The sequence below is a fragment of the Oncorhynchus mykiss genome, chromosome 9 (assembly GCF_057628025.1).
Source record: "Oncorhynchus mykiss isolate SJ-2025 chromosome 9, ASM5762802v1, whole genome shotgun sequence".
Taxonomy (NCBI): domain Eukaryota; kingdom Metazoa; phylum Chordata; class Actinopteri; order Salmoniformes; family Salmonidae; genus Oncorhynchus; species Oncorhynchus mykiss.
The window spans coordinates 52365703-52437791 of record NC_143030.1 but is presented as its reverse complement, the minus strand read 5'-3'; the positions used below and the strand labels follow the sequence as shown (position 1 = coordinate 52437791).

At 41.5% G+C, this 72089-nt stretch overlaps 1 protein-coding gene across 2 annotated transcripts; it reads left to right on the top strand.

The window, feature by feature from the left end:
• The first annotated feature begins 36272 nt into the window (after positions 1 to 36272).
• hes4 (hes family bHLH transcription factor 4) lies at positions 36273 to 39111 on the top strand. Of its 2 annotated transcripts, none has more exons than XM_021615959.3 (4): positions 36273 to 37604; positions 37790 to 37885; positions 37995 to 38082; positions 38189 to 39111. In XM_021615959.3, exons 1-4 carry the CDS (start codon positions 37497 to 37499, stop codon positions 38767 to 38769), a joined length of 873 nt encoding a protein of 290 aa, XP_021471634.2. In that variant the 5' UTR covers positions 36273 to 37496; the 3' UTR covers positions 38770 to 39111. The 2 variants fall into 2 exon arrangements, with proteins under 2 accessions (XP_021471634.2, XP_021471635.2); XM_021615960.3 differs by having other exon boundaries at positions 37218 to 37604; positions 38192 to 39111.
• The last annotated feature ends 32978 nt before the right edge of the window (positions 39112 to 72089 follow it).

The window sequence follows — 72089 nt, the reverse complement described above, 5'->3', positions numbered from 1 at the left end:
TGTCATGTGCATTTTACTAAGGAGTAACTTCCGTCTGGCCACTCTACCATAAAGGCCTGATTGGTGTAGTGCTGCAGAGATGGTTGTCCTTCTGGAAGGTTCTCCCATCTCCACAGAGGAACTCTGGAGCTCTGTCAGAGTGACCAAGGGGTTCACATCCCTGACCAAGGCCCTTCTCCCCCGCTTGTTCAGTTTGGCCGGGCGGCCAGCTGTAGGGAGAGTCTTGGTGGTTCCAAACTTATTCCATTTAAAAATGATGGAGGCCACTGTGTTCTTGAGGGACCTCAATGATGCAGAAATGTTTTGGTACCCTTCCCCAGATCTGTGCCTTGACACAAATCGGAGCTCTGCGAACAATTCCTTCGATCTCATTGGTTGACTTTTGCTCTGACATCCACACTACCTTATATAGATAGATGTGTGCCTTTCCAAATAATGTCCATTCAATTGAATTTTTCCACAGGTGGACTCCAATCAAGTTGTAGAAACATCTCAAGGATGATCAATGGAAACAGGATGCACCTGAGCTCAAATTTGAGTCTCAATTTCGGTTCTGAATACTTATGCAAATAAGGTATCTCTTTTAAAAAACCTGTTTTCGCTTTCTCATTATGGTGTATTGTGTGTAGATTGATGGGGGGGGGGATTATTTAATCCATTTTAGAATAAGGCTGTGTAAGGTAACAAAATGTGGAAAAAGTCACGGGGTCTGAATACTTTCCGAATGCACTGTATAGTCTCGTTATTGTACTTTAATTTATTTATATATTGTTTTACTTTAGTTTATTTAGTAAACATTTTCTTAACTGCATTGTTGGTTAAGCGCTTGTGAGTAAGCGTTTCACGATAAAGTGATATGTTGTATTCGACTCATGTGAAAAATACATTTTCTTTTATTTATTTGAAAACATGAAAAACCTGACCATTTCCACCAGCATTTTATGCAAAAACTTTAACAATGATATCACTAACAGCAACAGTAAATACATAAATTAAAAAATTAAAAAACTCATGCTAAGATGTCCTACATTTCCTCAAAAAAAGTTTGTGTTTGAAGTGGGCGAATGGAAGCTCCAGGTGGAGTCAGAAGAGGGGGACATAGGAGGGTGGCTTGTTTTCGACTGTAAGTTATTGGGCTGCAGTTGGCTGAAGGCTGGAGAGTGCTCTTTATTCGATAGGCTGTGTGCTGGCCTGGTTGGGGTGGGCTGTAATGTTAGCCCAGCCGACCAGCCCCAGCGTGTCACACTGCTGCTCATAGACCACAGATCAAGGGACCGGGCCCTCTGCTGGCCCCTGGCAAGCCTCCAGATGGCCCCTGCTAATGAGCCCGAACTGCAACTCTGCCATGGGCCTCCCCAGCCTGGGTGGGGAGGGGACCCACAGGGGGCCGGAGGGAGCCTGACGGCCGGGTAAAGGGTCAACCACAGGGTCAACCACAGGCAGGGGGCTGGAGATGGGAGGATGAGAGGAACGCATGCCAGTCTCAGGGAGAGAAGGATGGCGGTTCTTATTGAGGATCATACATTTGAGTATGAACTTTGGTAGGAGTGTGTGTGTGTGTGGGAAAGAGAAGATGGGCGGGGGGGGTTGCTTTGGTTTCTTCAGATGGAAAAGGATTCACTGACACTTTGTTCTAATTACAAGATGAATAAAATGTTGGGTTTGTGGTCTCCTACTACTTTTATAGTGACTAGTGTAGCCTAGTTGTTTGCTTCCCAGCTAACAACAAATATTACAACAACCTTGAAGAAAGTTCTCTTAAGAGTCTCATTAGGTTATCAAATAATGTTTTCGTAGGAATATAGCCATGATGTGCAAAGAATGTTTCCAAGAGACCATCCCCTTAATGTCAAATAGATCTTACCCAGAATGTGCTTACCATGTTCTCATAATTTAAGATATACAGTGGGGCAAAAAAGTATTTAGTCAGCCACCAATTGTGCAAGTTCTCCCACTTAAAAAGATGAGAGAGGCCTGTAATTTTCATCATAGGTACTCTTCAACTATGACAGACAAAATGAGAAAAAAAATCCAGAAAATCACATTGTAGGATTTTTAATGTATTTATTTGCAAATTATGGTGGAAAATAAATATTTGGTCACCTACAAACAAGCAAGATTTCTGGCTCTCACAGACCTGTAACTTCTTTAAAAGGCTCCTCTGTCCTCCACTCGTTACCTGTATTAATGGCACCTGTTTGAACTTGTTATCAGTATAAAAGACACCTGTCCACAACCTCAAACAATCACACTCCAAACTCCACTATGGCCAAGACCAAAGAGCTGTCAAAGGACACCAGAAACAAAATTGTAGACCAGCACCAGGCTGGGAAGACTGAATCTGCAAAATAGGTAAGCAGCTTGGTTTGAAGAAATCAAGACATACATGGAAGACATACAAGACCACTGATCATCTCCCTCTATCTGGGGCTCCACGCAACATCTCACCCCGTGGGGTCAAAATGATCACAAGAACTGTGAGCAAAAATCCCAGAACCGCATGGGGGGACCTAGTGAATGACCTGCAGAGAGCTGGGACCAAAGTAACAAAGCCTACCATCAGTAACACACTACGCCGCAAGGGACTCAAATCCTGCAGTGCCAGACGTCCCCCTGCTTAAGCCAGTACATGTCCAGGCCCGTCTGAAGTTTGCTAGAGAGCATTTGGATGATCCAGCAGAAGATTGGGAGAATGTCATATGGTCAGATGAAACCAAAATATAACTTTTTGGTAAAAACTCAACCCGTCGTGTTTGGAGGACAAAGAATGGCGAGTTGCCTCCAAATAACACCATACCTACTGTGAAGCATGGGGGTGGAAACATCCTGCTTTGGGGCAGTTTTTCTGCAAAGGGACCAGGACGACTATCCGTGTAAAGGAAAGAATGAATGGGGCCATGTATCGTGAGATTTTGAGTGAAAACATCCTTCCATCAGCAAGGGCATTGAAGATGAAACGTGGCTGGGTCTTTAAGCATGACAATGATCCCAAACACACCGCCCGGGCAACGAAGGAGTGGCTTTGTAAGAAGCATTTCAAGGTCCTGGAGTGGCCTAGCCAGTCTCCAGATCTCAACCCCATAGAAAATCTTTGGGGGGAGTTGAAAGTCTGTGTTGCCCAGCAACAGCCCCAAAACATCACTGCTCTAGAGGAGATCTGCATGGAGGAATGGGCCAAAATACCAGCAACAGTGTGTGAAAACCTTGTGAAGACTTACAGAAAACATTTAACCTCTGTCATTGCCTCCAAAGGGTATATAACAAAGTATTGAGATAAACTTTTGTTATTGACCAAATACTTATTTTCCACCATAATTTGCAAATAAATTTATAAAAAATCCTACAATGTGATTTTCTGGATTTTTTTTCCTAATTTTGTCTGTCATAGTTGAAGTGTGTCTATGATGAAAATTACAAGCCTCTCTCGTCTTTTTAAGTGGGAAAACTTGCACAATTGGTGGCTGACTAAATACTTTTTTTGCCCCACTGTAAATGTTCTAGACATGTTTCATGGGAACGTTGCAAGAACATTCATGTCCAGTTTTCTGAGGGTTAGGAAAATATTCCATCAACATCCCACCAAACATACACAGAATATAGTTGCCATGTTCTCAGAATATAAGATATTAATGTTGTAGATTTGTTTCATGGGAAAGTACAGGAACATTTCTGTGTGTCAGTTGGCTGGACGTTGCTTAATGGTCCCAAATTTAGCACTCTAGCTGATACCCATAGACTTCCAGTCATTGTGCTAACATTAGTTAGCATTGGCTCTCAAAACTACCTCTAACTTCCTTCATACTGGACACAGAGACATACAAATAGTATCCACAAGTTCATCTGACGCTGGGGAAGTATATAAAGGACCTCATTGCCAAAATCCCAAAGTATCCCTTTAATGTAATTACTTGGCAACAGTTACAAAACACCTATCTTATCTAATTAAAATGAGTTTGTCAATGACACGTTTGTTATAAATGTTATGTGAGGTGTAGATTCAAAAAAATACAGGAATTCTCTTTTAGATGCTCAGCTATATACAACTAATAAATACTGATAATTTATGAGGTAGTGGAAATGTGATCATAATTCATGCTCAAGGTGAAATCCTACAGACTCCCATCTTTCAATGAGAAACTAATTTTAATTAGATCAGATGTGTGTTGTAACTTATGCCAGATAATTGCATTAACACAATTCGCTAAGAATGTGAGAGAAGGGTGGCTGCCTTAGCGGGTCTCAAACCTAGGCCAACAGCACCAATGACAAACGCCCTAACCACTGTCCAAAGAATATATCTAGGACGTGCTTATTGGGCCAATATCCAGAATAAACTCTACCCCCTCCTCCCTTTACACGTGTGTAGATCTGAAACAGCTTGATAGGTGTAAAGGCTGTTAGCAATTAGGTGAATGTACTTAAGTAAATCTCAGCTCTGTTAAAAGTACACACAACAAAAAAAATATTGATCATTGTGATTCAGGAGTATCATTAAAACAGGTTAACATGCCCCACCAACATTAGACAACTATACTGAAAGCCCATATTGCTGAAATTGCTGAAATAAGTAGGCCTAAATCAAATCAGTGATGAGAGCTGTCAGAATAACTGATACATGAAGATCTAAGTATCGTGAACCAAGAGGTTGTGAGTTCAAATCCCAAGTGAGGACATGTTGAATAATAATTACTGTATAAATGAACACGCACAAACCCGTGTGATTATAACCATTTATTATGTCTACTTAAGATTGTCGCAACAGTCAGCGTTTGAGCTGGTCACACTGTTTTTTCACTGAAACATTTTGCTCAAACACAGTCTTTACAACTTTATGTCCTCAATGTGAGCAGGTTATTTTTGGATGAAATGTTCAGACATTCACAGAAGTACCAAAAGCGTAACACAATTCTCCACCGAATCGAAACACCTAGGCTACATTATTATTATTTTTTTCCGTAGGCTACATTAGTCCTAGCGCTAACTGAGGAAAGATTTACATAACACAAGCGGTCATATTTAGCTAACTCTCGGCTGACAGAAATCATAATATGAATTAGGTAAGAGCAATTATCATTTACAATTCATCATATCACGGGTGTGCTCATCAGTGGTCGAAATAATTGAGTGAAACACTTTCTAAACGTCGAAAGTAACCCAACGGTGGGTAGAGTTTGTGCGCCCGACAACCAAAGATAAGAGGTGACAAGATTAGTTGGGTCTGATTGCAAAATGCATGTTGAAGGGGGTGTGTCTACCATAATTCATTTCCCAATGGAAGTTTACTCGAAAGACGAGTGAACCATCCCTTCACCTCGTTTTGTTATAACATCTTTGGTCTGACACCCAGAATACATTGTGTGATGTCAACAAACATGGATCCACACATATACAGTGCCTCCAGAAAGTATTCACACCCCATGACTTTTTCCACATTTTGTCATTAGATCCTGAATTTAAAATGAATTCAATTGAGATTTGTCACTGGCCTACACACAATAACGTCAAAATTGAATAGTTTAAATAATTTTTTACAAATTAATAAAAAAAATAGGCTGAAATGACTTAAGTGTAAGTATTTAACCTCTTTGTTATATCAAGCCTAAAAGGTTTAGGAGTAAAAATGTCCTTAACACTTCACATAATAAACTGCATACACTGAGCTCACTCAATTTAGCGCAACGCTGATTGGCTATTATTTTAGATGTTTTTGTTATCAAAAAGAGGCCAAATGCTTACTGGCTACCGTTGCATTCAATGTTACAGGCGGCAACACTGTCATACTCTTTTTGAACCAACAGCATCAGATAGCTGGGGTACACATATTGAGACTGAGGGGCACTGTTTCATTCGCTCTGACGCTTTCCCCAGGGAGATACATTGAGCCTCTTACGAGTTGAAGGACATTTATGAAACACAGGGAGATGAAAGCTCAATTGTATGTTGGGTTTTTTTTGAACATTTTTTGGGAAGCCTGGCTTCCCTTGGCATCTATGAATACACGCAACTGAGGCCAGCGGTGACTTTAAAACAGTTACAGAAAACTGAGGATGGATCAACAACATTGTAGTTACACCAAAAAACTAACCTAACTTACAAAGTGAAAAGAAGGAAACCTGTACAAAATATTCCAAAACATGCATCCTTTTTCAAACAAGGCACTAAAGTAATACTGCTAAAAAAAATGTGGCAAAGCAATTACATTTTTGTCCTGAATACAAAATGTTTGTGTTGCAATGGATTTGCCCATTACTGAGTACCACACTCCATGTTTTCAAGCGTAGTAGTGGCTGCATCATGTTATGGGTATGGTTATAATCATTAAGGACTGAGGAGTTTCAGGATAAAAAAAAACATGAATGGAGCTAAGCACAGGCAAAATCGTAGTGGGAAACCTGGTTGTTTGCTTTCCACCAGACACTGGGAGATGAATTCGCCTTTCAGCAGGACAATAGATTAACATCACTTTATTCCACCAGGGTGGAATTCAGGCTGTATGTAACACAACAAAATGTGGATTAAGTCAAGGGGTATGAATACTTTAGCTTAGCATTAGCTCATCATAATCAGAATGCATGATTTGTCACCAGTACTTGAACATTTGAATGTATTTATTATTATTACCACAAACCATAATTCTGATAATGATTTAGTGGCAGTCAATCACGTCACCTCTGACATTCACTCGGAGCCATTCAGTGTTGTTATTCATGCATGTAGCTAGTGGGCTAAGATCTGGCATTGGGCAACGTCTTTCAAAAGGAGACAACTCACAAATGCGGAAATTCTGGACAGTTTTGTCAATTCTGACAATGAGTCTGAGTATGAAAGTGAGGAATCAGATTCTGGCAGTAACAGTGAAGATCTGCCCCAAACCTTGTGATCTTTTAAAATCCAGAATCTGAGGACCACTTTCCCATCGAAGTCCCAGGTCCCTCTAAAGTTGCTGGTGGTGATGGAAGCACACCAACAGTGGCGGAGTACAGTCGTGGCCAAATGTTTTGAGAATGACAAACATTCATTTTCACAAAGTCTGCTGCCTCAGTTTGTATGATGGCAATTTGCATATACTCCAGAATGTTATGAAGAGTGATGAGAAGAATTGCAATTACTTGCAAATTAACTGAATCCCCAAAAAACATTTCCACTGCATTTCAGCCCTGCCACAAAAGGACCAGCTAACATCATGTTAGTGATTCTCTCGTTTACACAGGTGTGAGTGTTGACGAGGACAAGGCTGGAGATCACTTGGTCACGCTAATTGAGTTTGAATAACAGACTGGAAGCTTGAAAAGGAGGGTGGTGCTTGGAATCATTGTTCTTCCTCTGTCAACGATGGTTACCTGCACGGAAACATGTGCCGTCATCATTACTTTGCACAAAAAGGGCTTCACAGGCAAGGACATTTCTGCCAGTAAGATTGCACCAAAATCAACCATTTATCGGATAATCAAGAACTTCAAGAAGAGCGGTTCAATTGTTGTGGAGAAGACTTCAGGGCGCCCAAGAAAGTCCAGCAAGCGCCAGGACCGTCTCCTAAAGTTGATTCAGCTGCGGGATCGGGGTACCACCAGTACAGAGCTTGCTCAGGAATGGCAGCAGGCAGGTGTGAGTGCATCTGCACGCACAGTGAGGCAAAGACTTTGAGGATGGCCTGGTGTCAAGAAGGGCAGCAACGAAGCCACTTCTCTCCAGGAAAAACATCAGGGACAAACTGATATTCTGCAAAAGGTACAGGGATTGGACTGCTGAGGACTGGGGTAAAGTCATTTTCTCTGATGAATTCCCTTTCCCATTGTTTGGGGCAATCGAAATATGCTTGTCCGGAGAAGACAAGGTGACCGCTACCATCAGTCCTGTGTAATGCCAACAGTAAAGCATCCTGAGACCATTCATGTGTGGGGTTGCTTCTCTGCCAAGGGAGTGGGCTCACTCACAATTTTGCCTAAGAACACAGCCATGAATAAAGAATGGTACCAACACATCCTCCGAGAGCAACTTCTCCCAACCATCCAGGAACAGTTTGGTGATGAACAATACCTTTTCCAGCATGATGAAGCACCTTGCCATAAGGCAAAAGTGAAAACTAAGTGGCTCGGGGAACAAAACATCGATATTTTGGGTCCATGGCCAGGAAAATCCCCAGACCTTAATCCCATTGACAACTTGTGGTCCATCCTCAAGAGGCGGGTGGACAAACAAAACCCCACAAATTCTGACAAAGGCCAAGCATTGATTATGCAAGAATGGGCTGCCATCAGTGGCCCAGAAGTTAATTGACAGCATGCCAGGGCGGATTGCAGACGTATTCAAAAAGAAGGGTCAACACTGCAAATATTGATTCTTTTCTTTTCTTTATCAAATTCATGTAATTGTCAATAAAAGCCTTTGACTCTTGTGAAATGCTTGTAATTATACTTCAGTATTCCATAGTAACATCTGACAAAAATATCTAAAGACACTGAAGCAGCAAACTTTGTGGAAATTAATATTTGTGTCATTTTCAATACTTTTGGCCACGACTGTACAGGAGGCCTGCGGTAGCTAGAAAGCCGCCAGCCATTTCACCCATTCTGGCCCGGCTATTGGTTTTGATGAGTCCCAGTCTGGAGTGCAAAGCCCCTTGCCATCTCCCAGAGTGGTTCAAGCTGTTTATGACAGAGGAGCTGATGGGAGACATTGTGGAAGAGACAAACATCAGCATTTGGTAGGGTCTTTGTGCCATACAAGGACCTATGCATTGACGAGTCTATGATGTTATCAAAGGGTAGGCTGGCATTCCACCAATACATTCCTTCCAAAAGGACCAGGTTTGGGGTCAAGTTCTTTTGCTATGTGAGACGTGAAGACAGTATTTGTCCAGGACATTATAGTCTACACAGGGTCCACCACTGACATCCAACATTATGAGGGGCTTGAGGTGCAGTTTTTGTTGTTCAATCATTTAATGAATATTGAAATCTAGGTTATGCATATTTATAATGAAATTAACTGTCAGTTCGTTTTCTCTAGTTAAACTTGTCGTTGCTGTTCATATCATGTTGGTATAAAGGGTCGGGAGACAGGCGCAAGAACGCGTAATAGTTTTTTTTATTTCTTACTCAAATTACAGCGTACCATGTACAGTTACGGGGACGAAGACCAAACAAACACGCATACAAAACACAGGGTAGAAACCCAAACAAAAGAGTGAGGAGTACCTCGAAAAAATACACAATCACACAATGATTATCCCACGGGGCGAGACCCGTAATTATCTGCACAACATACATGGTACTCACACGAACCAACGGACATTGGAACAATAATCAACAGGACAAAGGGCACACTTATACAATTACTAATCAATGGGAATAGGGGCCAGGTGTGCATAATGAAAGTTCCCGGAGGGATCGGTGACAGTTCAACCACTACGACCATTCAATAAAATAGACAACCATTACATATAGGCCTGTCTTTTTGCAGTTTTTCATCCAGTAAAACAGTAAAGGAATATACGTTCAAACAGTATGTTGCTAGCATACAAAAGCTGGCCTCAATCTTCAGCAAGAAAGATGTCCGGTTCCAATTATGATGTTGGCAAATCATGTTCAATACGGTTTGTGTGTGTGTGGTTTCTGAATGTACAGGATGAAGATGAATTAGTAGGAATTAGAATCATATTTAGGATATAGTAATGAATCAATATCACAATGAAGTAAGATAACACTCCTATAAAAATAATAAGTCGCATTGACAATGGAATGATATAAAATATATATACAAAAGTATGTGGACACTACTTAAAATTAGTGGATTCGGCTATTTCAGTCACACCCGTTGCTGACAGGTGTATAAAATCAAGCACACAGTCATGCAATCTCCATAGACAAACACTGGCAGTAGAATGGCCTTACTGAAGAGGTGAGTGACTTTCAACATGACACTGTCATAGGATGCCTGCTTTCCAAAAAGTCTGCCCTGCTAGAGCTGCCCTGGCCAACTATAAGTGCTGTTATTGTGAAGTGGAAACATCTAGGAGCAACAACCGATCATCTGCCAAGTGGTAGGCCACACAAGCTCACCGAATGGAACCGCAGAGTGCTGAAGCTCGTAGTGTGTAAAGATCGTTGGTCCTCGGTTGCAACAACTCACTACCAAGTTTCAAACTGCCTCTGGAAGCAACATCAGTAAAAAACTGTTAATCGGGAGCTTCATTAAATGGGTTTCCATGGCCGAGCAGCTGCACACAAGCCTAAGATCACCATGAGTGATGCCAAGTGTCAGCTGGAGTGGTGTAAAGCTTGCCGCCATTGGACTCTGTTTTCTGGAGTGATGAATCACACTTCACCATCTGGCAGTTCAACGGATGAATATGGGTTTGGCGGATGCCAGAAGAGCACTACCTTCTCCAATGCATAGTGCCAACCTTAATGTTTAGTGGAGGGGGAATAATGGTCTGGGGTTGTTTTGGTTAGGACTAGGCTTAGTGAAGGGAAATCTTAAAGCTACAGCATACAATTACTTTCTAGATGATTCTGTGGTTCCAACTTTGTGGCAACAGTTTGGGGAAGGCCCTTTCCTGTTTCAGCATGACAATGCCCCCATGCACAAAGTGAAATCCAAACAGAAATAGTTTGTCGAGATCGGTGTGGAAGAACTTGACTGGTCTGCACAGAGTCGTGACCTCAACCCCATCGAACACCTTTCGGGAGAATTGGAACGCCGACTACGAACCAGGCCTAATCGGCCAACATTAATGCATATATATATATATATATACAGTGGGGAGAACAAGTATTTGAAACACTGCCGATTTTGCAGGTTTTCCTACTTACAAAGCATGTAGATGTCTGTCATTTTTATCATAGGTACACTTCAGCTGTGAGAGAGAATCTAAAGCAAAAATCCAGAAAATCACATTGTATGATTTTTAAGTAATTCATTTGCATTTTATTGCATGACATAAGTATTTGTTCACCTACCAACCAGTAAGAATTCCGGCTCTCACAGACCTGTTAGTTTTTCATTAAGAAGCCCACCTGTTCTCCACTCATTAGTGGTATTAACTGCACCTGTTTGAACTCGTTACCTGTATAAAAGACACCTGTCCATACACTCAATCAAACAGACTCTAACCTCTCCACAATGGCCAAGACCAGAGAGCTGTGAAAGGACATCAGGGATAAAATTGTAGACCTGCACAATGCTGGGATGGGCTACAGGACAATAGGCAAGCAGCTTGGTGAGAAGGCAACAACTGTTGGCGCAATTATTAGAAAATGGAAGAAGTTCAAGATGACGGTCAATCACCCTCGGTCTGGGGCTCCATGCAAGATCTCACCTCGTGGGGCATCAATGATCATGAGGAAGGTGAGGGATCAGCCCAGAACTACACGGCAGGACCTGGTCAATGACCTGAAGAGAGCTGGGACCACAGTCTCAAAGAAAAACATTAGTAACACACTACACCTTCATGGATTAAAATCCTGCAGCGCACGCAAGGTCCCCCTGCTCAAGCCAGCGCATGTCCAGGCCCGTCTGAAGTTTGCCAATGACCATTTGGATGATCCAGAGGAGGAATGGGAGAAGGTCATGTGGTCTGATGAGACAAAAATAGAGCTTTTTGGTCTAAACTCCACTCGCCGTGTTTGGAGGAAGAAGAAGGATGAGTACAACCCCAAGAACACCATCCCAACCGTGAAGCATGGAGGTGGAAACATCATTCTTTGGGGATGCTTTTCTGCAAAGGGGACAGGACGACTGCACCATATTGAGGGGAGGATGGATGGGACCATGTATCGCGAGATCTTGGCCAACAACCTCCTTCCCTCAGTAAGAGCATTGAAGATGGGTCTTGGCTGGGTCTTCCAGCATGACAATGACCCGAAACACACAGCCAGGGCAACTAAGGAGTGGCTCCGTAAGAAGCATCTCAAGGTCCTGGAGTAGCCTAGCCAGTCTCCAGACCTGAACCCAATAGAAAATCTTTGGGAGCTGGACGTCCTTATTGCCCAGCGACAGCCCCGAAACCTGGAGGATCTGGAGAAGGTCTGTATGGAGGAGTGGGCCAAAATCCCTGCTGCAGTGTGTGCAAACCTGGTCAACAACTACAGGAAACGTATGATTAAAAATCATACAATGTGATTTTCTGGATTCTTGTTTTAGATTCCGTCTCTCACAGTTGAAGTGTACCTATGATAAAAAATTACAGACCTCTACATGCTTTGTAAGTAGGAAAACCTGCAAAATCGGCAGTGTATCAAATACTTGTTCTCCCCACTGTATATATATATAGTTCCAGTCAAAAGTTCTGACACACCCACTCATTCAAATGTTTTTATTTATGTTTTACTATTTTCTATATTGTAGAATAATAGTGAAGACATCCAAACTAAGAAATAACACATGGAAACATGTAGTAACCAAAGAAGTGTTAAACATATCAAAATATAGTTTATATTTTAGATTCTTCAATGTAGCCACCCATTGCCTTGACAGCTTTGCACACTCTTGACATTCTCTCAACCAGCTTAACCTGGAATGCTTTCCAAAAGTCTTGAAGGAATTCCGACATACGCTGAGCACTTGCTACTTTTCCTTCACTCTGCGCTCCAACTCATCCCAAACCTTCTCAATTGTTTTGAGGTTGGGTGATTGTGCAGGCCAAGTCATCTTATGCAGCACTCAATCACTCTCCTTCTTGGTCAAATAGCCCTTACATAGCCTAGAGGTGTGTTGGGTCATTGTCCTGTTGAAAAATAAATTATAGTCCCACTAAGTGCAAACCAGATGGGATGGCGTATTGCTGCAGAATGCTGTGGTACACATGCTGGTTAAGTGTGCCTTGAATTGTAAATAAATCACTGACAGTGTCACCAGCAAAGCACCCCCACACCATCACACCTCCTCCTCCATGCTTCACAGTGGGAGCCACACATGCAGAGATCATCCGTTCACCTACTCTGTGTCTCACAAAGACACAGCGGTTGGAACCAAACATCTCAGATTTGGACTCATCAGACCAAAGGACAGATTTCAACCAGTCTAATATCCATTGCTAGTGTTTCTTGGCCCAAGCAAGTCCTCATGAGAGCCAGTTTCATCATAGCACTGCACTTGAAGAAACTTTCAAAGGTCTTAAAATGTTCCAGATTGACTGACCTTCATGTCCTAAAGTAATGATGAACTGTTGTTTCTCTTTTCTTATTTGAGCTGTTCTTGCCATAATATGGACTTGGTCTTTTACCAAATAAGGCTATCGTCTGTATACCACCCTTACCTTGTCACAACACAACTGATTGGCTCAAATGCATTAAGGAAATACATTTCACAAATGAACTTTTAACAAGGCATACCTGTTAATTGAAATGCATTGCAGGTGACTACCTCATGAAGCTGGTTGAGAGAATGCCAAGAGTGTGCAAAGCTGTCAAGGGAAAGAGTGCTACTATGAAGAATCTAAAATCTAAAAAATATTTGGATTTGTTTAACACTTTTTTGGTTACTACATGATTCCATATGTGTTAGTTCATAGGTTTGATTTATTCACTTTTATTTTACAATGTAGAAAATAGTTAAAATAAAGAAAAACCCTTGAATGTTTAGGTGTGTCCAAACCCTTGGTGTATATAATATGCATTACATCCTGAAAACTTGTACTGTTAGTATGGCCTTTGTTTTATCTCAGGTCTCATTGCACTCTGTGGAGCATGCATGGTTCAACCTCAGTCGGTGGGTGAGCTTAGAGGCCAAAAAGTGATGATTCAGGGATTGTTATTTCTCTAGTCTCTTGGGTAAACTCCACGTTTTCAGTTTCAGCCACACAGCCGACTGTGATTTATTTTGTCAGCAGCATCTCCTGGCTTGCCATTCTTCTGACAGCCTCCTCACTCTGGTCAGCTGTCAATGCACCCAACAATACAGTACTGTCTGCCAACAAATCTGCATCCTTTCCTCTGTCCTTCTAGTTCTGGCCTGTCTGATTATCCCTGGGAATATTGGCCAAGAATGGCTCCTGGCCATAGATGTGCTTGGTTGATTTTCCTTTCCCTTTATGTGAGTAAATAGAGCTGATTCTGCTGGGGACCATCTGCACGTGTTGAGGTCTCCCGTGGTGTTGGTCAGGCAGAGTGGAATACCCGTGCTTCATAGAAATGCTCAGTTGCCATAAAGGGCTCATTGTTAACCCGAGAGCAGGGTCATCTCTCTCCTCCACTGGCCCGATAAACGCTTGCATTCTCCACCTTTTCTTATGATTTTGTTTAGCTAGCGGCGGGCACCAAACAAAAAGGAAATGCATAAAGGATTAATTTGCATTGATTTTGCCCCTTTACAAAAGAAGTCATTTTTTTGTCCCCAAAAACTAGAGAACAAAGTGTTTTTTCCAACCAACCAAATAGAACAAAACAATCAATGGCACCGTTTAATATGGCTATCAAGAAGGAAAATCTTGAAATTGGTCCTTTGTGTATTATTCGTTTTGGAGGATTTTCCACTTGGTCTGTAGCCATAGCTTTTCTGTGACTTTTCTATGGAATGTGCACGTTTAATCACAAGATATAGAAACATCAGTCTAAATTTGAATAAATTGGCTTGTGAAGGTCTGGAGAGGTTCTTTATAAATCAAACACATTGGGATTGAATTCAGCACGGTAATGCAGTGAGAAATTTGCTTTTTCTGCTCTGTGTTAGTTTGTTTGACTTAACCAACACCATTCGCCACAGCCTATGAAAAGTCCTGTTCGCCTTTTTACATCTGTTTTAGTTTGGCCAAATGGATTCGACACAAGCTCAATTCAAGCCGAAAGACAAAAAAAATGCATTTTCTGCCTTATTTTTCTTCCGGTATTTAATTCACAACCATACCATTACAAGTTTGAAGTGACGTATATCTTTTTTCACTAAATGAATGGGGGAAACATGTTGAAATAAACAAATTACACCTTCTCAAATACAATTTGTGTAATCTGCAGTTCTGGCAATTACTTCAGAGTTCATGTCTTCACTAAAGGGGAGAAAGGGAACATTTACAAATACCAAAAACTAATTTGAAGGAGGAAACCTTTAGATTAAAGGCAGATTGGCAAAAATATTCTCAACAAAAAGTTGTACTGCAATAAATAATTAGGTAGTATATCCCAAAATGTAGGAACATTGAGAAAGGTGTTAGAGTTATAAATCCCTATAACCTATTTGTATTCTTAATGTAGAGTTGTACCACCCCCTTTTGCCCTCAGAACAGCCTCTATTTTTTGGGGGCATGAACTCTACAAGGTGTTGAAAGCATTCCACAGTGATGCTGGCCCATGTTGACTCTAATGCTTCCCACACTTGTCAAGTTGGCTGGATGTCCTTTGGGTGGTTCACAATTCTTGATACACACTGTAAACTGTCGAGCGTGAAAAAAATCCAGCAGCGTTGCAGATCTTGACACACTCAAACTGGTGAGCCTGGCACCTCCAACCATACTCTGTTCAAAGGCCATTAAATATTTTGTCTTGCCCATTCACCCTCTGAATGGCACACATACACAATCCATGTCTCAATTGTCACAAGGCTTTAAAAATGCTTCTTCCCTTCTTCTACACTGATCGAAGCAGATTTAACAAGTGACATCAACAAGGGATCATAGCTTTCACCTGGATTCACCTGTTCTATGTCATGAAAAGAGCATGTTTTGTACACTCAGTGTATTTGAGTAATAGTTTGAATAGCTTGATAGTCTCATCACTCTGAACATTGTGGCCAACTAGTTAGGATGACAGGCACGGGAAATACATGTCAAATTATGCCTACATTATATAAGCTAATATCATATAGACCATTGCACATAGTTACAGTTTTCAAAGAGGTAGTAGTAAACTTTATCATAAAAATTTGAACAAATCCAAACACAACACAGTAAACTTAAACATATTGCCCAACAACATGTGGGCATTTCCATGTAAAGGTTCAGATACACAGAGAAAGGTAATTAGCACCATTTCCCAGAGTGTCGTCAGTTAACTTTTTGTTGTTCACATAGAACAGTTTAACCTCCGATTTGCTTTGTTTAAATACCCCAGGCCACAAGGTGACAGTAGCTTGTTTGGCTTGTGCCTGCTGTAGCTACTGTAAGCTAACTAGAAAGCTGTGCTATTGTTGTTCCTAGCTAGCTAGCTAGAATTTGTAGTAAGCCCTTGTTGATACTAACCAGATGGCCATAACTAGAAAACTAGCAAAATTGTTAAATTATAAATGAAATTATATTTGTTTTTAATGAATTTTAATGCCTGTTAGCTGTCGAGAGACGGAGGAGTAGCTAGCTATGTTGTGCTAAATGGCAATGCTAACTGTTTAGCTAACATTAGCTAGCAAGCAAACTGGCATTGGCAGTATGTGATTTAATTATTTTTTCACCATCTTGCTAGATAGATAGCCTGGTAAACAATTTAGTGTTCTGTGCATTGTGCACCAACCTTGTCTCTGAGCACTTCATATTATTCTGTATGTAAATCCTAGACACTCCATTTAGTATAAGTTATATTTCATTTGGTATGTATTAATTTGTGGATGTCCATCACCATTTTGTATGATATGTTATGAATTACAATTTGTATTATACGTTGCGAATTTGCAAAATGTATGATATGTTACGAATTCTAGCTAGGTGGCTAACATTGGCTAGGCTAGGGGTTAAGTTTAGGAGTTAGAGGAAGGGTTAGCTAACATGCTAAGTAGTTGCAAAGTACCTAAAAGTTGCTAAAATACAAAAGTTGTCTGTTATGAGATTCGAACTCGTATGCTAAATGTTCGTGTTATACGCCCACCCATCCACCCCAACAGCTAAAATACAAAAGTTGTCCTTTATGAGATTCAAACTCGTATGCTAAATGTTCGTGTTATACACCCACCCATCCCCTCCAACCAACCAGTAATCATCTGTCTTATGTAATTAAACCAAATGTATAATATCATACTAAATGGTGTGTATGATTTACGTACAGAATAATACTAACTGCTCTGAGACCAGTTTGCGTGCACACAATTCCTTCATTTCATATGAAGTGTGTGTGACTGCACATTATCAGACTTGAACTTAACAAAAACAATCCTTCTTCAAGCACAAAACTCCTTAGCTAGATGTAAAAGATGTGAAGACTTGCACTAGAACAAAATATGTATTATGCAGCTACACCAGTTTAAGTATAACAATTCTGATAAAAGGGGGTAGATTACTTCTGTTGGCTCCCTCATGTGGAGGTTTGCACTCTCTGATTGGCTCAAAGTCAAGTTCTAAGCCACTGATGAGCATTGTGGTTCTACAAGTAGAACCAGCAGGTTAGTCTGTACCAGGTAGGTACACAGCAGGGACCTATTTTGTTCTAGCAACAGAAGGAATGGCCTCCTACTGTGCTAAGTACCTATCTGCAGTCAGATTTCTCGGTGTGTGTGTACCATTAAAGGACCCATGAGCACCAACATGTGAAGTTACTCCTACTCTTATGGGTAAAAATGAAAGCTAGTTATAAAGCCTCTTTAGTCATTCGATATTTAGGAAACCTCATGAGCTGAGTTACCAGCAGGTGTCTTGATTATAGAAAAAAGGAAGCTTGAGTCATTGGTTGCTGCACCATAGATAGGCAATTGCTTTGGAGTTGAATGTTTGGATAATTTTATATGAGCATGAAACAGTATCTCTTGCGTTTTTGACAAGGATTTTACATTAGGCATATTTTGATATTGATTATTTCATTAACCCACATCATGCTATTTCAAGTTATACATGTGGAGAGCAATATCAGGTTGTTAAAAAACAATGCCTAAATTGGACATGCCTGTAAGTTTGGCAATTGATAGCATTTAGGGCCTATGTGTTCAGTGATTAGTGGTAGACCTTTCAAACATTTTATGCAACATTATTGACAAGTGACTTGATGCCTATTGTGCCAAAAGCGATTTAGTGTTATTGAACGGGAGTGATGAGTGTGTTGATATAACAGTAATATTGTAAAAATTCTAATTTTAACAACCATCATACTGTATGATTCAGTATTATTCAAAATATCAGAATTGGTCCCAAAAATATATATTATAATAAAATAAATTAAGTTATGCAAGGCAACATATTATGCAATAATTAAGAGTAGGAAAAGTGATCATGTCAGGCGTAAATTATGTCAAAAGTTTTACCATTGCAACATTCAACGTGGTTGTCTGAAGTGCTATAGAGTTCACATCTGGCAAAGCCTCATTGCAATTGGTTATTCCCCATCATTTGCAAAAGTAACCATCCACCCGTGGCATCTTTTTGTGTTGGTAAAATTATTTATTGTCACGTTCTGACCTTAGTTCCTTTGTTTTGTCTTTGTTTTAGTATGTTCAGGGCGTGAGTTGGGGTGGGCAGTCTATGTTATTTTTTCTATAATTTGGGATTTCTGTGTTTGGCCTGCTATGGTTCTCAATCAGAGGCAGCTGTCAATCGTTGTCCCTGATAGAGAACCATACTTAGGTAGCCTGGTTTCACCTTTGAGTTGTGGTGATTATTTTCTGTTCAGTGTTTTTTTTTTTTGTATTCACCGTTCAGGACTGTTTCGTTCTCGTTATTTTGTTTTGTGTTCATGATAATAAATTATCAATATTGACACTTACCACGCTGCGCATTGGTTCTTCCACCAACAACGGCCGTTACATTTATGCAAGAAATGTCGGTGGAAATGCTTTTATGTGCAAATATTGATATAGGCCTAACAACCATGATGTCGAAGTTAAAAGGATCGGACCCTTTTTTTCAATTTTCACCTAAAGTGACACACCCAAAACTAACTGCCTGTAGTTCAGTCATTGAAGAAAGGATATGCATATTCTTGATACTATTTGAAAGGAAACACTTTGAAGTTTAAGGAAATGTGAAATTAATGTAGGATATTTTCTTGTTACTTACAACCTCATGCTAATTGCAATAGCCTACGTTAGCTCAACCATCCCGTGGGGGACCCACCAATCCTGAAGATGTTTGACTTGGAGTCACGCAATGGCATGTTGTGTGGTCCTCCCACTATGACGTTGAGAAAGCATGCAGTTTATTAGGCTACAGATGAAATAAATGATTATGAACTTCACAGGGTGCTGAGTGTGCAAGGTGATGAGCCTTTCCAATAAATATCAAGGGACAGTCACAGCCAGCTGTGACACAGCCTGGGATCGAACCCGGGGCTATAGTGACGCCTCAAGCACTGCGAGGCGCTGGGATCGCTGTGACACTCAGGAGGCAAAGATTTCATGGTTAAACAAAACTCTTTGCACAAGTACTACATTTAACAATTAACCAAGACAACAACAAAAAACACCCAGCTCAGAGGAGGCTTTAGGATGCTAGGTTTCCATCCAGTCGGTGAAAGATTTTCATGCGAATATTGTAAAATCACATTTTTCCCTCCAGATATTTGTTTCCATCAAATTGACTTGTTGCAGATAAAAGCCTGTGTGTGATGACATAGAGCACATAAAATAAATTGTACGGTTAAATTCCCATGTATCGAATAAAGTTAAATGGATTTCAATCTTATTTTCAAGTTAAATGGATTTCAATCTTATTTTCAACTATACTGTTTTCTCACCCAAAAAATTGCATTATGTGCCCACCCTGGTATTGGCATGTGTGCTAACCAATACTGCTATCTGAGCACTGTTGGCTAGAGCACACGTAATAGCCTATATTAGTGGTCACCAACCTGTTCTGAGTAAAGATCTCTTTTGCAGTCAAAAAGCAAGCCGAGATCTACCGCTAAGGTGCGCGCTAATAGAGTTTCAATCGGTGACATCACTCGCTTTGAGACCTTGAAGTAGTGGTTCCCCTTGCTCTGTAGGATATTTTGTTGTGGAGCGATGGGTAACGATGCTTCGAGGGTGACTGTTGTCTGTGTGCAGATGGTCCCTGGTTCGAGCCCAGGTTGGGGCAAGGAGAGGGACGGAAGCAATACTGTTACATAGGCAGGCATAATACATTATCACAGCATAATGGCTACTTCAAAATTCAATCTTTGATAAAATAGGTCAGTTCAGGGCCTGAAACTAACTTTTTTGGTCCACCAGACGCTCAAATTGTTTGCAGGGCAAATATTTTTTACTACCATAATTACACTAAAAACTAAAAACAGATGAGCATGCTAATGTTTCTAAAACAATACATGTATTTCTAGTAAGTGATGTGGTATATTGCTAAATTGTATTTCATTTTTTGTGACCCGAGTCTTTTAACCAAAATATCACAGATGAGACAAATGTTCAGCTGCCCCTTTAAAACCCTTTAAGCGCAGGAGGTTACCGTGGCAACGAGGGCACTCCAGCCGCTGGAGTCTTTAGTTACAGTGTGCCTGCCTGTGAGATATGATAATCTGATTAGTAGCTGTTGTCTTCACTGAAGCATACACTCAAAACAATGTAACTAGCCAAGAAACAAAAGGACAAAGGTTCACTTTAGTACACTTTCAAGTAAATTAGACCAACTCGTGTGCCTGTGCGCTGCGCTTCTAAAAACGAATCACTTCAATGACTGGACGCACAGGTCCTCAGCCGAGCAGTGTTGATGAGCGTTGCGCGAGGTTGGATATATAAGAGTCGTAGGTCTTTGTGTGATTAGCTACCAGCTCTGAAACACAAATACAGAAACACGTTTAAAAAATCAACTGCATGATTTATTTTGCTATAAATGTGCTCACACTTGACCACTAATATTTTTTCTTTGCAAATACGAATGAAATGCTTGCACTGTGGTTCCCTGACCACCCGCAAACGTTGTAGCCTATAGATTTTACCCACCAATTGCAAAATCGAACGGAATTATGGGTGTTAGTTTTAGACCCTGGATCAGTTAGTGTAGCACTTGCGAGGCACAGCGGCACAGCCGAGTATAAATTGAAATCATTTGCAAATAATTGTATTTTTTATTTTACTAGACTGATGGTAGGATACCTGCATTTGATGGTCATGGTGCTTTCAAGACAACTGAGAAATAGTAAAACAACGAGGTAAAATCACAACACCAATGATGTTCAGGTCGGAAAGTTGGGGCTATATATACTGTAGATGCCCGAGTTTCCAACTTGGAATTCCGAGTAGCCTAATATGACTGTTCAAAACTATGTATTTTCTGAGTTCCCAGTTGTCTTGAACACACTGATGTAGGAGTTGTCGGTGTTCCGAGTACCCAGTTGATATGAACACGGCATTAATCTCAGCGGAGGGAGGGAGAGAGCAGCAGATGGTCAGTGTCTCACGGTCCCTGCTATCGCCTTCATTTCCTCCAGTGGGACTGATGAGAGAGAACGGACAGTCTTCCACCTGATGGTGTAACTCGCATATGCCTCAAGCACAAATTCATGTTGTTCCTATGACCAGAGAAAGTGAAACATTCCTTGATATTAAAATAGATATGGCGAGCTGATAATAATAGCTTATTTATATAAACGCTTGGCTATCGATACACTTGGCTGCTCAGTCATTGCAGCTGCAGCGTGAGTTGGCGTTTTATGTTTTGTAATAGTGTTGACAATACTGAATACACAATTAAACATGAACTCACTCGTAAAAACAGCAGCTCTTTGCTGTATTCTTTGACAGTCTCTCCGATCATGGTTTTAAAAGTTGTGAAAGCTAGTCTAACATTTGTAGGCATGGTGGTTTGAGCTATCAGATTGGCCAGCACAGTAGGCACACTCGATTTATCAACAGATATCCTGGTCTGCCGGGTAGGCAGAGTTGGTATTTTAAGACAAATTAAATGGTTCAAAATCGGGAATAATTTGTCTACCTGGTGCGCAGGGCTTCTGAAACAAGTGCACCTAGTGGCAACAGCGCATAACAAATAATATTTTAAAGCCTTTATCATTGGCTTTTTTACCTAAATTTTTGGTGATCCACTAGCAATGCCTTGAAGATAGACCACTGTTGGTGACCTCTGGCCTACATGATTAAATTATTATTATGGGGGGGGGGGGGAGTTATATAATTTTTATTTGTCAAATGGCAGCCAAGCATCGACTATTATTGTCACCAGAATAAGTCCCTCAATATTGATTGGAAAGGGGCATCAAACTCATCATCTTGCACTTTCAGCACCCTGTGAAGTTCATAATAATTTATTTCATCTGTAGCCTAATAAACTGCATGCTTTCTCAATGTCATTGTGCTCTAGCGACTCCTTTTGGTGGGCTGGGCACCTGCAAGCTGACCTGGTCACCAGTTGTACAGTGTTTCCTCCAACACATTATGTGGCTGGCTTCTGGGTTAAGCGAGCAGTGTGTCAAGAAGCAGTGAACACCAGTCTCAACGTCAACAGTGAAGAGGCGACACCGGGATGCTGGCCTTCTAGGTAGAGTTCCTCTGTCCAGTAAACAGTGCATCAAGAAGCAGTGAACACCAGTCTCAATTTCAACAGTTCACTGTTGACGTTGAGACTGGTGTTTTGCGGGGACTATTTAATGAAGCTGCCAGTTAAGGACTTGTAAGGCATCTGTTTCTCAAACTAGATACTCTAATGTACTTGTCCTCGTGCTCAGTTGTGCACCAGGGCCTCCCACTCTCTTTCTATTCTGGTTAGAGCCAGTTTGCACTGTTCTGTGAATGGAGTAGTAGACAGCATTGTACGAGATCTTCAGTTTCTTGGCAATTTCTCACATGGAATAGCCTTAATTTCTCAGAACAAGAATAGACTGATGAGTTTCAGAAGAAAGGTCTTTGTTTCTAGCCATTTTGAGCCTGTAATCGAACTCACAAATTCTGATGCTCCAGATACTCAACCAGTCTAAAGAAGGCCCGTTATATTGCTTCCTTAATCAGCACAAATCAAATCAAATGTATTTATATAGCCCTTCGTACATCAGCTGATATCTCAAAGTGCTGTACAGAAACCCAGCCTAAAACCCCAAACAGCAAGCAATGCAGGTGTAGAAGCACGGTGGCTAGGAAAAACTCCCTAGAAAGGCCAGAACCTAGGAGGAAACCTAGAGAGGAACCAGGCTATGAGGGGTGGCCAGTCCTCTTCTGGCTGTGCCGGGTGGAGATTATAACAGAACATGGCCAAGATGTTCAAATGTTCATAAATGACCAGCATGGTCAAATAATAATAATCACAGGCAGAACAGTTGAAACTGGAGCAGCAGCACGGCCAGGTGGACTGGGGACAGCAAGGAGTTATCACGCCAGGTAGTCCTGAGGTATGGTCCTAGGGCTCAAGTCCTCCGAGAGAGAGAAAGAAATAGAGAAAGAGAGAATTAGAGAGAATATACTTAAATTCACACAGGACACCGGATAAGACAGGAGAAGTACTCCAGATATAACAAACTGACCCTAGCCCCCCGACACATAAACTACTGCAGCATAAATACTGGAGGCTGAGACAGGAGGGGTCAGGAGACACTGTGGCCCCATCCAATGATACCCCCGGACAGGGCCAAACAGGAAGGATATAACCCCACGCACTTTGCCAAAGCACAGCCCCCACACCACTAGAGGGATATCTTTAACCACCAACTTACCATCCTGAGACAAGGCCGAGTATAGCCCACAAAGATCTCCGCCACGGCACAACCCAAGGGGGGGCGCCAACCCAGACAGGAAGATCACATCAGCGACTCAACCCACTCAAGTGACGCACCCCTCCTTGGGACAGCATGAAAGAGCACCAGTAAGCCAGTGACTCAGCCCCTGTAATATGGTTAGAGGCAGAGAATCCCAGTGGAAAGAAGGGAACCGGCCAGGCAGAGACAGCAAGGGTGGTTTGTTGCTCCAGAGCCTTTCTGTTCACCTTCACACTCCTGGGCCAGACTACACTCAATCATATGACCCACTGAAGAGATGAGTCTTCAGTAAAGACTTAAAGGTTGAGACCGAGTTTGCGTCTCTCACATGGGTAGGCAGATCGTTCCATAAAAATTGAGCTCTATAGGAGAAAGCCTCCAGCTGTTTGCTTAGAAATTCTAGGGACAATTAGGAGGCCTGCGTCTTGTGACCGTAGCGTACGTGTAGGTATGTACAGCAGGACCAAATCAGAGAGATAGGTAGGAGCAAGCCCATGCTTTGTAGGTTAGCAGTAAAACCTTGAAATCAGCCCTTGCCTTGACAGGAAGCCATTGTAGGGAGGCTAGCACTGGAGTAATATGATCAAGTTGTTTGGTTCTAGTCAGGATTCTAGCAGCCTTATTTAGCACTAACTGAAGTTTATTTAGTGCTTTATCCGGGTAGCCGGAAAGTAGAGCATTGCAGTAGTCAACCTATAAGTAACAAAAGCATGGCTTAACTTTTCTGCATCATCGTTAAGTAGATGGAAAAAAGCTGTCCTTGAAACAGTCTTGATATGTTAGTCAAAAGAGAGATCAGGGTCCAGAGTAACGCCAAGGTCCTTCACAGTTTTATTTCAGACGACTGTACAACCATTAAGATTAATTGTCAGGGGGCGCTAGAGAGCGTGCTATGGAGTTGACGTGCTTTGCTAGAGCTCCGCTCTATTTTGAAACAAATTAGTATTTATCTTAACCTCTCACAACCTATAACTTCAAACAAATATGACAAAGGGAAAAGGCACCAAAAAAGGGGGCGCTAAACAAGATAATTTGAATGAGATAGACCACGAACCAATTTCAACGTCGCCAACCCACGAGGAGTTAGCTTCCAAGAGTTCCAGAGTCTACTCAAAGTGACATACTGGCTGCCATAAACTCACTAAGCAAAAAGGTGGACACAAGGCTGGCTGATATCTCAAAGAGTATTGGGACTTTGGCCGAAACTGTGAAGGCAACTAAGGGAAGGGTGCATGAGGTTGAGCAGACGACAGTCGATCACGAGGCCAGGCTACAGGACATAGAGAGACAGTGCCCAACGTTCAAAAATGACAACAAAACCCTGAAAGCCTGACTGGAAATGCTCGAGTCGCATTCAAGATGCCAGAACATCCGAATATGTGGGATCCAGGAGGACACTGAGAAAGGGAAACCCACTGAATTTGTCTCGGAGCTGATACAGGCATTGCTGGGGAGTGAACACTTCAAAACGGCCATCCTGGTCGACCGCGTACACAGATCTCAGGCAACGAAGCCGGCCAAGGGCGGGCCACCAAGGCCATTCATTGTACGGCTGCACTATTCCCAGACCAGGGATCTCATCCTCAAGCTGGCTAGTCAAAAGTTCCCCCTTAACTACAACGGAGCCAGGGTGTCTTTCTACCCAGATCTTACCTTGGAGGAACCAACGGAAAGAGTATGATGAGGTACGCAACAAATGCAGGGCGGCCAACATCCAATATGGATTCCTCTTCCCAGCCCGGTTTAAGGTGACAGTCGAAGGATCAACACGTACGTTTGACAACCCAAAAGAGGCCGATCTGTTCTTGACAAGCAAGGTCCCTGGCTGAGGATACAGAAGGGCTGTGTCAGCCGGCTAAATGGCCAAATACAGGCCAGGAATGTGTTTGAGTTTCCGGCCTATGTCTTTTCGATTAGAAGATCAGAAATTGGGACTTATATGATAGGTGAGATGTTGTGGCTAATATAGCATTGTTTAGCATATCATGTTTTAGCGCCACTCACCCCTTAACGTGAGAGTTAAGTGTTGTGTTATTTAATATTAGTTTATATGTGGAGCATCTATAGACAACGAGTTAGTTCAAGCTGTATGTCTAGACACCCTAAGGTTTGTGTGTTAGCCAAGGAGTGCTTCGTTTGGGGAAGTCACTCAGTAAAGGGACGGGAGGAGGGATGGGGTCTGTGTTTTATGTTCACATTTATTAATACAGGTGGCATGACAAGCTCCCACACGGTGTGACGTTTTTCTTCTGGGTTTTGTAGGACAACAACAATTTGCTCTAAAATAAGAAATGCCACAGTGACAGAGCACAGAGTAGACCAGGTGGAATAAAGACAGTCAGCTGGAACTGTAATGGCTTAGGGCATGTGGTGAAACGAGCTAAGGTTAAAAAAATGTGAACTTCCTAAACTAGACGGGGGACGGGGGGGGGGGGGGGGGCAGCTGCTGCACTCGATGCAGGGATAACTTTGGAGGAAATTAACACAGCGATAGTACAATTTCCAAACAGCAAGGCCCCTGGGCCCGATGGATATGTAATAGAATTCTATATGAAGTACTGCACCAGTCTATCTCCACTTATGTTGCGAATGTTTAAACAATCCAAAGAAAATGCCAAACTCCCACAAACACCGCATGAGGCTACAATAGTACTGATCTTGAAAAAAGATAGAGATTCTGTAACGGTTGTCATCTGGAGATAGAGAGGACCAAAGCGCAGCATGGTTAGTGTTCATCTTAATTTAATAATAGTCAAAAACTGAACATTTCAAATACAAAACAACAAAAGTGACAACCGAAACAGTTCTATCTGGTGCAGACACACAAAGACTGAAAACAACCACCCACAAACCCCAACAGAAAACAGGCTACCTAAATATGGTTCCCAATCAGAGACAATGACTAACACCTGCCTCTGATTGAGAACCATATCAGGCCAAACAAGAAACCCCACATAGAAACAGAAAACATGGACTGCCCACCCAACTCACGCCCTGACCACACTAAAACAAAGAAAATACAAAAGAACTATGGTCAGAACGTGACAGATTCCATGGAGATGTTGTCTTATCGCCCCGTGTCGTTACTTCCCATAGAAAACAAGGTGTTGACAAAGATATTGGCAAACCGATTGAAAACATATATTTCCGACATCATACACCCTGACCAGGTTTTATCCCGGGCCGACATATATACTACAATTTGAGACGCCTTTTCAACGTAATGTATCACGATCATAAGGTTGAGGCAGTGGTAATAGCTCTTGACGCAGAGAAGGCGTTTGATCGGATTGAGTGGAAGTATATGATGTCGGTTCTGGAGCACTTCGGGTTTGGAAAGGAATCTATTAATTGGATAAGAATTATTTATGTACACCCAATGGCGTCCGTGGTAACCAATCAAGAAATGTCGCAGTCATTCCGCTTGTTCAATGGGTGCCGACAGGGGTGCCCTATTTCGCCTGCTCTCTTCGCTATAGCCATGGAACCCCTTGCTACTCGCATTCGGGCATGTGTCGATATAGCTTCTGTTAAAATAAAGGACACACAGCACAAAATGTTGTTCTTTTGTTTTTGTCCAAGCCTAAAACTTCTGTTCCACCCTTACTTAACTTGATAAACACATTTGGCTCCTTCTCTGGCTACAAGATAAACTGGCAAAAAAGTGAGTTGATGCCAATATCACGGCCTGTGGATATGCAATTTCTGCAATCTACCCCGTTTCGAACAGTGATGGACAAGTTCACAAGCCTTGGCATTGTAGTGACAAGAGACCTTGATCAGCTATTGAAAGCGAATTGGGACATGAAAATATATCAGCTTAAACAAAATATAGATTTTTGGAAAACTCTGCCTATCTCCTTGGTTGGTCGTATAAACGCTATTAAAATGGTTGTCCTACCCAGGTTTCTCTACCTCTTCCCAATGTCTACCCAATTTCATACCACAAAGCTATTTTAAGAAACTGGATTCAATAGTAACTCCATTTTTATGGGATAACAAGGCAGCCAGAATTTCAAAGAAGCATTTATGCAAGTACAAGATAGAGGGGGGCTTTGGCCTTCCTCACTTTACACTGTATTATTGGGCTGCTAATCTGAAAATGGTGTCTTTCTGGAGGGAAAGTTTACCTGCGATGAGACAGAAGGATGTGCCTTCATGGCTTTTGATTGAGCAGGCCTCCTGTCAACTTTCCTCACTCCCTGCACTTGTTAATAGCCCATCATATGTGAAAAAATCCACTTATCACTCTAACCCAGTCATTTGTCATACGCTTAGGATCTGGAAACAGATGAGGTATTTTCTTAACATACCCACTGTATACATTGACCGCCCAATTTGCCTGAATCATGCTTTCCACCCTGCATTGGATGATGTGGTGTTTTCACAGTGGAGGGAGAAGGGGCTCACAACAATTGGTAATCTATACATAGATGGTCAGTTAGCTTCATTTCAACAATTACAGGGAAAGTTCAACATGCCAACAACAAATGTTTTCAGATACCTCCAAATCAGGAATTTCGTAAGGACACATATCCCACAGTATGGCATGAAGCCAAATAGTCCTACATTAGATAGCTTGATCCTTGTCAAACCCCATTCAAAAGGGTCGGTCTCTAGACTGTATGATGTGCTGCAGGCCTACATAGAGGTATCCACAGACACCATTAAAAGGGATTGGGAACAAGAACTTGGTTCAGAAATCTCAGATGAGGACTGGGTAGAAGCTCTCAGGAATATAAACCACAGTTCAGTGAATGCCAGACACAACCTTGTACAGTTTAAGGTGATACACAGGTTACATTACTCAAAAGTAATACTGCATAAAATATTCCCGGACACCTCACCACTGTGTGAGAGGTGCAAGCAGGATGAGGGGACGTTGACCCACTTATTCTGGACATGTCCTAAGTTACATGCTTACTGGGCTCTCATTTTTGATAACTTATCTAGAGCCTTTGATAGAGTTCTAGCCCCAGACCCATTGATCGCTCTGTTTGGTACAGTTGATGGGAATAACCACGAAGGGAAGGCTGTCTTTCTTTGTACTCTATTAGCCAAAAGGCTCATATTGCAATTTTGGAAATTGGAGACTGTACCTACCTTTGAAATGTGGTTACGGGATTTAGGGAATGTAATACATATGGAAAATATTCGATACAATACCTCCAATAGAAGTCCAATGTTTTACAAAATATGGCAGCCGATACTGGATAAATGGTCTAGTCCCGCTTCATAACTGGGTTGACGATCTGCTGCTACTCTGTGCTGTACTCCACTCAATATTTATTTTTGGCTTAACTACACTGCTTGTAATGACTATATGCTGTCTTCTTATACATGTACCACCTAATAGGATTTTGTTTTATTTTGTGTATGTGTGAGTTAAGTTTTGTTTTGTCCTCTAAATTGGCCATCCCATTCAACAGTACAATGAATGTCATTGTTTGTATTGCTGTCTTTTTTATTTTATTTTTTATTGGAAAATAATAAACATATTATTTAAAAAATATATTAATTGTCAGATTCAACAGAAGATCTCTTTGTTTCTCGGGACCTAGAACAAGCATCTCTGTTTTGTCCGAGTTTAAAAGTAGAACGTTTGCAGCCATCCACTTCCTTATGTCTGAAACACAGGCTTCTAGAGGGCAATTTTGGAGCTTCACCATGTTTAATTGAAATGTACAGCTGTGTGTCATCCACATAGCAGTGAAAGTTAACATTATGTTTTCGAATGACATCCCCAAGAGCTAAAATATATAGTGAAAACAATAGTGGTCCTATAACGGAACCTTGAGGAACACCGAAATATACAGTTGATTTGTCAGAGGACAAACCATTCACAGAGACAAACTGATATCTTTCCGACAGATAAGATCTAAACCAGGCCAGAACTTGTCCGTGTAGACCAATTTCGGTTTCCAATCTCTCTAAAAGAATGTGGTGATCGATGGTATCAAAAGCAGCACTAAGGTCTAGGAGCACGAGGACAGATGCAAAGCCTCGGTCTGATGCCATTAAAAGGTAATTTACCACCTTCACAAGTGCAGTCTTAGTGCTATGATGGGGTCTAAAACCAGACTGAAGCATTTCGTATACATTGTTTGTCTTCAGGAAGGCAGTGAGTTGCTGCGCAACAGCCTTTTCTAAAATGTTTGAGAGGAATGGAAGATTCGATATAGGCCGATAGTTTTTAAAATATTTTCTGGGGCAAGGTTTGGCTTTTTCAAGAGAGGCTTTATTACTGACACTTTTAGTGAGTTTGGTACACATCCGGTGGATAGAGAGCCGTTTATTATGTTCAACATAGGAGGGCCAAGCACAGGAAGCAGCTCTTTCAGTAGTTTAGTTGGAATAGGGTCCAGTATGCAGTTTGAAGGTTTAGAGGCCATGATTATTTTCATCATTGTGTCAAGAGAAGAGATATAGTACTAAAACACTTGAGTGTCTCTCTTGATCCTAGGTTCTGGCAGAGTTGTGCAGACTCAGGACAACTGAGCTTTGAAGGAATACGCAGATTTAAAGAGGAGTCCGTAATTTGCTTTCTGATAATCATGATCTTTTCCTCAAAGAAATTAATTAATTTATTACTGCTGAAGTGAAAGCCATCCTCTCTTGGGGAATGCTGCTTTTTAGTTAGCTTTGCGACAGTATCAAAAATCTATTTTGGATTGTTCTTATTTTCCTCAATTAAGTTGGAAAAATAGGATGATCGAGCAGCAGTAAGGGCTCTTCGTTACTGCACGGTACTGTCTTTCCAAGCTAGTCAGAAGACTTCCAGTTTGGTGTGGCGCCATTTCCGTTCCAATTTTCTGGAAGCTTACTTCAGAGCTCGGGTATTTTCTGTATACCAGGGAGCTAGTTTCTTATTATAAATGTTTTTAGTTTTTAGGGGTGCAACTGCATCTAGGGTATTGTGCAAGGTTCAATTGAGTTCCTCAGTTAGATGGTTAACTGATTTTTGTCCTCTGACGTCCTTGGGTAGACAGAGGGAGTCTGGAAGGGCATCAAGGAATCTTTGTGTTGTCTGTGAATTTATAGCACGACTTTTGATGCTCCTTGGTTGGGGTCTGAGCAGATTATTTGTTGCAATTGCAAACGTAATAAAATGGTGGTCCGATAGTTCAGGATTATGAGGAAAAACATTAAGATCTACAACATTTATTCCATGGGACAAAACTAGGTCCAGAGTATGACTGTGACAGTGAGTAGGTCCAGAGACATGTTGGACAAAACCCACTGAGTCGATGATGGCTCTGAAAGCCGAAAGCCACAACAGTTTTCAGCTGTGCTAACATAATTGCAAAATGGTTTTCAAAATGATCAATTAGCCTTTTAAAATGATAAACTTGGATTAGCTAACACAACGTGCCATTGGAACACAGGAGTGATGGTTGCTGATAATGGGCCTCTGTACGCCTATGTAGACATTCCATATGAAATCCGCCGTTTCCAGCTACAATAGTCATTTACAACATTAACAATGTCTACACTGTATTTCTGATCAATTTCATGTTATTTTAATGGACAAAAAATGTGCTTTTCTTTCAAAAACAAGGACAAGTGACCAATAACTTTTGAACTGTAGTGTACATTTTAAAGTGAAAAATCTGAGTCTCAGCACAATGCCATTATTGCAATTTCCCTTGTGTAGCAGCAGCATTGGGAAGAGGCATGCCATGTACTGTAGATGGCCTCAAACAGTAGTTATATTTGACACATGCCTTTGTAATAATTAGATTTCCGATCTGCTTTGCCCTCAGTGTTTGATCCATAGTCTTTGTAGTTCCCACCCTCTCTTTTAACTCTTGAAATTTGCAGGCAGGAGGGAGAGGGGGTTGCCCCATTGCATGGAGGGCAACCTAGTTCAACAGTGCTCAAGAGGGAAATATCTCTCATAGTGAATTCCAGTTCAGAGCGCTGATATGACTGAAGGGCAGTGGTGTGCCCAAACTGTAAGCGTGGAATTCAAAGGGCTGCTGAAACCCTATAATGTAATTATGGCAACAAACTCTCAGATCCATTAACTTTAAATGGTTCCACAGTCACCATTCACTCAGTGGGCTGCCATGTCTTTTCTCAAGGGAGGCCTCTTAAGTCTCATGAAAAGGCGTCTTCTGTACTGATTGTACTCATTGTCTTTGTAAGCATGCTATTAGCGGGAGAATCAAGTTACGGCACACCACTGATGAGAACAACAGAGATGTACGATTATAGATAGGGGAATGTCTGTTCAACTGGGCATCTCAGCTCAGGGTTCAAATACCAGGAATACCTCCTCTAAAAATGATCAATGTTGAGTTAAATAATTTGACAGACATTTATTGCAATGTCTTCTCTAAAATAAACATTTATATTTTATAGGCAAATTGGACGATTAACCAAACAGAGTAATTCACACTGCTATTACAAGAATATATTTTTTGTTGAACTAACATTGTCCTTTGGTGACAAAACGGGTCTATGGCTAGCACATTGAAAAATAGGGAAAGTTTAGAACTCAAATGAAGTCCCTAAGGGATCTACAGAAACATTCCATTTTTTTACAAAATAATGAATGATGAATTGGATAATTGTAGATGTTTAAATTCAGTGGGCGTAGTATTTACATCCATTAATGCAATATAAACAATGGATGCTTATTGCACTAAAAGACTAGTTAACTTGCTGTGAAAACGTTGGTCCTCTCTCTGTGTCTTGAAATCAGGGAAGATTGCATTAAGAATTGTAGTTAATTCAACATCCTTCAAACATTTATTTGGGAATCAAATTAAAGGTTCCAGTGATTTCCAGAATTGAATTTGGTGTTTTTTGTATTGCTAATCTGTGGCGTTCAGCCTCTTTACACAGACACCAGTGGAAATTCCCAAATGCATCATTGAACAACTTTAATGCACTCCCCCAAAGTATTTCAGTTTAGTGACCCATTCTAAATAACCTATATCATTGAGGTACAGAGGTTTATAAAGGAGTCCATTGGAATCTGTGCTCAAAGGACTTGGTGGAATTTGGTGGAAGCCTTGATGAAAAGTGCCCCCCCTCCCCCCAAAAAAATGAGGATAAAGAAAAAGTATAGGAGATGTCAGGACGCCTTTGGAAGGAAAACAAACTGCGGCGACCAATGTGAGTTGACTTAATCTGATTAGGCTAACCTCATCAACAGCCCACTTAAAAGGGAGAAGAAAGCCATGAATTGGGCTAAGAAGCGAGAGAAAGGGGTCTCTCTTTGCTCAGAAAACTGAGGCTCTGTGAATACATCACATTATACTAGACATGCTGGTCTGCAGATGGCAAAATGACAACAAACTGCTTAAAAAGCGAAGCAAATATAATTGATCCAAGTTTTTTTTTCAGATACGAGAACAATAAAGGGAGTAATGAGATTAAGAAAGAATAAGGTGAAAGTTCACGAAAAACACCACTCTGTCACGTTTGTGGTGCTAACATTCTGCTTTGACGTCTTTGAATGCAGCCACCCCCTTTCACGCTATGAGAAATATCACCCGCTTTATATGAATTAATACATTTTTTGACAACTTATAAAACCCCTAACAGAGCTAGTAACACATCAAACAAGAAAATCAAGACCAGGGAAACAAGGTGTTTTAATACCTATACAAAACGTTTAATACATCAAGTTATTCCAAATAGGAAAAAATCCCTAGCAACAATAATATCTTAGGTGGATAAGTGTTCTGTCTGTGCATGTGCTTAGTATACATTTAACAATAAATCAGTAGCTGCACTGCTGTAGGTGGCTATGTTTTGCTGATTCAAGTCCTTTGTATATGAGTAAATCGTTAATGGTGCTGTCTGCATCCTCTTTTGGCACTTTTCCTTGCCTTTATATAAACACTTACCAAGATGCTGCTGTCAAAATGTATTTATTTTGAGCAAACATGAGCGTCTTTCATTTCTATGGTCTTTCAACAACAAAAAACTTGGAGGCTTTAAAAAAAAAAATGTGTACATAACAAACCTTAAGACAATAGACTACACCTGGACTCTCAAAACTGATGTCAATCTTTCCAGCAGCAAGTACTCTGTCAATCATATTCTACAAACACAAAGGATCAGTTCATCATAACTTATTACTAAAAGTTGAGAAATTGGCCTGGGAAGTTATCTAACATTGGACACCTAGAGCGTGATAATCTATGTTTAACAGTATTTCTCTGTTTTGCCTGGTGTTTTGGTCCTTGTAAAGTAGCCACAGTAGTCATCTGGAGGAAGAACACAAGTCACCTTTGCAGGCTGCCTTGTGCGAGGATTGACCATAGTAAACACAATTATGAGAACTGCAATTAAAGAGTATGCGAGGGGATTGGCTGGCCAACAGCAGCTAATACAGATATAATTGACTCTATTTTCTGCATTCTGCACACGGATTTGGGGGAGAGCAGAGGGTGGCTCATTACCCAATGACAAACTAACCAGGCGCCGGTGAAAAGGAGCTGTTGAGCTCACTCTGAAGCAGGACAACAGCCTACTGGACTGTGATAAATCTGCAAACACAGCCCCTTCCCTTTGGTCTTTTCATCTCCCCGGCTTCTCTTCACTCCCTCATAAACTTAAGTCAAACAGCAAGTACTTTCGCTTTACTTGTTTGATGAATGTAGGCTAGATCAGCTCTCAACAGTGATTCCTGTACTCTGCATTCCACTGCATGGTATTGTCAGTGTCGACAAGTGTTTCAAGGATGTAATAATGATGGGAGGCATTTGGAATGTTTCAACCAGTTGGAAGGGGATTCCTGTTTTCTTTGTTGTGCACCACAAAGACTTCCAAGTTTGAAATTCCGGAACGTGGACAGAATTATGGATGTTAATTTTTTTCAAGTTGCCCTTCGCTAGTCAACTGAAATGCCTTTGAATAATTTGATCTCTTGAATTGTCAGAGTAAAAAAAAAAAAAGATTAGAGAGCGAATCCAGACCAGAAAAATGGTTTGTCATCCAACAACATCCAATCACACAAATAAAATCCCTAAACATGTCAATGCATACCACTACAATAGGGGGCAGTGGTAGTGGGAAACCTATGCTCTCCCAACAAACCCCATAGAACTAGGTATGCATCATTTGCTCTGATCCCAAAGCAAATGAAGTAAACGTGAGCTCAAGTACACACAGCTGGCCCTTGAGACTTGGGGATCCCGGGTAAACAAGTGTCCAACATGCTCTGGCAGAGCTCACCCACCGAGGACTAGAGCTCATGAACAATGACTGATACGACACCAGGCCAGAGAATATGCAGGACTAAGGCTTAACAAACTTTTATTACATTTGGTACTTGTCAATAAACTTGTGGTGAACTCTGGATCATGGACTCAGACAGGGGTTTTAAGATTAGGGTAATTCCACAGTAACAGAGTGACACTATAAGACTCCAATTTTTCCCTTTAAAATCTATGTCAAACAAAAAACAATGATTGCAAAGTGCAGATACAAAGTTTGGTAACAGAACAATGGTACAAACAACACAAACCGTAATTCTGTTACCAAACTTTGCATCCGCAATGTTGTTCAAGTAAATGTTTTTTTAAATGTTCTATGGAAATTGTTAAAAGTTGTACTTGTGCATTCATTTATATAGTTTGTTTAACTTTAAAATCATTGGTTGTTGTTTCACATACATTTCAAGGTGAAAGATCAGAGTCTTGGTGTCACTATGTTACCATGGAATTGCCCATTACTCTGTTAAATCCACAAGAATCTAGGCCTGTTAGCGGGGTATACAGTATTTATCATAATTGTAATGATTCAACTAGTGAGTTGGGCTTCACTGTGCCACCTTGTGGCCAATGTAAGCAGAAACACATTCTTTGTGAGCATGTGTGGAGTTCGTCAGAAATACATCTGTGGTATACATACACTGTAGACAAGTGATAGGCTTACTTGTCGACATCAACTATAGGGTGCTTCCTTTCCCTCTTGTGATTTTTCATTAATTAATTCATTATGTAACCAATAAGTACTGAATGCACAAAAACAAGCTGTACTCCCCCCATCTAAGAAATGTTTGCTAAAAAAAGAACACATTATAGTCATTCTCATGCCAGTCATCCATGATTAGGCCTATAGCCTAGCTGTTGATAATTCATTACACTCTTCGTTTGAGTGGTAAACCGCTGAACATCTATGGTCAACGGCACATACCTCGCTGTTGTCAGTTCTGGATTTGAGAAACCAGAAAAAATTAGTCAGTAGATGGCGCCCTTTTCCTTCAAACTCAGGCTCTCACCACATTATCCTTGTAAATTTCAAAAGTTATATATTACTTATGCTATTATGTAAGGTTATTACATAATACTATTATTTTCTGTTATTATCTTTCTGCTTTCAATGTGTTGTGTGACCTGCATTGTTTTGTAGCCTAGGCCAAATGGCTTCCATTCTCCATAGAGGAATTAACGAGTTCGGGAAGAAAAGGGTGAGTGCTATCTGAGATCCTTGGGACGTCCCTACACGAAACCCTAATCATAACCCTTAGCCAAACGGCTTCCATTCTCCATAGAGGAATTAACGAGTTCGGGAAGAAAAGGGTCAGTGCTATCTGAGATCCCTGGGACGTCCCTACACTAAATCCTAATCATAACCCTTACCCTAACCATAACCCTTATCTAGCCCGAATCATTTTCAGCGTCAACTTCAATAGGGTAGGGACGTCCCAAGGATCCAATGAAAAGTCCCCCTCTAGGCTGTAATAAGGGAAATCCGTTTCGGCACGTGCTCAGTGGAGGCTCAAGTGTACTGAGCAGGCGCACACAGTGCGACTTGGCAAGCGGACAGATGTCGCATCGCTCTTCCTCCGCACCCTTCACAGCTTCCGCGCTGGAATGATTGGCACTTAGATGTTCATACAGCCAATAAGACGTAGCTCAGTTAGATCTGCATAAAGTGGCAGCCTGCCATTGGTTGACTGCGTGCCCCTGCAAACAGCCTCGCGTGCCATTACAGTTGTTGTTCTGAGGCGCAATTGGATCTCTGGATTAGGCCTAGCTACTGATAAAATATTAATACTAATAATTAATAGGTTAAGACGAAGTGAACAGCTATACTGAAATATTAACCTATATCATTGAAGTATTAATGTATAGTTATTACAACCCTCATGTTTATCCAAATATAGATGCATTTTAAGCATTTGCATCAGTGAATATTAAAATAGTCTAAATGTATTTATTGGGTACTTTAGTATAAACCTACACACACTTTTTGAATGTAGGCTATAGTCTTGCCTTCGTCCCATTAGGAAAAAATTATTTATTTTTGACATTTGGGATCGGCCTATAGAAACTATTGAAAAAATACACATGCAACATTATTTCAAAGGTAGGCTATTTATATCAACATAGTATTAATAGCAACGTGAGGCTTTGTAAACTACAGTATCTTTAAGCATCGTGAATATTTGTGAACACAAAAAGCATACATTTTTTTAAGGGTATGAAGAAATTGGAAGTAAACCGCCAGCGCATTCCCCCAATTCGCCTTATCACTTCACAGACAGACCGACTGCACTCGCCGCTTTGTTGTTTGTCCCTCCAGTGCCGATTGAGCAGCGCGTGACTGACAGCCCGCGGGGGTGTTGTCCAATCAGCAGTCTGCCCCGCGCCCAATGGGTGAGTCCGCACGCCCATTGGCTGAGACGAGTGTGGGAAAGAATGCAGAGAGGGTTTCACACGAACTGGGAGCATGCGAACCGTCTATAAGTACGGCTGGCGTGTGTCGGCAGCAGAGCAGACTCGACCTGCCCAACGTAGCTTGGCACAGCGCACTCTCTTATACTCGCGAGTGATACAGCTGATCAGTGGGACTTGCTCACTTCTGCGTGACTGTCGTAGGATATCTTTCACACTGGTTACAATTTGAATTAAACATAAAGAAGCAGAAATATTTTCCAACATCTCTAAAAGGATATATTTTTTCTATCTGCCGGAGGAGGTCATTTAATCCAAAATGCCAGCCGACACCATGGAGAAACAAACGGCATCCCCTATTGCTGGTGCACCTGCAAATGCTTCCCATACTCCAGACAAACCCAAGAATGCCAGCGAGCATAGAAAGGTACACTTCTAAAACTGCCTATGGATTTAAAATGAATCTAATATATTCAGCATAGACCTGCTATGCTAGGCTAATGTTGTTGCAAATTAAACTGTAGGTAGGCTAACGACATTTTACTTGAGATACTCAGAATTATCCACGAACATGCAATTATCCATGAACATGCAAAAACATTTATTTTGCAGTCCTCAAAGCCAATCATGGAGAAACGTAGGAGAGCGAGGATAAACGAAAGCCTTGGCCAACTCAAGACACTCATCCTCGATGCACTTAAAAAAGATGTAAGTCAAAGTGATTTCACAATTGAAAATGACTGTTTAGTTCATTATTCCTGGGATTTAATGTGGTATTAATGCACACTCCTTAACTTTGCTATGTTCTTATCCACAGAGTTCCAGACATTCTAAATTGGAGAAAGCCGATATTCTGGAAATGACAGTAAAGCACTTACGGAATTTACAGCGTGTGCAGATGACTGGTAAATTGCAATGCGAATATCTAATTTGACATCTGATCAACACTTCATTTTTACATTTTCATCGAATAGACACGATTTCTAATGCTCTCATGTTCTTTTTCCTCAGCAGCGTTGTCAGCAGACAATACTGTCCTCAGTAAATACCGGGCGGGATTCAACGAATGCATGAACGAGGTCACTCGCTTCTTGTCCACCAGCGAGGGGGTGAACACGGAGGTGAAGTCGCGGCTTCTCAACCACCTGTCAGGTTCCCTAGGCCAGATGATCGCCATGAACTACTCACAGCCAACCCCAACTCAACAGGCTCACCTTGCGCAGCCTCTTCACGTGCAGCTACCTTCTACCGTGCCCAGCAGTGTCTCTATGGGTTCCAAACTCAGCACCGTGGAAGCCTTGTCTCCAAAAGTTTTCGGGGGGTTCCAGCTTGTGCCTGCCACCGATGGACAGTTTGCTTTTCTTATTCCCAACCCTGCATTCGCCTCAGCATCAACCCCAGTCATCCCTCTGTATGCTAACGCAGGTGTACCCATGTCGATTAACGCCAGTCCTGTCCACTGCAGCTCTGCGCCAACAGCATCATCCCCAGTCCATGGGATGACATCATTCGTCGGTGTTTCTCAGGCGGTCAGCCCTGTCGGTGTCAGCACTGGTTCGGAGAGCACGGAGGCTGTTTGGCGACCCTGGTAGTTTGGTTGAAATGGACTCTACAATAATGAAAGTTATTTTCATTAAGTAAATAGTTCCGTTCTAGGGGACATAGTTTCATTTGTTGGACACGGTAAACGTTTGTTTAAGTTATTGGCTGATTCCAAAATTTGGATGTTGGTGATAAATATGGTGTCCATGCAATGGAAGATTTATTCAAATGTTTGTGATGAAGTACTTTTTATGGAAATATTTAGTTTTGTACAAAGTTGATATTGATTGTTATACCAAAGCTGTGTGTTTTTATATTGTTTGTCGTTTATGTTTGGAAATTGATGTTGGGCAGTGGCCCATTGACCTAATAAATCAGTTGTCAGAAATTAACCATTTTGTCTTCACTTCCATATCACTGCTATAACCCTTACAGTGGTGAAAAAAGTACCCAATTGTCATACTTTAGTAAAAGTAAAGATACCTTAATAGAAAATGACTCAAGTAAAAGTTTAAAACTACTTGACTAAAAGTAGGCTATCTGGCTTTAAATATGCTTAAGTATCAAACATAAAAGTAAATGCTATAAATCGTTTAAAATGCCTTATATTAAGAAAACCAGAGAGCACGTTTTTTTTTAAAATATAGCCGAGGGCTATCCAACACTCGGGTATAATTTACAAACGAAGCATTTGTGTTTAGTGAGTCAGCCAGATCAGAGGCAGTAGGGATGAACACATGTTATCTTGATTAACGCGTGAATTGGACCATTTTCCTGTCCAGCTAAGCATTCGAAATGTAAGTAAAAATAATACAAAGTTCACATTTTCTTTAGGAATGTAGTGGAGTAAAAGTTGTCAAATATAAATAGTAAATTACAGATACCCCCAAAACGATAAGTAGTAGGCTACTTCAAAGTATTTTTACTTAGTTACTTTACACTTAGAACATAGTTATACAGGTTTAGGATTTATTGTTTCTATAAGGGTCATGTGTAAAAGTAAATATTAAGTAGGCTATCTTCTTGTTTAGTCTTGTGTGTAAAAGTTGAATAGCCAGTTGAACATCAGATATAGGCTTAATGTCAGTGCAGGTTAGGTAGTTATAGGCCAAAAACGACCCTGTAATCTTCATCCCTAGTGAGATAGGATGGTGAAAGTCCTGACAATTCACTTGTTTACAATTTTTCTGAACTGTGGCGGGAAGTTAGTCATTCCGGTGTCCTCTAAAATGCAGAATGGGTTGAAATGACAATGGCGGGGGTGTATTTTTTCTTTTGCAAAAAGGTAATTACAAGTTTGAAAGGGGTCTCATCCTGTATGCAGCGGGATCTCTAAGAAGTCTAAAACCCTATTCATGAGCCTGGGAAATGCGCTTTGGGGTTAATGTCACTAACAGATTGCCTCGCTGAAATGAGAATATGGAAGGATCCTCGCTTCCTTTTGTGCAACCATTGTTCAGTTAACCCATGTAGGCATAAGTGAATAGCGGAAAACGAGGGAAAATGGGGAGTTTAGTGCCTTGGCGGGTAAATTGGATGGAAGAGTTGAATTGATCAAAGCAGTTCTCTTGGACCTCATGACTTTGAATTTACATAATACATGTTAAATTCGAAATTTCCTTTTGAAGTATGGATTCATGTTCCAAATAACTCCTGAATGAAACAAAATAGCACCCTCATCTCTCCAACCAATCCAAACTCTCACTCTCTCGCCCTCTCTCTCTCTCTCTCTCTCCCCTCTCTCTCTCTCTCTCTCTCTCGCCCCCTCTCTCTCTCGCCCCCCCTCTCTCTCTCTCTCTCTCTTTCTCTCTCTCCCCCCTCTCTCCCTCTCTCTCCGTCCTTCTCCATGTTATCCCTGGATGTAAACGTATCTTTCCCCAGTGAGTGCGTTCCGGAACTGGGGGACGTGTTGCTGTGGCGGGCGGCATGTGTCAACCACTTGCATTCAGAGGGCATGTCATGCCAAATACAGAAAGAGTGTTCTCTTTCCAGTCTTTTCGGTCCTCTGAAGCAGCAGGTAGTCAGCAGGTTGTCACCGTCAAAAACACCGTAATTGGAGAGCAATTGTGAGGTAATCCTTTTGCGCGGACTGAGAGAGCGCTTGAGGTGAAATAGAACTAGAACTATCAGCGTCCTCCTGCCTTCGCTACCGCTACGAGGTAAAATAGAGACAAGCAACCAGCATAGAAACGGACGCTTTGGTTCGTTACGTAATCCGGTTAGATTTGTGCAAGTTTATCAACAGCCCTAGCAAATAGAATCCCATTGTGACGCAGAGTAGGACACTATTTGGGCGGGGGACACTATTTGGCATGACAGGCCCGCTTTACCGCTGGTCAGATAGGCTCACCAATCGACTCACGCCAGTGCGAGTGCACGTAAAGTCCAATATTATGTCCATAATAGAATGAATGCGTCTTGGCAGCATTTTTTTTTTTTTTTACTATTTATGTTGAGCATTTGGACTCGAAAGTACATGAACATATCTTTTCACTATAGCCTATAATAATGTTATTAGAGCACCTATTTTTCCAATTGGATTGCCAATACAACTCATCGTGTGTAAAATGTTCAATTTTAGCTTCTCCATATCTAATAATGAGAAGTTGGTATCTCATGGACTGGGGATGATGCCTGTTTGACCGTTTAACTGTATATGACAATAACCATGAAATTTGTGTTTTGTTCATTTATGTAGTTTCTTTTTTACTTTTCTCTCGGTGCCCCTTCAATGACACTCCGAAAATGGCATTCTGAAACTTCCAGCCAGCAATGTATAACAGGCTGCTTCTGCACAGAGGCATAACTGAAACACAAGTTGGCAGTGTGTGGGCTCTGCGGCTGTTCCTTGTTCCTTGTGCCTGCGTGTCTAAGTTAATAGTTCAGAGATGCCTTTGTGGTGCTGGGGTCGTGAGAACCGAGCGAACTAGACTGCTTGCAGCCGGGCAGAGCGCCAATCAGTAAATCCCCGCTGGCAGGCCGGGTCGTGCACTGGGCCGCGCTCCATTCTCCAGAGGTGAGGAGGCGTGCAGGCCGCCAAGAAGTGAGCCTGTACTGGTGTAAACAGAAATGAAGCTGGACAGAGCTCGAGCACACACCCACCCGACAGGCCCAGAGGGAGTTTATTGAGTCCTTCCTTCTTTATATGGCAGCAGCAACTAACAAAGTATGCCTATAGGCTAAATGTTATATTTAGATATGCAGGAAGTTAAGCGAGTCAGAAAGTAAGTTAAGTGAGGCAACATGTAAAATATCACATACTATTATTAATGCATTCATGTACAATGGGAACGACCAGTCTTAAAGGCAAGTTAATAAGAAATACGCGCGAATTCACCGCCTTTTCTGGTGTGCTTGGGGACCAATATCATTCCTTCAGAGGATAGAGCGCCCTGGGGGAGTAGCGCAATGGTGTCCGGTGGGAGATGATGCTATTGAAGGGGTCAGGGTTGCCTTATTTGAGCTGACAAATTATCATTCTCATTAAGTTAACATTGTAGATTCTCGTAAACACCATATCTCCATAGCCGTGGGAATCAGGGGTGCTGAGGGTGCTGCAACACCCCCTGAAAAATGTCATATGAATAATATAGGGCTATATATACAGTGCCAGTCAAACGTTTGGGCTCACCTACTCATTCAAGGGTTTTTCTTTATTTTTTACTATTTTCTACATTGTGGGAACTCCTTCAAAAAGCATTCCATATGACTACCTCATGAAGCTGGTTGAGAGAATGCCAAGAGTGTGCAAAGTTGTCATTAAGGCAAAGGGTGGCTACTTTGAAGAATTTCTAATATAAAATATTTTTTCATTTGTTTAACACTTTATTGGTTACTAAACGATTCCATATGTGTTATTTCATAGTTTTGATGTCTTCACTATTATTCTACAATGTAGAAAATAGTACAAATTAAGAAAAACCCTTGAATGAGTAGGAGTGTCCAAACTTTTGACTGGTACTGTATATATTGTTAGTTGTTTTCCTCACAAAAGTAGTGCACTAGCCCCCCCCCCCCCCCCCCCCCCCCCCCCAAAAAAAAAGTACAGTGCCACAATATATATCAGTTTATTGCATAAATCGTGCATGCATTGGATTGCAGTGCAGGTGCAGTAAAATAATCCAGTCAGTTTAATGAATTACAGTGTAGACTAATCCATGTCTAGGCTATGATACAATGTAAATGGAGAAGAAGGCTAAAATGTTGTTATCGGCAGATCAAAATAGTGGAACGAAATCTCCGGGTGAACGGAGGAGTTGTCAATGGTGCTGTCATTCAATGTCCTTTATTTACCCTGTTCCTAATGAGCACAGACTGTTGCATTTTGACCTCTGCTCAGATGGATGAAGCCAGCGGGGAACACCTGCAGCATACAGGCACCACCGGCTACAGACCATTTTTTTGATGAGGGTGTGCAACAAAATATGTAAATGAGGTCATAATTTCCTCAATCAAAGTTTGTACTGAGAGATGCAGCCTATTGAATTACCTATCATTGCACTCCAACACTATTTCCTGGAGTGCTACGGTCCTGTAGGGTTTCGTTCCAAACTAAGTTGTAACTAACCCGATTCATTCTATAAACCACCTAATTATTAGAATCAGGTGCACTAGATTATGCTTGGAATGAAAACCTACAGGATGGCAGCTCTCCAGGAACAGGGTTGAAGAGCCCTGTTATAAAATATGCATATAATGCATTTTACAATTGCAACATCTGCCTATGCCCACACATTGTGTCTCAAGAAAAGTGTATATTTTCAATACCCTCAAACCCCAAGTTATGCATAACTGATTTCAAAATACGTCATCATCAATGTCAATCATGACTGATCATTTTTCACATTTTAATGGTGAAACTGCATCTGCATGCCAATCATTTGATTGATCTCAATCAGTGTCATGGGAATAGCCTATGCATTTCAATCTTCTTGAATTACTGTTTCGTGAGCGAATCAAACCATATATCTTGCATAGTGACTCTTGAGTTTTGTCTCATGATGCTTTCATTTTTTTTACTATTCAGCCTTAGCTAACCATCCTAAAATCTCATTAGAAATCTGATGTTTTTGGTGTAAAAGTAATGTTGTAGGCCTGCTATGCTATTCGGTTCTGTTACATAAAATACAAATTAATCGTTATGTTATCTTGCAAGACATTGATTCAGCTTTTATCTAACTTTACTAAACAAGCACCATTGTGAGAAGTGATGTAAATGTTGTTGTTACAGCCTGAATTTAAATGGACACATTCTAGATTTTGTGTCACTCGTCTACACACAATACCCCATAATGTCAATGTAGAATGATGCTTTTAAAACATTTTACAAATGAATGAAAAGCTGAAATTAATTACACTTTGGATGTTGTGTCAGTACACCCAGTCACTACAAGATACAGGCTTCCATAATAACTCAGTTGACGTAGAGGAAGGAAAACACTCATGGGATTTCACCATGAGGCCAATGCTGACTTTAAAACAATTACATAGTTTAATGACTGTGATAGGGAAAAACTGAGGATGGATCAACAACATTATAGTTACTCCACAATACAAACCTAAATGACAGAGTCAAAAGAAGGAACCCTGTACAGAATAAAAATATTCCAAAACATGCATCCTGTTTGCCAAAAGTCACTAAAGTAGAACTGAAACAAAATGTGGCATAGAAATTAACTTTGTCCTGAATACAAAGCATTATGTTTGGGGCAAATCCAACACAACACATCACTGAGTGCCACTCTTCATAATTTCAAGAATGGTGGTGGCTGCAACATGTTATGGGTATGCTTGTCATCAGCAAGGTATTTTCTTTTTAGGATAAACAGAAAAGGAATAGGCCTAAGCACAGGCAAAGTCCTAGAGGAAAACCTGGTTCAGTCTGCTTTCCAACAGACACCAGGAGTCAAATAAACCTTTCAGCAGGACCTAAAGTTATTGGAGTTACTTACGTTGAGTGGCCGAGTTACAGTTTGGACTTAAATAGGCTTGAAAATCTATGGCAAGACTTGAAAATGGCCGTCTAGCAATCATCAACAATCAACTTGAGAGCTTGAAGAATTGTAACAAGAAAAATGGGCAAATATTATACAATCCACGTTTGCAAAGCTCTTAAAAGACTAACCCAGAAAGACTCACAACTGTAATCGCTGCCAAAGGTGATTCTAACATTTATTGACTCAGTGGGTTGAGTACTTATCTAATCAAAATATGTTAGTGTTATTTTCCATTAAATTAAACTATTTTAAAATTGTATTTCTTCATGACATTACAGAGTATTTTGTGTAAATCGTTGGGGGGCAGGGGTGGGGGGCAATTAAATACATTATAATCCCACTGTGTAACACAACAAAATGTGGGAAAGGTCAAGTGGTGAGAATACCTTATGAAGAATAGAGCCAATAGAATAGACCCAAAAGGGCAAACCTGCCCACCTGGCACTCCTGGCAAGCTAGAAAAAGCACTCAACCTAGTCCTCTGAGTAAGGTTGAGGGGGGATTGTGACTGAGCGATACCACATCCACTTTCACATGGAGGTCTGGCTAAATTTGCTCTCCAGACCGAAGACGCATTCATGGACACAGAAGGAATTACTCAGCATGCTTGGCTATGGATGCGGGAAAGGTGGGGGTGGAGGGGTGAGAGGAGAGGAGAGGGGTTATTCCGGAAAAGAGAGGGTGACACTCATTCTCCTTGCACCTGTTTTCTTGAGGGGAGGGAGGGACAGAGTGAGAGGGAGGGAGGGAAGAGACCGATAGAGATGATAAGAAAGAGCGAGAGACAGTAAAATAGGGGGAGAACTAAGCACAGAAGTCAAAATTTAAATTGTGCAAAAATTAAACACAGATTGGTGAAATGATCGATTGCATAAACTATGAAAGCTATATTTCAGATAAATAGTCTGGTCTTCTGTACTTTGCGCAAATGATGAATTGTGCTTGTTCTTGCCATATATTAATCAGCTATACAGTAATTATAGTTTTTTGACATCATTAGACATCATTACATCATTAGATTCAGATTATCTGAGGTGTGGAAGTGAAGGAAAATCTATGTTAGTGGACTTTGCACGTTAGCAGGTGCAATCTTGATCAATCTGTTTAAAACATTAGACAGAGAACTGCAACAATGTTGGAGCATACTGTACTTCTTTATGCATACTGTCCTCAGTAGGCCTACACACATGGCTGTCATGGTTTCCTTCTCAATTCTAAAGCTCTCTCCAAAAGGTTCTGTTCTGTTCTGTCATGACAACAGCAGTCTCAAATTATGAGGGATGCACTGTACCAGGAGCCTCTTAGCAATAACTGCTTGAGGTTCACTAGGATACCGTATATACAGTGTGTTTTACTGACATAAACCATTCTCAAGTAGGCTGCCCTATAGCGTTTAAATCTATCCAGCTTTGTCTATGACTGTAGTACGTTTGTCTCTAGCTGCAGTACTCATTAACAAACAGTGTTGATCCCAATAAATTCCCTGGTTTTGTTTGTTTATTTGTTTATTGATTTGTTTATTTGGGTCCCCATTAGCTTTTGCAGAAGCAGCAGCTACTCTTCATGGGGTCCACACAAAACACAAAACATGAAAAGTAACATTACACTGATAGACAAGGACAGTCACACACATTTTAAATACAATCATATAACATCAATACAAAAAAATATTATACAAACAATACAACAACAAAAATAATTTGTGTGTCTGTGTGTGCGTGTGTTTGTGTCCCCACACTGTCCCTGTAGTTCCATTAGATGTTCTTATAAAGGTTGTTTGACTGTTTGCTTGAGTAATTGGCATGCATGTTGTTGATGTTAGTTCTGTGTCTGCAGTTAAGGACAAGGTGTGCTGCTCTGTGTTGAGCCAGCTGCAGCTTTGCTAGATATTTCTTTGCTGCACTTGACTCTATTACCGGACAGTAATCAAGATGGGACAAGACCAGATCTTGAACAACTAGTCCAGTAGATTTTTGTGTCAAAAACGCAGAACATGTTTTTATAACAGACGGTCCCCTCCCCATCTTTACAACTTTGTCAATATGACTATCCAATGTTATACCTAGGAGTTTGGCTTCCTCAACTTGCTCAATGGTCACACAAGGTTATTATACACAGAACAAAAATATAAACACAACATGCAACAATTACAGTTCATATAAGGAAGACAGTCAATTGAAATAAATCCATTAAGCCCTATTCTATGGATTTCACATGACTGGGAATACAGATATGCATCTGTTGGTCACAGATACCTTAACAAAGTAGGGGCGTGGATCAGAAAACCAGTCAGTATCTGGTGTGACCACTATTTGCCTCATGCAGCGCAACACATCTCCTTCTCATAGAGTTGATCAGGCTTTTGATTGTGGCCTGTGGAATGTTGTCCCACTCATCTTAATGGCTGTGCAAAGTTGATGGTTATTGGTGGGAATTGGAACACGCTGCCGTACACATCGATCCAGAGCATCCCAAACATGCTCAATGGGTGCCATGTCTGGTGAGTATGGAAGAACTGGGATGTTTTCAGCTTCCAGAAATTGTGTACAAATCCTTGTGACACGGGGCCGTGCATTTCATGCTGAAACATGAGGCGATGGCGGCGGATGAATGGCATGACAACGAGCCTCAGGATCTCATCATCGTATCTCTGTGCATTCAAATTGCCATCGATAAAATGCAATTGTGTTCGTTGTCCGTAGCTTATGCCTGCCCATAGCATAACCCCACCGCCACCATGGGGCACTCTGTTCACAACATTGACATCAGCAAACCACTCAACCACACTACACCATACACGCTGTCTGCTATCTGCCCGGTACAGTTGAAACTGGGATTCATCTGTGAAAAGCACACATTTCCAGCATGTGGAGGTCCTTGGCTGGCGTGGTTACACGTGGTCTACGGTTGTGAGGACGGTTGGACGTACTACTAAAATCTCTAAAATGACGTTGGAGGCAGCTTATGGTAGAGAAATGAACAGCTCTGGTGGACATTCCTGCAGTCAGCATGCCAATTGCACACTCTCTCAAAACTTGAGACATCTGTGGCATTGTGTTGTGTGACAAAACTGCATATTTTAGAGTGGCCTTTTATTGTCCCCAGCACAAGTTGCACCTGTGTAATGATCATGCAATTTAATCAGCTTTTTGATATGCCACACCTGCCAGGTGGATGTATTAACTTGGCAAAGGATAAATTCTCACTACCAGGGATAGAAAAAAAATTGTGCACAAAATCTGAGAGAAATAAGCTTTTTGTGTGTATGGAATCGTTTCTGGGATATTTTATTTCAGCTCATGAAACATGGGACCAACCCTTTACATGCATTTATATTGTTGTTCAGTATAGTAAATGAAAACTGAAAATAAAATAAAAACAACATTTTCAAGTGACAATTTAGTGAACTGAAATATAAATAAAACAAAACGCATTTGAAAAACAAAAACTGAAACTATTATCTTTGACTTCAAAAACTAACTAACTAAAAAAAAAAGAATTATGTTTAGTTTTAGTTTTTTCTTCTGAACTTTGGGCAAAAATCTAATGGGGGTTACAAGCTTTTTTCTAATTGGGTTTTCGAGCACCTGAATCCTACCGGTAAATGCTCCCAGTAGATGCCGATGTTTTAAAAAAGCCTACCCACTGGGCACAGACTTCTGTTCAGCATCTAGTTTTAATGTTGTCTGTGGACAACTGTCATCAGTCTTGTGAAACTGAACGACCACCTCTCTGGAACGCAGTCTTTTAAAAAAAACTTTTCATTTTACCCCCTTTTTCTCCCCAATTTTTGATCTTGTCTCATCGCTACAACTCCCCAACAATCTCGGGAGAGGCGAAGGTGGAGTCATGCGTCCTCCGAAACATGACCAGCCTAACCGTGCTCCTTAACACCTGCCAGCTTAACCTGGAAGCCAGCCGCAGCAATGTGTCTGAGGAAACACTGTTTAACTGGCGACCGGGGTCAGCCCGCAGAAACCCGGCCAGCCACAAGGAGTCACTAGAGCGCGATGAGCTAAGTAAAGCCCCACCGGCCAAACCCTCCCTTAACCCTTACGATGCTGGGCCAATTGTATGCCGTCCTATGGGACCAGGAACCCGGGTCTGTAGTAACTTCTCTAGCACTGTATGCGATGCAGTGCCTTAGACCACTGCGCCACTCGGGAAGCCCAGAACGCAGTCTTCTTGAAGATAAACCAGAAAATTTTGTTTGGTTGAACAGACACACACACACACGCACGCAGGCAGGCTGGCTGGCTGGCTGTGACTTGATAGATTTGTGAAGAAGTGTTCATTCTTATGTTTTTGCTGTTGTTTCAGATGTTTTTATTAACCCTAGTTGAAGGGATTAGTCAGTGATACATATTTAATATTATATAAACATAACATGTGAAATTAGTGACGGGGGAAAGAATCTATACAGTTATATATCAGAATATCTTTTTGATGATATAGTATTGTTTTGACAATATCGCAATATTATTTTTGCACTGGTTTGCTGTACCTGCAGCCAAACTCCAGTGTTTTTCGTTCATAGAAAGTTCTCCATCTTTAAAAAAAAATAGTGAGCCCCTTTTTTCAGCAATTTTATTTCCATGACTGATCAAAACTGATGTTCTCATGTCTCTCGCTTGTCTCTCTGCAGCAGACATATGGTGTGCAATATGTTTGGAACTTTGAATAGCAATAAAATTACGGTATCGATTCGCAACACATAGAATTTGTCGTTTTTTCCCTCTCTCTTTCTGTCAGATAATGGTAAAGGTAATTGATTCTTCTTACATCTACTACTAAAAAATGTAAAAAAATAATTGGATTGTTCTAAACATGGGCAAGAGTTTCCTTCCACCATATTTCTTGCACCAGTCTAGGTGCTTATCTTTTAGATCCAAGTCACATTAGGATTGAATTACAATCTAAACCCAACCAAACCCAAACAATGTCCAGGCCATGGTCCTCTTGTGGCCAAAAGTCTGTGTTAGCATGAGCAGTGCCATTGCCATTTTGATATAGTCAACTCGGCGGAACTTTCAAATTCATTAGCTGATCCCACCTGATGACCCGATTGGCATGACCTGATGACCCGTTTAGAGTTGCGAAAGGTGGGTCAACAGGACGGATCGGCCAGTTAAAACCTGTTATGGCTGCTGTCCCCGTACAGGGAAATTTCCCCTGATGCTGTACCAACATCAGGGGAAATTTCAGAGTGACAACTAAAAATACAATTTCGTAACATTAAACATTCTTGAAAATGCAAGTGTCTTACACCCTTCAAAAGATTAGAATCTTGGTAATCAAACTACGTTTTCCAATTTAAAATAGCTATTACAGAGAACAAATCCCATGCTTTTGTTTGAGAAGAGCAATCAAGAACAGAAACATTTTCCGCCATGACAGTTTTTAGACTTTCACATCTGAAGGTAAAATTATGACTTTACATTCTGATATCTTGCTCTTATTTCTCTTCCTGAGTATCCCATTGATCAAATGAAGTGCCGTTTTCTTTGATAAAATCCGTTTTTATAGCCTAAATCTAAACATTTTGTAAACTATTTGTGCCGGGAATTCCATCTCTATCATTTTTTTACGGAGCATTCGGCGTGATTCGCCCATGTAAACAATCGTTTATATAGTCATGGTGGGTTTCAGTGCATTCCTCTGGATGTTCACAACACAGTCAAGCATCATTGTTTTTTTTGCGGGGAGAATTGACCGAAGTGAGCTGATTTGAAGACAAAGATAAATGACTACCTGATGCACCAATAATTTTAGCGAAGCTTCATTGATTGACTATATTTCTGCCCAATGACCACTGATCTTCTTGAAATCTAGCTGGGTAGATTGCCAATGAGCTGAGGTAAACGCCAGTATGTAATGGTTTGGGGTTGGACCACAATAGAGTGTTATGATTCAAACGAACAAAGGAGCTGTTTCTGCAAGGACATGACGTACTTCTGGACGGGTAAGTGCTAATGCCGTTTTATGAAATATAAAAATATATATATTATATATATATATATATATAAAAAAAAAATATTATTATTATTTTTTTGCAATGAAATGTGTAGTTTGTTTTGGTGTGTGTGTTGGTTTGTTTGGGTGTGTGTGTGTGTGTGTGTGTATATATATATATATATATATATATATATATATATATATATATATATATATATATATATATATATATATATACATATATATATATATATATATATATATATATATATATATATTTACAACAATGGCCGGAGTTGAATGGAACACCTTAGTGACTGTGCCCTCTGCTCTATACAATCAATACATATCTGTTTATTTTATGTGATGATAAAAGGCTCATACAATACAAATATTTTTTTAATGTTTTATTTCACAGTGATTCACAGTGAAAGCCCCGGTGCCAAGCTGCCCGCTCTACCTGTGCCCCCAGTGGTGTTCATATGCCACAGTTCATTACTGCAGGCATGACTGTGCCTCAGGGCCAAAAGGGCACAGCATGGAGGCGTCGTTGTGTTCTGTGTCGCATGAAATGCACCACTTGTTCAGTTTGCCTCTGCTTTACATCAGAAAGAGACTGCTATGGGACATGGCACAGGCAGCAAAACTGAACTGTGACGACTGTGACGAGGATTTCCAAGGGGTGTACTGTTTTTTTTTTCTATATTTATTTTCTAATATTTAAAAAAAAAATGTTTTGTGTGTGTGTGTTATAATTGCTTTTTGATGTGTTGTATATAGTTATTTGCACTGCTGTATGTAGTTATAGGTCATTTCACCAATTCGGCCACTTGGGTACATTTGGGCAACTTGTGTGGGACACCTGGGTGACTTCATGCTAAATGTCATGTAGCTCACCCATTCCTGAAGTTATCAGTCTGAAACTTTGCACACCTACAGTTGCCCTCTTGTATTATCCATCAAAATTATCTCCAGCATCCTATCTGACTGTGTGGCTATTCTAGTACATGTGAAAGATGATACTACAACAATAAAAAACAGAAAACGTATGCTCTTTCTTTCTCTTTTCGTCCACCAGATCTACTGTGTTATATTCTCCTACATTCAATTAACATTTCCACAAACTTCAGAGTGTTTCCATTCAAATGATACCAAGAATATGCATATCCTTGCCTCTGGGGCTGAGCTACAGGCAGTTAGATTTGGGTATGTCTTCAGGCGGAAATTGAGAACAAAGGGATGCAGCCATAACAGGTTATTAATTTTATTTGCGAAGAAGAAAATTGACTATTTCAAGATGGATATGGCCCATGCTCTCACAGATGCCCACACGACACACATAGAGAGATGTTATGTCTATCCTAGTCCATGGTCCTGGCACATAACTTTATGTATTACTGCCCCCCATTGGTAAGAAGTGACATCCCAAAAAACTAACTACAGACCTAGAACAGATAAATGGATCCTAGCCTCCCACGCACAGGCTAGTTTCTGTCCCTAACACTAAAACGGATACTACATAATATAAAAACGAAATGTAAATGTTTTTATCAAACTGAAACTAAATGAAAATGAGTAAATCTGAAAATTAATAGAAATAAAAATGAATATTAAATCCCCAAACTATTATGCACAACTCAAGTTAAAATGTAGGTCTTAGAGAATGTTTTGAGCCTATTCAATGCTTTTACTTTGAGATGTATTTAAAACCGGTTTATTATTAATCTCCCATTCAGATACTGACTGTAACTCCTTTTGTGAGGTGTAAATTCAGTTGTCACAAATGTAACAAACACTCAAACTCATGCTTGTACAAAGCACCCTTTCCCATCTGTTCTCACACTGAAGTGGAAATTTTGGTTAGTGACAAACAAGGATTTTTCTGCCATTGTAATCCTTGGGCGGGCCTTATAAGCATTTTTTTCCCCGGGTTGCCTAAACACAGTATAAAAAAAATGCAGATCATTTTTGGGATGAAAAAACATTTAAGTGTAAACTTAAACGACTCCAACCAGATATAAGGTGGTGTGTGTGTCGGAAGTGGTATGTGTGTGTGTGTGTGTGTGTGTGTGTGTGTGTGTGTGTGTGTGTGTGTGTGTGTGTGTGTGTTTGCGCACATGCATATATGAATAAGCCATAGACTCACCACATGCCCAGACATGCCCCAGATTTGACACCTGAGAGCAACTTATTAACTGCTCTGACTCATACAGTGTGTGTGTGTGTGTGTGTGTGTGTGCGTGCGCGCGCGCGTGCGTGCGTGTGTGTGTGTGTGTGTGTGTGTGTGAAAGAGAGAGTGTGAGAAAGAGAATGTGACTGATTTCATTGATACATCCGTTGACTGCAGTCAAACACAGGATATGCTGAGCTTGTTTACAGGGCCACAGCTAGTCAACACTTTTAAAGCAAAACAGAAAAGATGATCAAACAATGAAAAACATGGACAATGAGGAAAGAATCCTAAAGAAGGGAAGAAACGATTACAGCTGCAAATCCACTCCCCTAAACACTTAACCATACAAAACAGCTACAGTATGTTTGACTGTGGTCTCTTTTGATATTGTAGTGACTAACCCAACACCTAGTGACCTTGTCAAGAAGTTCAGCTAAGGTGAGTGAGAGCCAGCCCCTGTTGGGTCTAACCCCTGAGTTTCGGTACATGATTTATGTCCTTATGTAAGATTGTTTTTTTTCTTCTACTTTTCACAAACATCATGACACTTCAACTACCCAATGTTGATCAATACACTTTGTTTTGGAAAGAGAGCTAAATATCAACCTCATAGAGGAGAGAGAAGAGCATGTCACTCCATTTCTGGAGGTGATACTTTCTGACCTTTCTAACCCAATAATTTCTGTCTGCTGAGTGGTGAGATTGGATCCCAGTCACTATGTGACGACTGCAATCTTGTGTTAAGGCAATTATCACTTTATCACGCTCGTGCCCTAAGAGTGGGGGGTCATTGTCCCCAAAAAGGATGTCTTGGTGTCTGACACGCACGCATACACACACACACGCACGTGCACACACACAGTGTCACTGGTGTCTCAGAAGCAGTGTGTGTAGGGATAATAATGTAAAAAATCCTCTAACCAGATGTCACCAGCTTTTGAAAAGATGCCACTGCTTTCAAGCCATGGAGTCTTCCTTCCTTGTCATGGCAAAAGACCAACTTGTTCTTCTTCTTTCCTTTATCGTGCAATTTCCCCGCATGAGGCTTTGGATTGTAAATTCCCTCCAGCCACTAGCAACATAAGTGCTGTGTGTGTGTGTGTGTGTGTGTGTGTGTGTGTGTGTGTGTGTGTGTGTGTGTGTGTGTGTGTGTGTGTGTGTGCATGTGTGCTTGCATGTGTGTCAAATCAAATTTTATTTGTCACATGCCTCGTAAACAACAGGTGTAGACTAACAGTGAAATGTTAATGTTACTTACGAGCCCTTCCCAACAATTCAGAAAGAAAAATGAGAAATAATAGAAAATAATAACACAAGGAAAAAATACACAAAGAGTAATCATAACTTGGCTATATATACACTTGGGTACCAGTACCGAGTCGATGTGCAGGTATTTGAGGTAATTGAGGTAGACAGAGTGTCACGCCCTGACCTTAGTTATCTTTGTTTTCTTTATTATTTTGGTTAGGTCAGGGTGTGACAAGGGTGGTTGGTTTAGTTTTTGTATTGTCACTGTGTTTTTGTCCTGTCTAGGGTTTTTTGTATATCTATGGGGTTTTAGTATGTCTAGGTATATGTAGGTCTATGGTGGCCTGAATTGGTTCCCAATCAGAGGCAGCTGTTTATCGTTGTCTCTGATTGGGGATCCTATTTAGGTTGCCAGTTTCCATTTTTGGTTTTGTGGGTTATTGTCTGTAGTTAGTTGCCAGTACTCGTGTCTCAGCTTCACGTTCGTTTTATTTTGTTTGTTCAGTGTTCATTCTTCATTAAAGGAAGTATGTATCCTTGGTCTCCTCGTTATGACAAACGTGACACAGAGTGCATTCGGAAAGTATTCAGACCTCTTGACTTTTTTGCTCAATTTTATTATTGTTATTATTATTTTTTTTACACATCAATCTACACACAATACCCCACAATGAAAAAGCAAAAACTGAAATCACAGAAATATCACATTTACATAAGTATTCAGACTCTTTACCAGTGGTGTAAAGTACTTGAGTAAAAATCCTTTAAAATCCTACTAAAATAGTTTTTGGGGGTCTCTGTACTTTACTTTACTATTTATATATTTTTTTACAGATTTAAGTTTTACTTCACTACATTCCATAAGAAAATATTGTACTTTTTACTCAATACATTTTCCCTGACACCAAAAAGTACTAGTTACATTTTGAATGCTAAGCAGGAGAGAAATGGTCAAATTCACACACTTATCAAAATGTTTGTAAATTATGTCTGAGTGGAGTGTGCCCATGGCTTTCCATAAATAAAATAAAAAACAAGAAAATGGTGCCATCTGGTTTGATTTATACTTTTGATACTTGCATGTATTTTAAACCAAATACTTTTACTCAAGTAGAATTTTACTGGGTGACTTATACTTTTTCTTGAGTCATATTCTATTAAGGAATCTTTACATTTACTCAAGTATGACAAGTATGACAGTTGGGTCATTTTCCACCACTGCCCTTTACTCCTGATTACAACCTTGAGTCTTTTTAGCTATGACGCCACAAGCTTGGCACACCTGCATTTAGGGAGCTTCTCCCATTCTTCTCTGCAGATCCTCTTAAGCTCTGTCAGGTTGGATGGGGAGCGTTGCTGCAGACACATTTTCAGGTCTCTCTACAGATGTTCAATCAGGTTCAAGTCCGGGCTCTGGCTGGGCCACTCAAGAACATTCAGAGACTTATCCCGAAGCCACTCCTGCATTGTCTTGGCTGTGTGCTTAGGATTGTTGTCCTGTTGGAAGGTGAACCTTCGCCCCAGTCTGAGGTCCTAAGCGTTATGGAGCAGGTTTTCATGAAGGCTCTCTCTGTACTTTGCTCTGTTCATCTTTCCGTCGATCCTGACTAGTCTCCCAGTTCCTGTTGCTAAACATCCCCACAGTGTGATGCTGCCAAAATTGTGCTTCACCGTAGGGATGGTGCCAGGTTTCCTCCAGACGTGACGCCGACATTCAAGCCAAATAGTTTAATCTTGATTTCATCAGACAAGATAATCTTGTTTCTCATGGTCTGAGAGTCCTTCAGGTGCCTTTTGGCAACCTCCAAGCGGGCTGTTATGTACCTTTTACTGAGGAGTGGCTTCCGGCTGGCCACTCTGACATAAAGGCCTGATTGGTGGAGTGCTGCAGAGATGGTTGTCCTTCTGGAAGGTTCTCCCATCTTCACATAGGAACTCTGGAGCTCTGTCAGACTGACCATCGGGTTCTTGGTCACTCCATGACCAAGGCCCTTCTCCCCCGATTGCTCAGTTTGGCAAGGTGGCCAGCTATAGGAAATGTCTTGGTGGTTCCAAGTTCTTCTATTTAAGAATGATGGAGGCCACTGTGTTCTTGGGGACCTTCAATGCTGCAGAAATGTTCTCAAATCAAATCAAATCAAATTTTATTTGTCACATACACATGGTTAGCAGATGTTAATGCGAGTGTAGCGAAATGCTTGTGCTTCTAGTTCCGACAATGCAGTAATAACCAACAAGTAATCTAACTAACAATACCAAAACTACTGTCTTATACACAGTGTAAGGGGATAAAGAATATGTACATAAGGATATATGAATGAGTGATGGTACAGAGCAGCATAGGCAGGATACAGTAGATGGTATCGAGTACAGTATATACATGAGGTGAGTATGTAAACAAAGTGGCATAGTTAAAGTGGCTAGTGATACATGTATTACATAAGGATGCAGTCGATGATATAGAGTACAGTATATACGTATGCATATGAGATGAATAATGTAGGGTAAGTAACATTATATAAGGTAGCATTGTTTAAGGTGGCTAGTGATATATTTACATCATTTCCCATCAATTCCCATTATTAAAGTGGCTGGAGTTGAGTCAGTGTCAGTGTCAGTGTGTTGGCAGCAGCCACTCAATGTTAGTGGTGGCTGTTTAACAGTCTGATGGCCTTGAGATAGAAGCTGTTTTTCAGTCTCTCGGTCCCAGCTTTGATGCACCTGTACTGACCTCGCCTTCGGGATGATAGCGGGGTGAACAGGCAGTGGCTCGGGTGGTTGATGTCCTTGATGATCTTTATGGCCTTCCTGTAACATCGGGTGGTGTAGGTGTCCTGGAGGGCAGGTAGTTTGCCCCCGGTGATGCGTTGTGCAGACCTCACTACCCTCTGGAGAGCCTTACGGTTGTGGGCGGAGCAGTTGCCGTACCAGGCGGTGATACAGCCCGACAGGATGCTCTCGATTGTGCATCTGTAGAAGTTTGTGAGTGCTTTTGGTGACTAACCAAATTTCTTCAGCCTCCTGAGGTTGAAGAGGCGCTGCTGCGCCTTCTTCACGATGCTGTCTGTGTGAGTGGACCAATTCAGTTTGTCTGTGGTGTATATGCCGAGGAACTTAAAACTTGCTACCCTCTCCACTACTGTTCCATCGATGTGGATAGGGGGGTGTTCCCTCTGCTGTTTCCTGAAGTCCACAATCATCTCCTTAGTTTTGTTGACGTTGAGTGTGAGGTTATTTTCCTGACACCACACTCCGAGGGACCTCACCTCCTCCCTGTAGGCCGTCTCGTCGTTGTTGGTAATCAAGCCCACCACTGTTGTGTCGTCCGCAAACTTGATGATTGAGTTGGAGGCGTGCGTGGCCACGCAGTCGTGGGTGAACAGGGAGTACAGGAGAGGGCTCAGAACGCACCCTTGTGGGGCCCCAGTGTTGAGGATCAGCGGGGTGGAGATGTTGTTGCCTACCCTCACCACCTGGGGGCGGCCCGTCAGGAAGTCCAGTACCCAGTTGCAGAGGGCGGGGTCGAGACCCAGGGTCTCGAGCTTGATGACGAGCTTGGAGGGTACTATGGTGTTGAATGCCGAGCTGTAGTCGATGAACAGCATTCTCACATAGGTATTCCTCTTGTCCAGATGGGTTAGGGCAGTGTGCAGTGTGGTTGAGATTGCATCGTCTGTGGACCTATTTGGGCGGTAAGCAAATTGGAGTGGGTCTAGGATGTCGGGTAGGGTGGAGGTGATATGGTCCTTGACTAGTCTCTCAAAGCACTTCATGATGACGGAAGTAAGTGCTACGGGGCGGTAGTCGTTTAGCTCAGTTACCTTAGCTTTCTTGGGAACAGGAACAATGGTGGCCCTCTTGAAGCATGTGGGAACAGCAGACTGGTATAGGGATTGATTGAATATGTCCGTAAACACACCGGCCAGCTGGTCTGCGCATGCTCTGAGGGCGCGGCTGGGGATGCCGTCTGGGCCTGCAGCCTTGCGAGGGTTAACACGTTTAAATGTCTTACTCACCTCGGCTGCAGTGAAGCAGAGTCCGCATGTTTTCGTTGCAGGCCGTGTCAGTGGCACTGTATTGTCCTCAAAGCGGGCAAAAAAGTTATTTAGTCTGCCTGGGAGCAGGACATCCTGGTCCGTGACTTGGTTGGATTTCTTCTTGTAGTCCGTGATTGACTGTAGACCCTGCCACATGCCTCTTGTGTCTGAGCCGTTGAATTGAGATTCTACTTTGTCTCTGTACTGACGCTTAGCTTGTTTGATAGCCTTGCGGAGGGAATAGCTGCACTGTTTGTATTCGGTCATGTTACCAGTCACCTTGCCCTGATTAAAAGCAGTGGTTCGCGCTCTCAGTTTCACGCAAATGCTGCCAACAATCCACGGTTTCTGGTTAGGGAATGTTTTAATCGTTGCTATGGGAACGACATCTTCAACGCACGTTCTAATAAACTCGCACACCGAATCAGCGTATTGGTCAATATTGTTATCTGACGCAATACAAAACATGTCCCAGTCCACGTGATGGAAGCAGTCTTGGAGTGTGGAGTCAGCTTGGTCGGACCAGCGTTGGACAGACCTCAGCGTGGGAGCCTCTTGTTTTAGTTTCTGTCTGTAGGCAGGGATCAACAAAATGGAGTCGTGGTCAGCTTTTCCGAAAGGAGGGCGGGGCAGGGCCTTATATGCTTCGCGGAAGTTAGAGTAACAATGATCCAAGGTTTTTCCACCCCTGGTTGCGCAATCGATATGCTGATAAAATTTAGGGAGTCTTGTTTTCAGATTAGCTTTGTTAAAATCCCCAGCTACAATGAATGCAGCCTCCGGATAAATGGATTCCAGTTTGCAAAGAGTCAAATAAAGTTCGTTCAGAGCCATCGATGTGTCTGTTTGGGGGGGATATATACGGCTGTGATTATAATCAAAGATAATTCTCTTGGTAGATAATGCGGTCTACATTTGATTGTGAGGAATTCTAAATCAGGTGAACAGAAGGATTTGAGTTCCTGTATGTTTCTTTCATCACACCATGTCTCCTTAGCCATAAGGCATACGCCCCCGCCCCTCTTCTTACCAGAAAGATGTTTGTTTCTGTCGGCGCGATGCGTGGAGAAACCCACTGGCTGCACCGCCTCGGATAGCGTCTCTCCATTGAGCCATGTTTCCGTGAAGCAAAGAACGTTACAGTCTCTGATGTCCCTCTGGAATGCTACCCTTGCTCGGATTTCATCAACCTTGTTGTCAAGAGACTGGACATTGGCGAGAAGAATGCTAGGGAGTGGTGCACGATGTGCCCGTCTCCGGAGTCTGACCAGAAGACCGCCTCGTTTCCCTCTTTTTCGGAGTCGTTTTTTTGGGTCGCTGCATGGGATCCATTCCGTTGTCCTGGGTGAAAGGCAGAACACAGGATCCGCGTCGCGAAAAACATGTTCTTGGTCGTACTGATGGTGAGTTGACGCTGATCTTATATTCAGTAGTTCTTCTCGACTGTATGTAATGAAACCTAAGATGACCTGGGGTACTAATGTAAGAAATAACATGTAAAAAAAACAAAACACTGCATAGTTTCCTAGGAACGCGAAGCGAGGCGGCCATCTCTGTCGGCGCCGGAAGGTACCCTTCCCCAGATTTGTACTTCGACACAATCCTGTCTCGAAGCTCTACAGACAAATCCTTCTACCTCATGACTTGGTTTTTGCTCTGACATTTACTGTCAACTGTGAGACCTTATATAGATAGGTATGTGCCTTTCCAAATCATGTCCAATAAATTGAATTTACCACAGGTGAACTCCATTCAAGTTGTAGAAACATCTCAAGTTTGATCAATGGAAACAGGATGCATCTGAGCAACATTTTGAGTCTCATAGCAAAGGGTCTGAATACTCTTGCAAATAAAGTTTTTTTTTTCTTTCTAAAAACCTGTTATCGCTTTTCATCATGGGGTATTGTGCGGAGATTGATGAGGAAAAATAGTGATTTAATACATTTTACAAGAAGGCTGTAACCTAACAAAATGTGGAAAAAGTCAAAGGGTCTGAATACTTTCCCGAATGCACTGTATGTACATACAGGTAGGGATAAAGTGACTAGGCACCAGGATAGTAAATAAACAGTAGCAGCAGCATATGTGATGAATCAAAAGAGTTTGAACAAAAAGGGTCCATTCAGATAGTTTGGTTAGCTATTGGATAACTATTTAATTAACTATGTAGCAGTCTTATAGCTTGGGGGTAGAAGCTGTTCAGGGTCGTTTTGGTTCAAGAGTTGCTGCATCGGTACCTCTTGCAGTGCAGTAGCAGAGACAACAGTCTATGACATAGGTGGCTAGTGTGTTTGACAATTTTTAGGGCCTTTCTCTGACACCACCTCGTATAGAGGTGCTGGATGGCAGGAAGTTCGGCCCCAAGCAGTTGACATACTAAGTGGTGGTGCAGCCAGTCAAGCTGAATCTTTTCTGCCTCGAGGGGGAAGAGGAGTCTTCTTCACGACGGTGTTGGTGTGTTTTGTTCATGATCATTCCTTAGTGAAGTGGACACCGAGGAACTTGACGCTCTCGACCCACTCCACAACAGCCGGTCGATGTGATCATTTCCTGTAGTCAACGATCAGCTCCTTTGCCTTGCTGACGTTAAGCGGGAGAGGTTGTTGGCCTGACCTCCTTCCTGTAGGCTGTATCATCATTGTTGGTGATCAGGCCAACCACTGTCGTGTTGTCAGCAAAGTTAATGAGGATGTTGTAGTCGTGCGCGGCCATGAAGAGGGAGTGCAGAAGGGGGCTAAGCACGCACCCCTGAGGCCCCCCGTGTTGAGGGTCAGCATGGTGGATGTGTTGTTGTCTACCCTCACCACCTGGGGGGGCCCATCAGGAAATCCAGGATCCAGTAGCAGAGGGAGACTGCAGTCCCAGGGTCCTTAGCTTAGTGATGAGCTTGGAGGGCACTATGGTGTTGAACGCTGAGCTTTAGTTCATTAACAACATTCTCACATAGATGTTTCTCTTGTCCAAGTGGGAGAGGGCAGTGGGAAGTGCAATAGAGATTGCCATACCTGTGGATCTGTTGGGGCGGTATGCGAATTGGAGTGGGTCCAGGGTGTCTGGGATAATGGTGTTGATTTTGAGCCATGACCACCAGCCTTCATGGCTACAGATTTTTATTTTTATTTATTTTACCTTTATTTAACCAGGCAAGTCAGTTAAGAACAAATTCTTATTTTCAATGACGGCCTGGGAACAGTGGGTTAACTGCCTGTTCAGGGGCAGAACGACAGATTTGTACCTTGTCAGCTCGGGGGTTTGAACTCACAACCTTCCGGTTACTAGTCCAACGCTCTAACCACTAGGCTATGAGTGCTATGGGGCTTTTGTCATTTAGACAAGTTACATGGCATTCTGGTCTGTTTGAAACATGTAGATATTACAGACTGGGTCAGGGAGAGGTTGAAAATGTCAGTGAAGACTGATGCCAGCTGGTCCGCGCATGCTCTGAGCACCCATTCTGGTAATCCATTTTGCGCTCCCAAGTGGCGTAGCGGTCTAAGGCACTGCATCTCAGTGCTAGAGGTGTCACTACAGACCCTGGTTCGATTCCAGGCTGTATCACAGCCAGCCGTAGGGCAGTGCACAATTGGCCCGGTGTCATTAGGGTTTGGCTGGGTAGGCTGTTATTGTAAAAAATACTTTGTTCTTTACTGACTTGCCTAGTTAAATCAATGTAAAAAAAATCTAATCTGTCTGGCCCCACAGCCTTGTGAATTTGAATCTGCTTGTCTCGAAGCGAGCATAGAAAGAATTTAGCTCATCTGGTAGGCTCACATCACTGGGCAGCTCGCAACTGGGTTTCCCTTTGTAATCCGTGATAGTTTTTTGACAGTTTGATGGCTCGTCGGAAGTCGTAGGGGGATTTTTATAAGCATCCGGTTTAGTGGCCTCCTCTTCGAAAGCAGCAGCTCTAGCCTTTAGCTCAGTGTGGATGTTGCCTGTAATCCATGGCTTCTTGTTGGGATAGGTACGTACAATCACTGTGGGGATGGCGTCATCGATGGAGGATGGTAGTCCAATACCGTGAGTGACAAACTGAACATACATTTTCCAGAATCAATGTTAATTGATTCTGTGAGGATCTGAGGACCCATGCAAAACCCATGCAAAATCTTTTCAGTCTCCGGAGGGGGAATAGGTTTCATCGTGCCCTCTTCATGACTGTCTTGGTGTGCTTGGACCATGTTAGTTTGTTGGTGATGTGGACACCAAGGAACTTGAAGCTCTGAAACTGCTCCACTACAGCCCCGTCGATGAGAATGGTTGCATGCTCGGTCCTCCTTTTCCTGTAGTCCACAATCATCTCCTTAGTCTTGATCATGTTGAGAGAGAGGTTGTTGTCCTGGCACCACACGGGCAGGTCTCTGACCTCCTCTCTATATGCTGTCTTGTCGTTGTTGGTGATCAGGCTTACCACTGTTGCGTCATCGGCAAACTTAATGATGGTTTTGGTGTTGTACCTGGCCGTGCAGTCATGAGTGAACAGGGAGTACAGGAGGGGACTGAGCACGCACCCCTGAGGGGCCTCTGTGTTGAGGATCAGCGTGGCAGATGTGTTGTTACCTACCCTTACCACCTGGGGGCGGCCTGTCAGGAAGTCCAGGATCCAGTTGTAGGGGGAGGTGTTTAGTCCCAGGGTCCTTAGCTTATTGATGAGCTTTGAGGGCACTATGGTGTTGAACGCTGAGCTGTAGTCTATGAATAGCATTCTCACATAGGTAAGAATTTGAATTCTGTACTAAGTTGCAACTGCTTGTCAGAGGGGAAGAAGTGATCTCTCATCTACAGTGCCTTGCGAAAGTATTCGGCCCCCTTGAACTTTGCGACCTTTTGCCACATTTCAGGCTTCAAACATAAAGATATAAAACTGTATTTTTTGTGAAGAATCAACAACAAGTGGGACACAATCATGAAGTGGAACGACATTTATTGGATATTTCAAACTTTTTTAACAAATCAAAAACTGAAAAATTGGCCGTGCAAAATGATTCAGCCCCTTTACTTTTAGTGCAGCAAACTCTCTCCAGAAGTTCAGTGAGGATCTCTGAATGATCCAATGTTGACCTAAATGACTAATGATGATAAATACAATCCACCTGTGTGTAATCAAGTCTCCGTATAAATGCACCTGCACTGTGATAGTCTCAGAGGTCCGTTAAAAGCGCAGAGAGCATCATGAAGAACAAGGAACACACCAGGCAGGTCCGAGATACTGTTGTGAAGAAGTTTAAAGCCGGATTTGCATACAAAAAGATTTCCCAAGCTTTAAACATCCCAAGGAGCACTGTGCAAGCGATAATATTGAAATGGAAGGAGTATCAGACCACTGCAAATCTACCAAGACCTGGCCGTCCCTCTAAACTTTCAGCTCATACAAGGAGAAGACTGATCAGAGATGCAGCCAAGAGGCCCATGATCACTCTGGATGAACTGCAGAGATCTACAGCTGAGGTGGGAGACTCTGTCCATAGGACAACAATCAGTCGTATATTGCACAAATCTGGCCTTTATGGAAGAGTGGCAAGAAGAAAGCCATTTCTTAAAGATATCCATAAAAAGTGTCGTTTAAAGTTTGCCACAAACCACCTGGGAGACACACCAAACATGTGGAAGAAGGTGCTCTGGTCAGATGAAACCAAAATTGAACTTTTTGGCAACAATGCAAAACGTTATGTTTGGCGTAAAAGCAACACAGCTCATCACCCTGAACACACCATCCCCACTGTCAAACATGGTGGTGGCAGCATCATGGTTTGGGCCTGCTTTTCTTCAGCAAGGACAGGGAAGATGGTTAAAATTGATGGGAAGATGGATGGAGCCAAATACAGGACCATTCTGGAAGAAAACCTGATGGAGTCTGCAAAAGACCTGAGACTGGGACGGAGATTTGTCTTCCAACAAGACAATGATCCAAAACATAAAGCAAAATCTACAATGGAATGGTTCAAAAATAAACATATCCAGGTGTTAGAATGGCCAAGTCAAAGTCCAGACCTGAATCCAATCAAGAATGTGTGGAAAGAACTGAAAACTGCTGTTCACAAATGCTCTCCATCCAACCTCACTGAGCTCGAGCTGTTTTGCAAGGAGGAATGGGAAAAAATGTCAGTCTCTCGATGTGCAAAACTGATAGAGACATACCCCAAGCGACTTACAGCTGTAATCGCAGCAAAAGGTGGCGCTACAAAGTATTAACTTAAGGGGGCTGAATAATTTTGCACGCCCAATTTTTCAGTTTTTGATTTGTTAAAAAAGTTTGAAATATCCAATAAATGTCGTTCCACTTCATGATCGTGTCCCACTTGTTGTTGATTCTTCACAAAAAAATACAGTTTTATATCTTTATGTTTGAAGCCTGAAATGTGGCAAAAGGTCGCAAAGTTCAAGGGGGCCGAATACTTTCGCAAGGCACTGTATGTTGTTGTGAGTGGTGGGGGGAGGGGCTGGGTGTGTATGTGTATGTGTAAATGGGAAGGTGCACACAACAAACGAAGGAGATGAGTCCAAAAAGACTCAAGCAGACATAAACGCTCATAAAAAATATATTCAGGCATTTGGAATATCGCGCAAAAACATACATTGAAATTAATTGAATTAATTCGATATATTGCCCAGCCGTACTACAACCTACATTGAAGTTTACATTTTTTGTGAATAATGTTTCTTAAAGGTCCAATACAGCCATTTTTATTTATTTATCTCAATAATATTTTATGTAAGTACCTTCCTTTCTGTAAGTACCTTACTGTGATTGTTTTCAATTCAAAAAGAAACAAAACTTGCTTTGTAGCTAAGCTTTGTAGCTTTTTCAAGCAATAATTTTGCTGGGACTGTCTGGGTAGGGTTTGGGCAGAGAGTGGGCAGAGAGGTTTTCAAACTCTTTCTTATTGGTCTATTAACACATTTTACTGCATGGTGATATCACCATGGAAGGCCAAAACTCCCTCCCATCAAAACAGGCAGACATTTCAGACGGTCCTTTCAAACAGCTCTTACACTAAATTTTCACTATCACAGTATTATTCCAACCTCATAGAGTGGAAATAGATATAAAACACAGAATAATCAAGTTTTTGCCTGCACTGGACATTTAAAAATTTGGATGAAAAAGCATTTTGATAAAACTTTTTTTTAAATTAAAATAAAAACATAACATTTTCTAATGACTTCATTCAAGATAGACAACAATGACATCAACTTAATCGATTGTGAATTTAATTTTATTTATCATACCATTCCTATTCCATGCATCCTGAGATTAAAAAAAAAGTTTTGACCTATTTCTACTTAGTCATCCCAATGTCATTCCCGTATCTGTACGGATACAATAAACAGCTCCTTAGTGATCCTTTACAATGGGTGCTGGCTGCAAGCAGACAGAGAATAAACAGAGGCTTCCAAGCCTCTCTGCCAGATGCCGTGTCAAAAGGCACCCTATTCCCTGCATAGCACACTACTTTTGACCACAGCCCTATGGTCCTGGTCAAAAGTAGTGCGCTACAGTATATAGGGAATATGGTTCCATTTGGGACGCAGGCGCTGTCTAACAGCAATTACCTGAGGATGGATCACCCCTCCACCAGAACCACTCATCTGGAGTCTACATCCGCTCTCGAGAGGCCTCGAGACAAGGCTACATGATAAATACATGTAGGCAGATAAGATTATTAACATGGGCAGACATAGCCACCCACCCAATCAATCTCAAGGAAGTATGGTTTGAAGTAGAGGTTGACCGATTAATTGGAATGGCCGATTAATTAGGGCTGATTTCAAGTTTTCATAACAATCGGAAATCGGTATTTTTAGAGACCGATTTGGATGATTTTTTTTTTCTTTTACACCTTTACTTAATCTTTATTTAACTAGGCAAGTCAGCTTAGAACACATTCTTATTTTCAATGACGGCCTAGGAACTGCCTCGTTCAGGGGCAGAACGACAGATTTTCACCTTGTCAGCTCGGGGGATTCAATCTTGCAACCTTACAGTTAACTAGTCCATCGCTCTAACCACCTAATTACATTGCACTCCACAAGGAGACTGCCTGTTATGCGAATGCAGTAAGCCAAGGTAAGTTGCTAGCTAGCATTAAACGTATCTTATAAAAAACAATCAATCAATCAATCATAATCACTAGTTAACTACACATGGTTAATGAAATTACTAGTTTATCTAGCGTGTCCTGTGTTGCATATAATCCATGCGGTGCGTATCGTTGCTCCAATGTGTACCTAACCACGACCATCAATGCCTTTCTTAAAATCAATACACAGAAGTATATATTTTTAAACCTGCATACTTAGCTAAAAGAAATCCAGTTTAGCAGGCAATATTAACCAGGTGAAATTGTGTCAGGTCTCCTGCGTTCATTGCACGCAGAGTCAGTATATATGCAACAGTTTGGGCCACCTAATTTGCCAGAATTTTACGTAATTTTGACATACATTGAGAAGGTTGTGCAATGTAACAGGAATATTTTGACTTATGGATGCCACCCCTTAGATAAAATACAGAACGGTTCCGTATTTCACTGAAATAATAAACGTCTTGTTTTCGAGATGATAGTTTCCGGATTCGACCACATTAATGACCTAAGGTTCGTATTTCTGTGAGTTATTATGTTATAACTAAGTCTATGATTTGATAGAGCAGTCTGACTGAGCGGTGGTAGGCAGCAGCAGGCTCATAAGCATTCATTCAAACAGCAATTTCGTACGTTTTGCCAGCAGCTCTTCATTGTGCATCAAGCATTGCGCTGTTTACGACTTCTATGCCTATCAACTCCCGAGATTAGGCTCGTGTAACCGATGTGAAATGGCTAGATATTTAGCGGGGTGTGCGCTAATAGCGATTCAAACATCACTCGCTCTGAGACTTGGAGTGGTTGTTCCCCTTGCTCTGCAAGGGCTGCAGCTTTTGTGGAGCGATGAGTAACGCTGCTTCGAGGGTGGCTGTTATCGTTGCGTTCCTGGTTCGAGCCCAGGGAGGAGCGAGAAGCGAGGAGAGGACGGAAGCTATACTCTTACACTGGCAATACTAAAGTGCCTATAAGAACATCCAATAGTCAAAGGTTAATGAAATACAAATGGTATAGAGAGATATAGTCCTATAATTCCTATAATAACTACAACCTAAAACTTCTTACCTGGGAATATTGAAGACTCATGTTAGTTAAAAGGAACCACCAGCTTTCATATGTTCTCATGTTCTGAGCAAGGAACTTAAACGTTAGCTTTCTTACATGGCACATATTGCACTTTTACTTTCTTCTCCAACACTTTGTTTTTGCATTATTTAAACCAAATTGAACATGTTTCATTATTTATTTGAGGCTAAATTGATTTTATTGATGTATTATATTAAGTTAGAATAAGTGTTCATTCAGTATTGTTGTAATTGTCATTATTACAAATCAAGCAAAAATAATTGTCTGATTAATCGGTATCAGCTTTTTTGGTCCTCCAATAATCGGTATCAGTATCTGCTTTGAAAAATCATAATCGGTCGACCTCTCGTTTGAAGGGACTGAAATGCATCAGAAAAGTATTACGGAATTTCAGAAGATCATCAGGCAATCATTTTGTATGATCTTGAAGATTCTCTTTTCCCCCCAGTCTGACGTAAACCTGGCATACTTTTTTGTATTTAATTTTAGTTTCTCTCGCGACCCCATTTTCAAATCAGGCTACCCCACATGGGGTTGCGACCCCAAGTTTTGGGAATGCTGCTGCATACACTGACACATGCACACGTGTATCTACACACACGCACAACTCAGATCTTTGCGTAACATTTTATTTATGTCAACAGGAGCAGAAACTGCTGATCTAGGATCCAGTCCTCTTTGTACATATGACCTTATTCATTATGATCTAAAAGACTAAACTGATCCTAAATCAGCACTCCTAATTGAAGACATTTGATACATACAGCCACTGGTGTGTAACAGGGATTGGATGATACAGTGTCCCAGGAGAGACATGGAGCCGGGCTGGACATGTTCTGGACTAACACGTCTGGTCCTATAGCAGACTCATACACGTTCTATGGGCAGTAAAATATGACTGTCTGCACATATGACCCACGTATCCACAAGTAACACACACTCAACCACCACCCACTGGAAATTGTGTGAACACTGTGTGTATTTTTGTTGCATGGCGTGCATATCTCTGCGCACGTTGGTGAGCGCCCCACTGTGTAGTCCCACACTGATTGACGGTGGTGGCCTGATGTACAATAGGTGCTCTTTACTCTGTGTCTCACTATATAAACATCGAGTGGGACAGACCCCTCAAGCAGAACTGACAGTATTGATCACCACCTCTTCTTTAGCCACAGCTTATTGTCCCCGGTCCTCTTTTCTCTCCCGCCAATCAATGGCTCTTTGTGTTGATTTTAGCCATTGACAAATCACTCTGCTAAAATGCCTTTGTGTGGCTGTCAATCAGATGGAAGTGATTGGCTCCTTGTCGCATCCCCATTTTTAACCTTGTGTTGCACATGCCAAGAGAGGGAGAAACAATGAGCTACATATGGCCAAATATCAGTTAAGTAGGACTACTTTGAAAAAGCTACTTCTTGTTCTCTTTACATGTACTTTTTTTTAATCCATCTAACATATTAGCTAATGTCACAATTTTGATGAAAATAAATGAAACTAACCAATGCTTGTTTAAATATGGTGAAGAACTCAATCTACAGTTGTGGGTACTATAAGGTTAGATTGCACCGCTGTATTCGCAGAACAATTGCCGTCAACGTGTGTGCAACACGGCGCTCTCTCTTCTCCTGGATTATATTTTTTTGTAAAGGGTTTTTAAAAACAAACTTTTTTTTCTTGCGCCCGCGACTGTACACATGTGCAAAATACAGTCGCTAGTGAAAGTCTACACAGCCCTTGCACAGTTTTCACATATTGCTGCATAAAAATGTCATCTAAAAAGGTATTACATTAGATTTTTTCTACACAACCTACTCCACGTTTTCAAAGTGAAATAGAAAATATATATATATAATATATATAAATATTCACATTTTTATTTCGATGTCTTGAGTGCATCTTCAAACCCAAGAGTTGATACTTGGTAGAAGCACCTTTGGGAGCCATTACAGCTGTGAATAGGATTCAAAATTCCTCGGGCTGAGTACATTTGGTTGGGAATCACGGATGGACAGCAATATTCAAACCTTGTCCCTAATTTTAAAGCAGATTTAATTCAGGACTGAGACTGGACCATTCAAGAACACTCAACACCTCTTGGAAAGCCATTCTGGTGTGTCTTTGGCATAAAAATTGGTGCAATTGTCCCGCTGTGAAATAAAACTCTATCCCAGGGTCAAGTTTTCAGAAGTCTGAGGCGAGTTTTGCTCTAACCTTTTATCTGGGTTTTGCTCCTTTCATGTACAGTGCATTGACTTTTTCCACATTTTGTTACGTTACATCATTATTCTAAATTTGATAAAATATTTTATTTTTCTCATCAATCTATTACAATAGCCCATTATGATAAAGCAAAAACTGTTTTTAGACATTTACATAAATATTTCAGACCCTTTACTCAGTACTTTGTTGAAGTACCTTTACAGCCTCGAGACTTCTTGGGTATGACGCTACAAGCTTGGCACACCGGTATTTAGGGAGTTTCTCCCATTCTTCTCTGCAGATCCTCTCAAGCTCTGTCAGTTTGGATAGGAAGTGTCGCTCCACAGCTATTTTCAGGTCTCTCCAGAGATGTTCAATCGGGTTCAAGTCCGGGCTCTGGCTGGGCCACTCAAGGCAATTCAGAGACTTGTCCCAAAGCCACTTCTTCATTGTCTTGGCTGTGTGATTAGGGTTGTTGTCCTGTTGGAAGGTGAACCTTCGTCCAAGTCTGAGGTCCTGAGTGCTCTGGAGCAGGTTTTCATCAAATATTTCTCCTTACATTGCTCCGTTTATCTTTCCCTCAATTCTGACTAGTCTCCCAGTCCCTGCCACTGAAAAACATCCCCACAGCATGATGCTGCCACCACCGTGCTTCACTATAGAGATGGTTTCCTCCAGCCATGACACTTGGCATCAAGACAAAGAGGTCAATCTTGGTTTCATCAGACCAGAGAATCTTGTTTCTCATGATCTGGGAGTCCTTTTGGTGGTATTTGGCAAATTCCAAGTGGGCTGTCATGTGCAGTTTACTGAGGGGTGGCTTCCGTATGGCCACTCTACTGTAAAAGCCAGATTGATGGAGTTCTGCAGAGATGGTTGTCCTTCTGGAAGGTTCTCCTGTCTCCACAGAGGAACTCTGGAGCTCTGTCAGAGTGACCATCGGGTTCTTGGTCACCTCCCTGACCAAGGCCCTTCTCCCCCTGGTTGCTCAGTTGGGCTAGGCAGCCAGCTCTAGGAAGAGTCTTGGTGATTCCAAACGTCTTCCATTTAAGAAATATGGAAGCCACTGTGTTCTTGGGGACCTTCAATGCTGCAGAAATGTTCTGGTACCCTTCCCCAGATCTGTGCCTCGACACAATCCTGTCTCAGAACTCTATGGAAAATTCCTTTGACCTCATTGCTTTGTTTTTGCTTTGACATGCGTTGTCAACTGTGGGACCTTATACAGGCAGGTGTGTGCCTTTCCAAATCATGTCCAATCAAGGGTCTGAATACTTATGTAAATACGGTATTTCTGGTTTTTATTTGTAATAAATTAGCAAACATTTAAAAAAAAACTGTTTTTGCTTTGTCCTTATGGTGTATTGTGTGTAGATTGGTGAGGGAATAAACAAATATTTAATCAATTTTAGAATAAGGCTGTAACGTAACAAAATGTGGAAAAAAAATACTTTCCGAATGCACTGTATCTTTTGATCCTTACACACTCTCAAGTCCCTGCCGGTTACAAGCATACCCATAACATGATGCTGCAACAACAATACAAAAAAATACAGACATTGTGTTCACTCCACTTTACTGGTAGTCTCAAAAACCCGACCCCAGGCAACAGTGACTATGGTCGGATTTCAATGATGGACTCTTTTGATGTAAAGGAGCTGCCTTCGTCACTACTTTATTCGCTTGAATAAAATACAAAGTAGTAGCTAGCAAGAAGAAGGTCATGGAGGTTGTTTTTCATGAGTGCATTTCACAAGTGGCTAGTTTGCATCAACTACCTTCACTAAAACCACTGCAAAAGCTTTGCCTGAAAACTTTAGTTTCGAATCACAACGTTCTGGAATGTCTGCCTCTTGATGTGTTGAGAGAGTTGTCTGTCTTTCACCCAGGAGTAGATTTTTTTATCGAAGTTGCCAAAAGAGGCCATCATTGAAACCAGACCCTAGTCACTTTTGCCAAGGGTTGGGTTTTCAGAACTACATTACTGGACTGTATGACAGTGAAAAGAAGGAAGCCTGTGTTAAAAAAAGCACTTCAACATCACCCATTCTGTTTGAAACAACTCTGTTCAGTAATACGGAAAGAAAACACAGCAATTACATTTTAGCCTAAAGTTTAAAAAAATGACAGGTTGGGTCAAATCCAATACAACACAACGCGGAGTGAAACCCTCTGTATTTTCAAGTATTGAGTGGCAGAATTATGTTATGTGTATACTTGTAACAGGAAGGAACTGGGGATTTTATCAGGGTCAAAATAAATATTAAAGGAGCAAAGTCCAGACAAAATCAACCTCGGTCTTCCGAAAACCTAACCCTGGGATATAGTTGTACTTTTCAGTGGGACAATTACACAAATTGTAATGCCAAAGACACACCAGAATGGCTTTCCAAGAGATATTGAGTGTTCCTTACTGGTCCAGTCTCAGTCCTGACTTAAATTTGCTTGAAAATCAGAAACAAGGTTTGAATATTGCTGTCCCTCAATGACACCCAACTAAATGTACTGAGCTTGAGCAATTTTGATTAACACAGTGGATATACAGTATGTTGCCCTATGAGTTGCGCAAAGTTGGTAGAATCCCAAAAATTGTTCAAA

What these genes read in the sequence shown, in the direction of transcription:
- hes4 (XM_021615959.3), top strand. Translation starts at nt 37,497, where the DNA reads ATGCCAGCCGACACCATGGAGAAACAAACGGCATCCCCTATTGCTGGT. An exon ending in ATGCCAGCGAGCATAGAAAG is followed by an intron (nt 37,605 to 37,789) that starts GTACACTTCTAA and finishes TTTATTTTGCAG; the next exon opens with TCCTCAAAGCCAATCATGGA. An exon ending in ACAGCGTGTGCAGATGACTG is followed by an intron (nt 38,083 to 38,188) that starts GTAAATTGCAAT and finishes CTTTTTCCTCAG; the next exon opens with CAGCGTTGTCAGCAGACAAT.